This window comes from Pistacia vera, unplaced genomic scaffold, assembly GCF_008641045.1.
Source record: "Pistacia vera cultivar Batoury unplaced genomic scaffold, PisVer_v2 Contig173, whole genome shotgun sequence".
Classification (NCBI taxonomy): Eukaryota; Viridiplantae; Streptophyta; class Magnoliopsida; order Sapindales; family Anacardiaceae; genus Pistacia; species Pistacia vera.
In genome coordinates, this window is record NW_022195823.1 from 173,351 (window position 1) to 228,197 (window position 54,847).

Sequence of the window (54,847 nt, forward strand, 5' to 3'; positions counted from 1 at the left end):
AAAAAAAAAAAAAAATATGCTATGTTACATTAAAGGTTAAGATGAAAAAAAATATTTATCTAAAGTTGTTTGAGATAATAATTTATGCTTTAGAGTTGTTAGTACATCATTTTTGCGGGTAGATTACTGGCTAGCATGAACATCTTCTTTTTGAAGCTAAATATTTATAGTTTCTCAAGTATGTTTAGAGCTTCTTCGCACAAAACTTTTTGTATTTCCGTACTATCATGCATCCTCATAATTATTTCCTTTATCTTCTTGTCTAATTGTAGTAATGATTTCTTCTTTAGTTAAAACATATATGACTTATTGCTCATTTGGATGATTGAAAAAGACATTAATATCCATTCGATTAGTGTAATGAAGTTGTCGAATCTGATCACAAAATTCTACAATGACTCTTTGATTCTCCTCATCCATTTCATTTGTAACTTGCAATTCATCGACATCGGGGATCCTAATTTGGTAATGATTAAAACAATTGGAATAGTATGTAGCTTCACATTAATTTGCTGCATAATTTTGTAATGATTAAAACAATTGGCAATAATATGTGGCTTCACATCAATTTGCTACATAATTTTGTAATGATTTAAACAATTGGCAATAGTTTGTGGCTTCACTTCAATTTAACCATGCAGCAACTGTATTTACAATTCCATCAAGGACACTTATCTTTGTTGGTTTTAAGACATGATCTTCTATCCATTTTAAAAGTAGGCAATTGAAACGTTGAATTGAAATCTTAATAGTATTAAAATATCAATTGAAATCCCAATAATGTACTACTAAAATATGAATTATAAAAAAAAAAAAAAATTGTTATCACGGCTCTATTAAGTTATAACTTTCTCATAGTAATAAAATTAATTAATCTCACCATTATGACTATAGAAAGGTTTTACTATATATATATATATATATATATATAAAGGATCAAATAATAAATAATATTTTTTTAATTCAAAATTTATATTACTTTTACATATCTAATAAGTGAAGAACTAAGAAAAAAAAGTAAAATTACTATTTATTGAAAGTTTAATTATTCTCATAAAAATTATTCAAACAAATCATAAACAAAAATAAATAAAATTAAAAATTCAAAGCCTAACTAAAAGTCGCATGTATGACTTTAAGCATCTAATACCACAAGAATAAACATCTTCTTTCTTCGTCACAACTACAATAATGAAAGGGAAAAAATTAATTATGTTATTTTTATTATGTTATTAATTCATATAAAAAATAATGATGCTGTAAACCTCATTAATATCTTTATCTTCTGCATACTATGTGAATATCGTGATTGCGTTGTAAATAATATAACCTATTTATAACTTTAATATTAAATATTGTATAGTTATATATTTTTTGCGCGAAATGGGGTATGTCAAGGTAAAAGTTAGCATAACTATCGCCGTACCCAAAATATTCAAACCCAAATCTGTTTCTTTCCAAAATTTATATTATTCAAATCTAATCGATTAGGATTAGAGGTGGAAAAACAGCCCATTCAGCCCAGCCCGACCCGACCCGCAACGGGTTGCGCAACCCGCCTGGCAACATTGGCAGGTCGGGTTAGGCCCGTCAATGTTGGGGAATTGGTTGGCCCAACCCGGACCGCCAACCCTAACCCGTCGGGTTAAGCCGCGGGTTGGGCCGGGTTAACCTTCTTTCTGATTTATTTTATTTTATTTTGTTTTGTTTTATTTTGTTTAAGTTTAAATGTTTAATTAATAAAGATGTAAAATAACTCTAAAGCATAAACATTGTCCCAAACAATTTTAAATAAAATATTTATTTCATTTAAACCTTTAATTTACATAACATATATTTTTTTGTAATATACAGATAATTATTACTATGTAAAGACAACTTTCTTAAGAGGGAATTAGAAAAATTATAACTTATTACAATGTAGAGTTTATTCTATTTATAACCATCCCAAATTGGGACTAGAATTTTTAAATATGTAGGTTTATCTCTATATAGAGTATCACTATAGAGAGATTTACTGTAATATACCATCAATTTATCCTCCCAACTAAATATATCAATATAATACCTATCAATTTTTTATTTAACAAACATTTTTCAAACATTTCTATTAATCTTCAAGATAATCTATATTTTATTAATATAAAATTTATAGTATATTAATATTCCTGAATCACAGCAGCTTTATGATAATATATCTGAAATTTATTAAAAATTATGTGAAATTAAACATCTCTTTCGTTTAAAGTCAACCATGATCTAGTAAATAAGTTTGTAATTTTATGAAAAAATATAATTAAATTTTGTATCAAATATTAAAAGAGGGCGTCGTGACATTCCTATTTTATAGTATTTTCAGAAAAATAATGCGTTTATAATTTACAGAAATTCGATGATACATATTCTAAAGAAAAATTAAGTGAAGTGAGCAAGACGGAGCAGACAGAAAGTGACAATTCATCTCTCTGAATCGTAAGAAAATAATCGGTTAAATCAGTTATGAGGCTTTCTGCACTCCTCTTACCTTTCTAACCAACTCACACCACCACTAACTCTTCTTACTCTTTCTCTTCCCTCTCAACTTCTGGTGCTCCAACTCAGAAGTCAGTCAGTCTTAATGGCGTGCTAAGCCAACAGTACTTACAGAGGTTTCTCTTATCCAAGCTCAATTACAAATCTAACTCCACCCGCCACAAAAACAATACTGGAACTGCTACAAGAGCTAAACTTCAGCGTCTCCGCGATTGCAATCGACGCGCCCTCTTCTTTGAGTGGCGTTGCCGGTATCCGATGGGGTCCGCCAGTTTGCAGGGCCCGCGTGAAGAGATGGAGGATGATTTGTTATACAATCGATGCTTGATGGGTTTTCCTTTGCTGCTGTTTTGATGGCGGTGGTGTCTCTTCTGTCAAGTTTCTTCGGTTTGTCATTTCATAACTCTCATGGGTCTCTTTTCTTAGTTTTGTGCTTTACAAATCATCATATTCGATCATGTAGTTTATTTCCATTACTGGGTAGTTCTCCGATTAATCAAGTTTACTAGTAAAACTAGTTTAGGTGTTCAATTATGTGCAATTGTATAAAGGGTTTTCGTTTGACTAAGGTTGAAATTTCCTGGAAAGAATTAGATTTCAGCTTGAACTATAACCTTTCATTTTTTACAATGTAATGTTTGATGTTACATGACAGAGTTCATAACTAAGATTCAGCACTACCCTTATTTAATAATGAACTGCAATTTATCGATGTATTTGTGGATGGTTTCCATGTACAAGAAAGTCTTCTATGATTTGATGGGTTAAATTTGTTGAGTGCTGAATTCATATATTTTGTGGTGTTAGCGGCATTTGAACGGAATAGGAATGAAAATCAATATGGAATTAATTCAAGTATAATTTTCTTCATGTGTTCTTAATCTGATTTTCCAACACAGGGATGAGCATACAAAGAGTGCGTTGCAGCTTTACAAGGTGGATTGTTATTGAGTGGAAAAGATTACAACGCAATTAGAGAGGCTTAGAGGAAGCTTTTCAAAATGCTGATAAGAAATGTTGAGTTGGTGAGCCGATAGATTCTTTATGCTGTGGCACTGTTCTTTTCTTTGAAGATATAGCATACATATGTACTCTCAATATAATTGTATATTCTAAATTATTGCATTGAAGGTTAGATGGTGTTTCATTTTGTAAAGGCTTGAAATGAATGGAGGAAGACGAATCCGGAGCAACAGCCACAGTTATGTTGTCGGAAAAGATATGCTATTTATCACATGTTGGCGACTCATGTTTGGTACGGATCCAAAGTTTGTGCTGGTTATGTCTCTGGGCCTCATTTTTTGCTAGATAAAATCTGTGAAACAAATAGAAACATATGCCTTCAATTAATATTTTGATGCAGGTACTATCTCGTTCTGGAAAAGCAGATATACTAACTAATCTATCGGCCTTATGGAAGCAACAAGGTCTCTCTTCAAGAAATCAGAAGAATCAGAGAAGCAGGTGGATGGGTGTGTTTTTCTATTCTTCAAATTTTGTTTTTACTTCTTACATTTTCCTTCTCTTCTAGTGGCCAATTCTCTTTGAAGTGAAGAGGAATTGCAGCATTAAAAATGATGCAGGTCTGTTAAATTGTGCGAACATAGTTGCTTGATGTTCTTGTTTGTACAGTTTCTGATACCTCAACTTGTCATTCTTCTTCAGAATCTAAATATCCAAATATCTTTAGGCTATACAGAGGGTATTTTCTTGTATGCCACTCATTTGTTTTAAATCTTTAACTGGCTTCTTTTCTGAGCTACTAGGGTCTTTGACAGTACGGAATCAAAACCTCTTATATACTTATGATTTGTGTTTACCCTTGTCATAAACTCCATGGTTCCTTGATGCTCATATTAACTTGCATTACGTGGCTGATGGTAGTTCACATGTAAACTGTCTATAGATTGTCAATGGGAGGATTTGTGGAGACATTGCCGTATCTGTGCTTTTGGTGACATCCGGTTCAAGACCAAGAAGAATGAGTGCGTCCCTTTATGCTTTTTGTTCAATTATTGACTGTTACATTTCTGAAAATTGAATATAATCTGTTGCTGTAGCAAATTTCAATGATTTGGGATGTTTTACATGTGCACAGGATGTTGAAGAAGGGTGTTGATGAAGGAAGATGGTCTGAAAAATTTGTTTCTCGGTAGGTATTTTGTCTAAAGTTTCTGGTTATTTGATAATAGGTCAACTTCATCACAAGGGAAAATCGGAGCAGACATAAAAATTTAGTATGCTTACCCTGTGGTCAACTTTGATTCCATCATAGGGTTATATTTGAGGTTCAACTTGCCTAGTTTAAAGGCATAAACACAGTAAGGAAGATGAATTTTGTTAGTTGTTTACAGTCTGAAACTGATTATGGTTCTTTACTTTTACTTCAGAACGCTGATTGAGGGGTTTAAGCTTGATTAAGATACGAGCCACAGTATGACAAGCATATAAATTAATCTATAAACAATGACCGAACTGTTCTCACTTTCTATGACTTAATAAATAATGACAATGCTAGACAGAGGTTCAGCAATTTATATTTCTAATTCAGGTTGATCAGAACTAATGCATCATCAAGGAAAATTTCCAGTTATATGTCTCAAGATTAGCTTCAGCTATTTTAATTGATATGTAGCATGATTTTATATTAAGTTGCAAAACTATGTGGTATTTTATAGCAAAATAATACTCACAGACACTTTGGACTTACAACATTGTTTGATTTGAGTACTTCTTTGTATTGTAGAGTGAAACTCAACAAGGACCTGGTTATTGCGTTGCAGATATTTTCCAAATAGATCTTGGGTCAGATGCGGAATTATACTGTTGGCATCTGAGGATTATGGGATTACATGAACAAGTTTGTTATTCAACCCTTCTGTCTTGGTTTTAAATATTCTGAAGTGCTCGCTAAGTAGTAGGCAGTATTTTTGGTAGCTCAAAAGAGACCACTTATGTGTTAACTATCTATGTTTCAGCCAGAAGCAGTACTTTTGTCAGGAATCAGCTTCAGCAACATGGAGATGTACAGGTAATCATTCTGCTTCGTATTGATGTTTGCTCCATAACTCTCGTAACCAGAACACTTTTTAATTCATATCTTCTGTTGGAATGATCTTGTGACCATGTTCGGTGTTCATTTTCCTCTCTTCTGATTTCAGGTAGCTTGTGAGCACTTGCACAAGCAGCTCTGGTAACGTGGAATATTTCTTGTTGCCTTTTTTTCAACACAAATAGTCATATTGTACTTGGTAACTTATACATTCTGGAATTTGAAATGTTCTGCAGGACCGACATTCCCAAGATAATGTCAGCATTGTCATTGCCGACTTAGGGTATGCCATGTCTGTACTAGTCTGATTTTTCTTTTATGCTGCTGAACTGAGACATCATTGTTGATTTGCAACCTAGCTTAAGCTATAATTTGCAAATTTGATATTATTCAATAAATTTCTATAAAATATCACCTACCCAAAATGTGAAAATGTTCATTGCGAAAAATTAATCTGCAGCATTTGGATTTCATTAAAATGGAATGTTCTCTAGCTGCACTCATTTTATCACTCTCGTTGCTCTGTTTGTATTTATCTATTTTTATGTAAAGTGAAAAAGAATTTGTCACCCTGAATTAATTACTACATTTTCCCTGATGTTTAATTCATATTAATAAAGGAGACTCTAAAAAGCTGAAATAGTACTTCAGACTTAGGCGTAGGTTGTGTGTCCACTCCATGGATGCACAGCTTCATTAATTCCCCCCAGTTCTGTATTATAATTGAAATGGTACAGAAAAAGTTTGTTGCTGCATACTTGCTCATTCTGGGATTCCAAACAGAGAGTGTCGTCAGCTTACATCTAAATATTATGAACTGTCGGGAAAATGAAAAGAAAGAAGGCAACATAATCTCAAATGTATTGTGTTTTCTTTTCTTTTTTAATGCATGGTAAATAATGGATTATTCAATTGGAAACCAAATGGTCCTTGTGTGTCCAGGTCAGACACATACAAGCATATTCTATCTTCATGCTTCCTATTACTTTACTATGCCAACTATTTGTCTAACCTTTGGTGTTCTTGATTTGACTCGCACTCAGGCGGACAGAATGGCAAAATCTACCACTTCAGCAACAAAAATATTGTGTTGAATTCGGGCAGGCTTTGCTACCATTGGAATTGTGTCGCTGCAATATGGATGTCATCTCAGCTTTCTTTATGATGTGAGGGCTTCTGAAAATGTATACATCACATAGATTTAATTCTTTTGCCTATATTGTTAGTTGTACTAGTCTCGTCCCTATAATATTGCTTTAGGTGATCTCGAACGATCTCAAAGAAAAAAAAAAACATATTTCACGTTCTATTTCTCATTTCATCTTTGAAATTCATAAAATGATCATTACTGTGAATATGCATGCACGGAGACACACCATTTCCTGCATAAGTTCTTCAGTTTTCCGCTCAAGTTTTTTTATAAGATTGAAGGAGATACTTGCAGTAATGGCCAATGATGTTAATATAGATGTGTTGTATTTTTGAAGCAAATGATTTTGATCCATTTCCAACCAATTTCAACAACACACATACTCCAAAATCAAGTAGAAATTCAGCCAAATTAAAAACATAACTAAATCACACTTACTTGCAAATCTAATCAAGACAAGTAGAAATACTTCAAGCTTAAAGGAATTCACCAACTTGAATTGATTCCCACCAAATCTCTCTATCAAGACTGAGGATAAAGAATGCATACAAGAATATAAAGTTCTCTAATGGATAAACCAATTTCATTATTTCATAAGTAATTTTACAATGAAATAGTTGCCCTATATTGACAAATACAAGGATAAACAAGTAATTGACAAATACAATAAAATGAAAAATTAACTATATTACAAGTCATTCTGAAAAAGCAAGGTCATGCTATTTAATGCAAAGAGACATAATCCTAATTTTAGGATCTATGTATTTAACCACCCATTAGTTGAAATAAATTACTTCATTAGATCAAAACTTGATTAATGATTCTAATTAAGTCTACTACTAAGAGTGTAAGAATTGCCTTGAGATCATGCAAATGGATCCAATAAGGTTCATGTAGATTTTCCCTTTGGAATAAGGCTTTGGCTGGATTGGACATTTTCAACACTTGAGCTTCTTTCTTGGTGAGCTTGAGCGTTCCTTGTTGAGTTTGAGCTTGGAATGGTTTGAGCCGAAATTTTGGACTCTCTCCTCCTTAGAACTGTTTGGACCGAATTTTCTCCATTCTTTCCACACTCTACAATCCAAGTGTTAGGATATTGACTAAAATTCTTATTCAAGAATAAGAAGTGTTTTAGGACATGCAATTCTTTGTCCAATGTTATAAGTGTTTGAGACTTGTAAACGTATCAGATTTCTGGGGAATTTTGGTCTATTCACTTTGCCTAACTAGTACTTTGGTGAAGAGTGGGAAGGGATTCTGAATCATGATAATATTAAAACTGCCTTTCATGTAGCTAAATTTAGGATTTCAGAAAATAGGTTCTGGTATGGCAGATCTTTTTGCTATCTTTTGCCTACTTTAATTTAGATTTTGCGCTTTAGTATCCTTAGCATATATCAAGGTTATTACACAAACATTAATGCTAATTTTAAGGTAGGCATTATTATTAAAGGAGTATTATGAATTAGGGATAATCTTTTTTAAGAAATGGACTAAAAAAGATTTTAAGCTTTAAAACCCAAAAAAAAAAAAGTGTCAATACTACCAATTATGACCATTAGAAAATAACATAAATTAAAGTTATGAAAGTAGCTTCAACCCATTGAGTGAGGTCCAATATGATAAATAACCCCATTTTAATTTTAGTTATAATTTCTTAATTTTTTATTAGAAATTTACTTCTTTTTTTATTAATTTATGCAATTATACCTTTCAGGTGAAAAAATGAAAATCTATTGATGTCTGCCACCTCTTTTTATGAATACCAAAATTACCCCATTATCCACTTGAAAAAAATGAGGACGATTGGATTTGGGTTATATTTTATCGAACTCTAATTGCCTCCTTTGAGATATATATATATTATATATTATATATATTATATAATATATATATATATATAATATATATATAGAGAGAGAGGAGAAGGAGAGAGAGAGAGGAGAGAGAGAGAGAGAGAGGAGAGAGAGAGAGAGAGAGAGAGGAGAGAGAGTAAAACTTCTCTATAGTGATACTCATATAGAAGAATAAAACTACATAATCATAAAAAATTCAATTCCAATTTGGGTAATTATAATAAGAACAAACTCTACATTGGAATAAATAATTTTTCTAATTCCGTCTTAAGAAAGTTGCCTCCATATAGTAATAATTATCTGTATATTACGTCCGAGTTTTAAAACAGTGTAAACAAGAAAGATGTGATTCAAGGACTTGAGATGCAGAGGATTTTTCATGCCTTATTTTGGTTAAAACCAAAAGTTCATTTGAAGAAAGAGAAATACAGAGACCAGAAAGGAAAGTTTAAGACTATATTTTAGATTAGAAAAATTATATGCTATGTGTATGACTTAGGAACAGTGAACAATATGGAGAGTGAGAATGTTTAGGAGAGTTTGATGGCCATCCTTTGTACCAATAAAATAGGAAATGACAAAATGAGAAAGTCTCACATTTGGAGGAGATGGAAAAGCTTCAATCCAATGGATGTATATGTATTAATTAGTTTGGGTTTATACATTGTTTTTTATTTTATCTCCAGCTTTCATTTACTTGTATTTTATTGTATTCTTATATTGTTGTTTGAAGAATTTATTGCTTTGATCAATTATTATTATTATTATCTGCAACAACAATATTACTCAAATCTAGGTTTTACATTAGGCTAACATAATATGTTTAAAATTATTTAGAAGTTAAAAAATATTTAAGAAAAAAGAAAGAAAAAGTACAACATTTTTTTATTTTTATAACTTTATATTAATTTTTAGGATTGCGTCGAAAGATTGGTTTTGACAAATATTTTAACCCATCATATTTTCCTAAATTTTAATTGTATCTTTTGTTTTGAAAAATAAACAACTATATTACATATAAAACAAATGGACCATTTAATAAAAAAAAAATTGTGTCACACAACAAATTTGTACATAATGTTATGTAAAATTACTCTTTATTATCATGTTATTTACTAATTTTATATAATGTTATTTTGATACGCAAAGTAATATTTATTGAATAATTAGCTGCCGAATACAGGTGGTGTGAAGCTGGCCTGTCATTCACAGAATAAATAGCTGAACTAGCCAGACTTAAACCACGTTCTGCCGTGTCATCATTCGTACCCGTGAATTGTAAATTGTAAATATCTTTATAGTGAGTTTATATGTGTAATAATCCTTATGGCGTGTTTGGTTATTGATAACCATCTATGAATGAAGTAATCTCATCTTTTATTACTTGATTATTATGTTTGATTGTCTAAGTAATCTTTTAAAACTAATAGTATTTACTATTAGTAATATAATAGTTAATCTGATTATCTTCATTTTCTTAGGTAATTTAAGATTACTTGATAATCTTAATTTTGTTATAATTTTATCCTTTATTATTAATAAAATTTTACGAAAATAATACCTTTATTATCTAAACAATTTACAATAAATTTATGGACAATTTTAACCTCATGTTTAGGATTTTTAAGAAACTACCCTTCTACTTCAACCAAATTACCCCAAACCATAGCCACCCCCAGCCACCCAAGACTATCGCTAACGACCAATCACCATCGTCGACAGTTATTGAAACGGCACACAGACGACGAGATCTGGTCGTCCGTGCATCGGTAATTCTATTTTCAACAATGGATATGTGATTCATGGCCGAAGATGGCCAGATCTGGCCGTGATATGGTTGTTTCACAGCCATAGATCTGACTGTGAAAAGGCTAGGTCTTTGTTCATGAAACTGGCATTGTCGGCACACAGTCGATCATATATAGCCGATCGTGTGCCATTCTGTCGACTGTCGGTAGTGGCTTAGGGTGGGTGGGGGTAATTTTGTTACAAAGTAAAGTTTTATATGGCTGGGGTGTTTTAGAAAATTTTCAAATATAGGGGGTTAAAAAATGATTCAAAAAATAATATTATATTAATATTTAAAAAGGAATGTAATTTAGTAATCTATATATAGTAAAACCTCTCTATAGTCATAATGGTGGGACTAACTAATTTTATTATTATAAGGAGGTTATAACTTAATCGAGGTATAGTTACAAAAATTATAGTTTTGATTTCTTATTTTATAATTAATGTCCTAGTAGTGTAGTATTAGGATTTCAATTCATATTTTAGTAACATTAGGATTTCAATTTAGCGCTTCGATTGCCTACTTTTAAGATGGATAAAAGATCGTTTCTTAGAACCAGCAAAAATAAGTATCATTGATGGAACTGTAAATATAGTTGATGCATGGTCAATTGATGTGAAGCCACAAACAATTATCAATGGTTTTAAGCGCTGCAAAATTAGGACCACTAATGTCAATGAATTGTAAGTTACAAATGAAATGGATGAGGAGAATAAAAGAGTCACTATAGAATTGAGTGATCAGATTCGACAACTTCACTACACAAATCAAATGAATATTAATGTCTTCTTCGATTATCCAAATGAGCAACAAATTGTATATGCTTTAACTAAATGAGAAATCACTGTTGCAATTAGACAAGAAGAGAAAGGAAATGATCCTAAGGATAATAGTACGTAAATACAAAAAGTCTTGTGCCATGAAGGTCTAAACATACTTGAGAAACTAAAAATATTTTGGTTTCAACCAGAAGGTATCCATGCTAACGAGCTATTACGTACTCGTAAGGTTAAAGATGTAATAATAACTCTAAAGCATAAATCATTGTCCCAAACAATTTTAAATAAATATTTTATTTCATTTTAAACCTTTAATTTTACATAACATATATTTTTTTGTAATATACAGATAATTATTACTATGTAAAGACAACTTTTCTTAAGACGGGAATTAGAAAAAATTATAACTTATTACAATGTAGAGTTTATTCTTATTTATAACCATCCCAAATTAGGACTAGAATTTTTTATGAATATGTAGAGTTTATCTCTATATAGAGTATCACTATAGAGAGATTTTACTGTAATATACCCATCAATTTATCCTCCCAACTAAATATATCAATATAATATACCTATCAATTTATTCTAATTTAACCAAACACATTTTTTCAAACATTTCTATTAATCTTCAAGATAATCTATATTTTTATTAATATAAAATATTTATAGTAATATAATATTTCCTGAATCACAGGCAGCTTTATGATAAATATATCTGAAATTTATTAAAAATTATGTGAAATTATAACATCTCTTTCGTTTAAAGTCAACCATCTGATCTAGTAAATAAGTTGGTAATTTTATGAAAAAATATAATTAAAATTTTGTATCAAATATTAAAAGAGGGCGTCGTGAACATTCCTTATTTTATAGTATTTTCAGAAAAATAAATGCGTTTATAATTTACAGAAATTCGATGATACATATTCTAAAGAAAAATTAAGTGTAAAGTGTAGACAAGACAGGAGCAGTACAGAAAGTGACAATTCAATCTCATGAATCGTAAGAAAATAATCGGTTAAATCAGTTATGAGGCTTTCCTTCACTCCTCTTATCCTTTCTTTAACCCAACTCATCACCACCACTAACTCTCTTCTTACTCTTTTCTCTTCCCTCTCAACTCTCTGGTGCTCCAACTCAGTAAGTCAGTCAGTCTTAATGGCGTTGCTAAGCCAACAGTACTTACAGAGGTTTCTCTTATCCAAGCTCAATTACAAATCTAACTTCAAGCCCGCCAACAAAACCAATACTGTAACTGCTACAAGAGCTAAAACTCTCAGCGTCTCCGCGATTGCAATCGACGCGCCCTCTTCTTTGAGTGGCGTTGCCGGTATCCGATGGGGCTCCGCCAGTTTGCAGGGCCCGCGTGAAGAGATGGAGGATGATCTTGTTATACAATCCGATGGCCTTGATGGGTTCTCCTTTGCTGCTGTTTTTGATGGCCACGGTGGTGTCTCTTCTGTCAAGTTTCTTCGGTTTGTCTATTTCATAACTCTCATGGGTCTCTTTTTCTTAGTTTTGTGCTTTACAAATCATCATATTCGATCATGTAGTTTATTTCCATTACTGGGTAGTTCTCCGATTAATCAAGTTTACTAGTAAAACTAGTTTAGGTGCTTCAATTATGTTGCAATTGTATAAAGGGTCTTCTCGTTTGACTAAGGTTGAAATTTCCTGGAAAGAATTAGATTTCCAGCTTGAACTACAACCTTTCATTTTACAAATGTAATGTTTGATGTTACATGACAGAGTTCATAACTAAGATTCAGCACTACCCTTTATTTAAAATAAATGAACTGCTAATTTATCGATGTATTTGTGGATGGTTTCCATGTTACAAGAAAGTCTTCTATGATTTGTAGGATGCTTTAAATTTGTTGAGTGCTGAATCTCATATATTTTGTGGTGTTTAGCGGCATTTGAACGGAATAGGAATGAAAAATCAATATGGAATTAATTCAATTGTATAATTTTCTTTTCATGTTGTTCTTAATCTGATTTTCCAACACAGGGATGAGCTATACAAAGAGTGCGTTGCAGCTTTACAAGGTGGATTGTTATTGAGTGGAAAAGATTACAATGCAATTAGAGAGGCCTTAGAGGAAGCTTTTCAAAATGCTGATAAGAAATTGTTGAGTTGGTGAGCCGATAGATTCTTTATGCTGTGGCACTGTTCTTTTCTTTGAAGATATATGCATACAGTATGTACTCTCAATATAATTGTATATTCTAAATTATTGCATTGAAGGTTTAGATGGTGTTTCATTTTGTAAAGGCTTGAAATGAATGCGGAGGAAGACGAATCCGGAGCAACAGCCACAGTTATGTTGATCGGAAAAGATATGCTATTTATCTCACATGTTGGCGACTCATGTTTGGTACGGATCCAAAGTTTGTGCTGGTTATGATGCTCTGGGCCTCATTTTTTGCTAGATAAAATCTGTGGAATCAAATAGAAACATATGCCTTCAATTAATATTTTGATGCAGGTACTATCTCGTTCTGGAAAAGCAGATATACTAACTAATCCTCATCGGCCTTATGGAAGCAACAAGGTCTCTCTTCAAGAAATCAGAAGAATCAGAGAAGCAGGTGGATGGGTGTGTTTTTCTATTCTTCAAATTTTGTTTTTACTTCTTACATTTTCCTTCTCTTCTAGTGGCCAATTCTCTTTGAAGTGAAGAGGAATTGCAGCATTAAAAAATGATGCAGGATCTGTTAAATTGTGCGAACATAGTTGCTTGATGTTCTTGTTTGTACAGTTTCTGCATACCTCAACTTGTCATTCTTCTTCAGAATCTAAATATCCAAATATCTTTAGGCTATACAGAGGCGTATTTTCTTGTATGCCACTCATTTGTTTTAAATCTTTAACTGGCTTCTTTTCTGAGCTACTAGGGTCTTTGACAGTACGGAATCAAAACCTCTTATATACTTATGATTTGTGTTTACCCTTGTCATAAACTCCATGGTTCCCTTGATGCTCATATTCTAACTTGCATTACGTGGCTGATGGTAGTTCACATGTAAACTGTCTATAGATTGTCAATGGGAGGATTTGTGGAGACATTGCCGTATCTCGTGCTTTTGGTGACATCCGGTTCAAGACAAAGAAGAATGAGTGCGTCCCTTTATGCTTTTTGTTCAATTATTGACTGTTACTATTTCTGAAAATTGAATATAATCTGTTTGCTGTAGGCAAATTTCAATGATTTGGGATGTTTTACATGTGCACAGGATGTTGAAGAAGGGTGTTGATGAAGGAAGATGGTCTGAAAAATTTGTTTCTCGGTAGGTATTTTGTCTAAAGTTTCTGATTATTTGATAATTGGATCAACTTCATCACAAGGGAAAATCGGAGCAGACATAAAAATTTAGTATGCTTACCCTGTGGTCAACTTTGAATTCCATCATATGGGTTATATTTTGAGGTTCAACTTGCCTAGTTTAAAGGCATAACACCAGTAAGGAAGATGAAATTTTGTCTAGTTGTTTACAGTCTGAAACTGATTATGGTTCTTTTACTTTTACTTCAGAACTGCTGATTGAGTGGTTTAAGCTTGATTAAGATCGAGACACAGATATTGACAAGCATATAAATTATATCTATAACAAATGACCGAACTGTTCTCACTTTCTATTGACTTAATAAATAATGACATGCTAGACAGAGTTTCAGCAATTTATATTTCTAATTCAGGTTGATCAGAACTAATGCATCATCAAGGAAAATTTTCCAAGTTATATTGTCTCAAGATTAGCTTCAGCTATTTTAATTGATATGTAGCATGATTTTATATTAAGTTGCAAAACTATGTGGTATTTTATAGCAAAATAATACTCACAGACACTTTTGGACTTACAACATTGTTTTGATTATGAGTACATTCTTTGTATTGTACAGAGTGAAACTCAACAAGGACCTGGTTATTGCGTTGCCAGATATTTTCCAAATAGATCTTGGGTCAGATGCGGAATTTATACTGTTGGCATCTGATGGATTATGGGATTACATGAACAAGTTTGTTATTCAACCCTTCTGTCTTGGTTCTTTAAATATTCCTGAAGTGCTCGCTAAGTAGTAGGCAGTATTTTTGGTAGCTCAAAAGAGACCACTTATGTGTTAACTATCTATGTTTCAGCTCAGAAGCAGTTACTTTTGTCAGGAATCAGCTTCAGCAACATGGAGATGTACAGGTAATCATTCTGCTTCGTACTGATGTTTTGCTCCATAACAGTCTCGTAATCAGAACACTTTTTTAATTCTATATCTCTCTGTTGTTGAATGATCTTGTGACCATGTTCGGTGTTCATTTTCCTCTCTTCTGATTTCAGGTAGCTTGTGAAGCACTTGCACAAGCAGCTCTGGTAACGTGGAATATTTCTGTGTTGCCTTTTTTTTCAACACAAAATAGTCATATTGTACTTGGTAACTTATACATTCTGGAATTGGAAATGTTCTGCAGGACCGACATTCCCAAGATAATGTCAGCATTGTCATTGCCGACTTAGGGTATGCCCATGTCTGTACTAGTCTGATTTTTCTTTTATGCTGCTGAACTGAGACATCATTGTTGATTTGCAACCTAGCTTAAGCTATAATTTGCAAATTTGATATTAATTCAAAATAAATTTCTATAAAATATCACCTACCCAAAATGTGAAAATAAGTTCATTGCGAAAAATTAATCTGCAGCATTTGGATTTCACTTATAAATGGAATGTTCTCTAGCTGCACTCATTTTATCACTCTCGTTGCTCTTTTTGTAGTATCATCTATTTTTATGTAAAGTGAAAAAGAATTTTGTCACCCTGAATTAATTACTACATTTTCCCTTGATGTTTAATTCATATTAATAAAGGAGACTCTAAAAAAGCTGAAAATAGTATCTTCAGACTTAGGCGTAGGTTGTGTGTCCACTCCATGGATGCACAGCTTCATTAATTCCCCCCAGTTCTGTATTATAATTGAAATTGGTACAGAAAAAGTTTGTTGCTGCATACTTGCTCATTCTTGGGCATTCCAAACAGAAGAGTTCGTCAGCTTCACATCTAAATATTATTGAACTGTCGGGAAAATGAAAAGAAAGAAGGCAACATAATCTCAAATGTATTTGTTTTTCTTTTCTTTTTTTAATGCATGGTAAATAATGGATTATTTCAATTGGAAACCAAATGGTCCTTGATGTGTCCAGGTCAGACACATACAAGCATATTCTATCTTCATGCCTTCCTATTTACTTCTTACTATGCCATACTATTTGTCTAACCTTTTGTCTGTTCTTGATTTTGACTCGCACTCAGGCGGACAGACTGGCAAAATCTACCACTTCAGCAACAAAATATTGTGTATGAATTCGGGCAGGCTTTTGCTACCATTGGAATTGTGTCGCTTGCAATATGGATGTCATCTCAGCTTTCTTTATGAATGTGAGGGCTTCTGAAAATGTATACATTCACATAGATTTAATTCTTTTGCCTATATTGTTAGTTGTACTAGTCTCGTCCCTTCATAATATTGCTTTAGGTGATCTCGAACGATCTCAAAGAAAAAAAAAAACATATTATTCACGTTCTATTTATCTCATTTCATCTTTGAAATTCATAAAATGATCATTACTGTGAATATGCATGCACGCAGAGACACACACATTTCCTGCATATACAGTTCTTCAGTTCTCCGCTCAAGTTTTTTTATAAGATTGAAGGAGATACTTGGCAGTAATGGCCAATGATGTTAATATAGATGTGTTGGTATTTTTGAAGCAAATGAATTTTGATCCATTTCCAACCAATTTCAACAACACAACATACTCCAAAAATCAAGTAGAAATTCAGCCAAATTAAAAACATAACTAAATCACACTTACTTGCAAATCTACATCAAGACAAGTAGAAATACTTCAAGCTTAAAGGATTATTCGACCAACTTGAATTGATTCACCACCAAATCTCCTTATCAAGACTTGGATAAAGAATGCATACTCAAGAATATAAGAGTTCTCTCAAATGGATAAACCAATTTCATATATTTCATAAGCTAATTATTACAATGAAATAGTTGCCCTTATATTGACAAATACAAGGATAAACAAGTAATTGACAAATACAATAAAATGAAAAAACTTAACTAATATTACAAGTCATTCATTGAAAAAGCAAGGTCATGCCTATTTAATGCAAAGAGACATAATTCCCTAATTTTAGGATCTATGTATTTAACCACCCCATTAGTTGAAATAAATTTACTTCATTAGATCAAAACTTGATTAATGATTCTAATTAAGTCTACTAATAAGAGTGTAAGAATTTAGGCCTTGAGAATCATGCAAATGGATCCAATAAGGGTTCATGTAGATCTTTCCCTTTGGAATAAGGCTTTGGCTGGATTGGACATTTTCAACACTTGAGCCTCTTTCTTGGTGAGCTTGAGCTTCCCTTGTTGAGCTTGAGCTTGGAATGGTTTGAGCCGAAATGTTTGGACTCTCTCCCTCCTTAGAACTTGTTTGGACCGAATTTTCTCCATTGCTTTCCACACTCTACAATCCAAGTGTTTTAGGACTTTGACTAAAATTCTTCTATTCAATTGAATAAGCAAGTGTTTTAGGACATGCAATTCTTTGTCCACTCATGTTTATAAGTGTTTTAAGACTTGTAAACGTATCAGATTTCTGGGGAATTTTGGTCTTAATTCACTTTGCCTAACTAGTACTTTGGTTGAATGAGTGGGAAGGGATTCTGAATCATGATAATATTAAAACTGCCTTTCACTGTAGCCACTAAATGTGGGTTAGGACTTTCAGAAAATAGGATTCTGGTATGGCAGATCTTTTTGCTATCTTTTGCCTACTTTAATTTAGATTTTAGCGCTTTAGTATCCTTAGCAATATATCAAGGTTATTACACAAACATTAATGCTAATTTTAAGGTTAGGCATTATTATTAAAGGAGTATTATGAATTAGGGATAATTCTTTTTTAAAGAAATGGACTAAAAAAGATTTTAAGCTTTAAAACCCAAAAAAAAAAAGTGTCAATACTACCAATTATGACCATTAGAAAATAACATAAATTAAAGTTATGAAAGTAGCTTCAACCCATTGAGTGAGGTCCAATATGATAAATAACCCCATTTTAATTTTAGTTTTATAATTTTCTTAATTTTTTATTAGAAATTTTACTTTTTTTTTTTATTTAATTTATGCAATATGAGTACTTTCAGGTGAAACAATGAAAATCTATTGATGTCTGCCACCTCTTTTTATGAATACCAAAATTCACCCCATATCCCTTGAAAAAAATGAGGACGATTTGGATTTGGGTTATTTATTTTATCAGAAAACTCTAATTTGCCTCATTTGATATATATATATATATATTATATATATATATATATATATATATAATATATAATTATATATATAATATAGAGAGAGAGAGAGAGAGAGAGAGAGAGAGAGGAGAGAGAGAGGAGAGAGAGAGAGAGCGAGATAGAGAGAGAGTAAAACTTCTCTATAGGAACTCTATATAGGAATAAACTCTACATAATCATAAAAAATTCAATTCCCAATTTGGGATAATTATAAATAAGAACAAACTCTACATTGTAATAAATTATAATTTTTCTAATTCCCGTCTTAAGAAAAGTTGCCTCCATATAGTAATAATTATCTGTATATTACAAAAAAAAATATGCTATGTTACATTAAAGGTTAAGATGAAAAAAAATATTTATCTAAAGTTGTTTGAGATAATGATTTATGCTTTAGAGTTGTTAGTACATCGTTTAACTTGCGGGTAGATTACTAGCTAGCATGAACAACTTCTTGTTGAAGCCAAATATTTATAGTTTCTCAAGTATGTTTAGAGCTTCTTGGCACAAAACTTTTTGTATTTTCGTATTATCATGCATCCTCATGATTATTTCCTTTATCTTCTTGTCTAATTGTAGTAATGATTTCTTCTTTAGTTAAAGCATATATGAGTTATTGTTCATTTGAATGATTGAGAAAGACATTAATATTCATTCGATTAGTGTAATGAAGTTATCGAATCTGATCACAAAATTCTACAATGACTCTTTGATTCTCCTCATCCATTTTATTTGTAACTTGCAATTCATCGACATCGAGGATCCTAATTTGGTAATGATTAAAACAATTGGAAATAGTATGTGGCTTCACATTAATTTGCCGCATAATTTTGTAATGATTAAACAATTGGCAATAATATGTGGATTCACATCAATTTGCTGCATAATTTTGTAATGATTTAAACAATTGGCAATAGTTTGTGGCTTCATATCAATTTAACTATGCAGCAACTGTATTTACAATTCCATCAAGGACACTTATCTTTGCTGGTTTTAAGACATGGTCTTCTATCCGTTTCAAAAGTAGGCAATTGAAGCGTTGAATTGAAATCTTAATAGTATTAAAACATCAATTGAAATCCTAATACTGTACTACTAAAATATGAATTATAAAAAAAAATTTGTTACCACGCCTCTATTAAGTTATAACCTTCTCATAGTAATTAAATTAATTAATCTCACCATTATGACTATAGAGAGGTTTTACTGTATATATATATATATATATATATAAAGGATCAAATAATAAATAATATTTTTTTAATTCAAAATTTATATTACTTTTACATATCTAATAAGTGAAGAACTAAGAAAAAAAAGTAAAATTACTATTTATTGAAAGTTTGATTATTCTCATAAAAATTATTCAAACAAATCATAAACAAAAATAAATAAAATTAAAAATTCAAAGCCTAACTAAAAGTCGCATGCATGACTTTAAGCATCTAATACCACAAGAATAAACATCTTCTTTCTTCGTCACAACTACATAATGAAAGGGAAAAAATTAATTTGTTTTTATTATTATTATTAATTCATATAAAAAATAATGATGCGTAAACCTCATTAATATCTTTATCTTCTGCATACTATGTGAATATCGGATGCGTTGTAAATATATAACCTTTTATAACTTTAATATTAAATATTGTATGGTTATATATTTTTTGCGCAAAATGGGGTATGTCAAGGTAAAAGTTGCATAACTATCCCGCGTACCCAAATATTCAAACCCAAATCTGTTTCTTTCCAAATTTATATATCAAATCTAATCGATTAGGATTAGAGGTGGAAAACAGCCCATTCAGCCCAGCCCGACCCACCCGCAACGGGTTGCGCAACCCGCCTGGCAACATTGGCAGGTCGGGTTAGGCCCGTCAATGTTGGGGAATTGGTTGGCCCAACCGGACCGCCAACCCTAACCCGTCGGGTTAAGCCGCGGGTTGGGCCGGGTTAACCTTCTTTTCTGATTTATTTTATTTTATTTTGTTTTGTTTTATTTTGTTTAAGTTTAAATTTTAATTAACTTTTTAAATGAATAATTAATAATTTATAATAAATAAATGTAATTGTTTTAGTTAAGTGTTAATTTCTTTTCAAATATCAATAATAAATTAAATAAATTTTTTTTGTTAACATTCCAAATATTAATTCATTTTAATACATTAAAATTGTAATATAAGAATAATTAAATTTATTCATTTATAAAAAAATAAAATAAGAATTACAATAATTATTGTCTCGTTAAAAACCTCACCAAGAAAAACTCAATGGGACAAAAACTTGGTAACGAAAAAAGAGTGCATAATTGACAATTAATTTACGAGTTACAATTTACAAAACAACTAATTTTGGGGTTCACTGGACCTCCCTCATCGTATCATCTATATTATAAAATTGAAATGATTCTATTAAAATATTGTCGACAACCTCGTATTGACCTTGATGGCACGACCGTTCCTAATCTCAAAGACATTAGACTTCAATCATTTTTTGTGAATTTTAGTCCTCCTTTCATTTAAAATCTTCCACTTGCACTAAATGTTGTTCGGATGAGACGGTTGAGACATGAACAGCAACATCCAAGGCAAGTCTTGATAATACCGAAAAATCATTTCTAGCTCTCCAATAGTCTAAGAGATCAATGTTGGCTCTCTGTGTGGATCTACTGTAACATTTCAGGGGTTGCCAATATTGTTAAGCTCATTACTCTGCGACTGCATGGAAGACAGTACATTTTGTTGTTGTTGTTGTGGAGCTTCTGAAGAGGAGGTTGTGCTTTGGATTCGAGTCCTCTTCGGCCTATTCAGTGCACCCCAAGAGTAGAAGTCTTCATTTGTTTCTTCTGATGCAGCTTCCCTGATGTTTCGCCTCTTTGTGGGTTCCCATACCTGTTTTCATATTGGAAATATACTTCGAAAAGTGTATTTTTTACCTCTTCTATTTATTGGCATGTACTTCGGTTTGTGAATTTTCACAAAATTGTCAAAACCATTTTCTAAACCTGCTAATTTAATTATAGGATCAAATATTATAGCACCTAAACAATAAAGAAAATGAATGGGTTTCCAAATTTAAAAAAAAAAAATTCCATTGCCTTTATTGGTGCATTTAAAATTACATTGTCTATTTTTTATAAATAACACGGAAATTTTTATAATTGTATATATTATCAATGGACTAGTAGGATAATACACACCAGAAAGTTGTAAAGTGGTTGGTAAAAAATTTTAAGAAAGAATGAAATACTTTAACTATTTGCCAATCATTTTCTACCAAATAATGAAGACCTCTATTATTTGCTACAAAATAACTAATTATATTACATAAGGTAAACTGAATCAAGCATTAAATAAGTACTATTCCATCTAACAGGCATGTCTAATGCAAAAATTCTAGGAGACATATTGATTATACAAACGTCTTAATTCAGCATTTCTTTTATTACTACTAGTAATCCAGCTAAACATCTCTAATTCATTATATTTTCTTTAATTGTTTTCATACCACTTTCACAATTAAATTAATAACATGGCATGCACAACGTTGGTGAAAAAACTTCAAATTGTTATATAAAGGATAATTACTTTGAAAATAATCTATAGCTTTACTATAGAATTTGCATTATCTAAAGTTAAACTTATCACTTTACTAACATATCATAATCTTCTAAAACTTCAACAATTTTATTATAATTTGTTCACCACTGTGATCAAAATCCATTAACTAAATCCTAAAAAGATTTATTTAATTTACATTTATTATCAAATAAGACTAGTCACACAAATATAATCTTGTTTAGCTCTACCCACTCCAAATATCGGCAGTTAAAGCCACACTAACATGACAAGTATGTATTTTATTTTTTAATTCTAATTTCATTTTTCTAAACAATTTTATTAATCATTTCTAGTTGCATTTTTAGAATACTTTTAAATCCTAAAAAAAAATGAATTTTGAACAAATCTTTTAAAATATTTATCTTCAGCCATATTAATAGGTTGATCAGTTGCAGCAATATATAAAGCTAACTGTTCCCTATATACATCAGAATTATAACGCCAAGTAGTACCCATATTAGTTATTTGAGTTTGGTTGCTTTCTCTATTTCCAAGTTGATTAATATGTTTATTAGCATGCCTTTTTAAAGTACTAGTACCATTACCTGAATCAGCTTTATAAATATTTCCACAGTATTTGCATCTCGCTTTCTTGACTTGAACGCCGTTTTCTATCTCGTAAAACTTGTCGAAATACGCCCAAACGTCTGATGTGTGTCTGTCTTCGCTTTCGACGACAGTTGATGATCTTGCCTCAGCTTGAGATGAAGTTGGACGAGCACGACGATTACGAGGACTACTTCTAGAACCATCGGGAGCTGTTGGAATCGGGGATATATTTTGAGGTGTATCGGATTCTGAGAATGGGAAAGCGGGACTATTTGAATCTTCTCCTGCATTTATGTTAGTAAAATCAGCGGGACTAGGACTAGGATAGTAGTTTCCTTCATCATTGTAATTGATGGGAGAGAAATATCTATCTATTGTAGTTGAAAAAAAAAAATTGATGTAGAAGAAATAAAAATTAAAGAAAGAGAATTTGAATATGGAAATTGGAATTTGGAAAATTGGAAATATGAATTAAAAATTGCAAAAGCTAATAAAAATTAAAATACGAGCAAATTGATAACAAAGAGATTAAGAGAATAAATGAATAATTGAGAGATTAGAGAATATAAGAGAATTTGAGTTGTGAGAAAAATATGAGAGTTTAGAGACAATTTATAGAAAAAAATGGGAAAGAAAAATGACGAAAAAGACCCCTCCAACGACTATAAAGCGGCTATATTTCAATGGTAAAGGGGTAATTTGAAAAAACAAATTAAATTTATTTATTTATTTTTTTTTTTTCGGCCAACCCATCAGGTTGGCGGTCTCTTTTAGAAGAGACAAAACAACAACCCGCCGGGTTGGCGGGTTGCCATTTTGCAACTCGCCCCGCCCGGGGGTTGCTGTCGGGTTGGGTTCAACCCGGACCGCCATATTGGCGGTCCGAGGTTCAACCCGCTTCATTGCGGGCCGGGTTAGGGTTGACCCGCCTAACCCAACCCATTTGTTCCACCTCTAATTAGGATGGGGCTACTTGGAACCCCAAACCCATATAAGTCATTTTCTTTTGGTGGGTAAACGGTAATTTTATAAAAGAATAAAACATACATCATTAAGTCATTTTGACATCCCTAGTTTTGTGAGTTTTAATATTTGATCGAAATAAATTATCTTTGACTAATGAGATGGATGCTTTTATGTAAATAATAGAAGCTTTATTGGTTATTTATATCGCCAAAGGATATCTATGGGAACTCCACTGTTCAACACACAAAAATGTGTCTCTGGGCAAAACCTTCATCACATGATTTTAATGAGCTACCTTACAAAATCACAAATATATGCTGTAGATTTGGTGATTGGGCCCTCACCTCCACTATCATTTTAATTTATGTACTAATTGGATTCATACCAATAATGTTATAAACTTTTATTTTATTTTCACACCAATATTGACTAGGTTATCGCTTATACTTATTGGATGAGAATTATCTTAAATATAGTACCAAGCTTCAAAAGGTGAAAAAAAGAAATAGAATTTTGACTTGAGCATATGAAATTCCAATTGTTAACAGTACATAGTCAAAATATGTGATGATGAGAAGAAAGAAAAATATGGAAGGTGGGTACATGTCCATAATCCATATATATAGATAGCAACAGTTTTGGTCTTTCTGCCTTGAATTATTGCATCAAGACTACTACTCCCCATCTACTCTCTTGCCCTTTCCAAGTGTTGGAGAATGACTCGCCATCTCTTCTTGTGGGAAGAACAAACTGTGGATATTCTCTTTACTTCAATGTTAATTAGTATGAAAAACCTAGAATACCATCGAGATATTACATCATTCATACTACTAATTGACGAATTTATGCTATCTCATATTTTTTTTTCTCTTTTCTATCTATATTGAATGTGATTTGGTAGTTATTAAACTATGTGTTATATAAACATTAATTTGTGGTACCATGTTACCATACCACTGCGATATCATAAACTTTCTCAAAATAATAATGTTTTCTTCTATTATTATTTTGATTCACAAAATCATTGACTAATTATTCTATAATCTCATCTATTATTAATCGTTGTTCTTCTCTTTGGTTTTAATATACTTTATCTTTATTCTATGTAATATCTATACATATTCGTGAAATTCGAATCAAGTTTATTAAAGGGTTAGGATATATGAACCTGAATTTGTAACATAAAAACCTTACCACTGTTTTTTAAGTCGTTAATCTATTGCAATCTAATAGTAATGAAAGAGAAAATTCTTGATACCGGTTTCTTGGAGAGTTTGTTTTCTATGATTGATAGTGGTTCTAGACTATTTTTAACTATTTAAAAAAAAAAAAAAAAACTGTTTTTCTATTAGTAATAGAGTTTAAATCGTTGTGGTTGAATTTTATTGTCATTAATTCGACAAAAATCTTTCAAATGGAATCTTATGAAAATATATGTAGACTTTATTTCTTTGTCAATTTATTCAACTTAAGCATATATATAGTACCTTAATATATATATATATATTTATATATTTCATGCATGTTAATCAGTAAATACATTGGGCATATACTAATAAAGTAAAGTAATTATTGAGCATACGTAATAATAATAATCATGTTCTAATTTGTGGCAACAGGAGAGAAGAGAGAGCATCATCATACCAATATTTTAATCTTACAATCAAATATAAAATAATTCAATCCCAACCACTTACATCCATCTGTGACTTCCTCATCCTCCATGAATAATAATATAATAAAGCACCGATATTCAAGAACTTCATTTATTCTTAAATGATAACATTGGCAATAGCCAATTGAAAACTTACATATATAATTAAATACAATGAGAAGTCATAATTGAAAGGCTTTAATACACCCCCCAACAACCACAAGTAGTAGCTGGTGAGGAATCACCATATTATTGTCACCGAATAATCTCATTTAAAATATGCAAACACTAATGAAATTCTTCTAATACATGATCAAAACCTCTGGATCAGAGAAACTGAGAAGTAGTAATTAATGATTTCTATTATCTTATTATTTATTAATTAATATCTTCAAGGTTTGCCTCCACCACCAGGTTTTTTCTTTGGAGGATCATGCCTTGTGTTGGCTCCTGCATCATCATAATCCAGCACCAATGCATTTTCATCAACCAGAAGCTTCCTTGCAATATTCACTCGCCCACCATCATCCTTCACATAAAACAACATCGATCCATCGTTACTAAGAACACTACATTCTTAAACTTGTAAAACAAAAATTTATCATCTCTACTTCCTCTTGTTCTTTATTCTTCGCATGTTTGTATTTTTTTTATGCATTGATATAAATATATGTATTTGAGGAATATATAGAGATTCACACTTATGAGAGTTTAGCAGATGGTTAGGCTTGTAGTTTGGTCCCACAAGATCCTCTCATGAGCACTTTTATGGCCAAGAATAATTGTTTCTCGCTTTCAAAAGATTATAGGGTTCCAAAAAGACTTTGAGGTTTATGGATTTTCATAAAATATAGAGAGAGAGATCCTCATTTTTTTTTATATCTCTTGAAATTTGTGTGAACACATATCAAATATTAAAATTAAGAATACTTTTTAAGTTTAGGTATAATATGATAAATGTTATGGGGCTTCAGAGTACCTTGTGAAGTGAGTATTTAGGGTTCATGCCATCCTTGCCTTCAACCATGCCTGCAAGAGAGAAAAGAGTGGCCGTCACAAACTGAATTAATGTTAAATAAACTTAATTTATAGATGAATTTGATGCTTAAGCACATATTTTTTTGATTACCTGAAGATATCAAAGGAATGAGGAGGAGGAGGAAAAGTAGAAGAGATGCATTGATCTTAAGAGCCATGAGTGAGTGAATGAAGCAATGGGTAATGGGTTTACAGAAGGAGGAAGAGATTGGGAAGGAAAGGGGTGCTTTTATTCTGAAAACAAAGTGGAGGGAAATGGTGGGATGAGCCCCACCCAATAGCAACAGAATTATTATAATGAAATGCATTAGCCTAAATAAATGTCAACTGCACTATTTTTATATATTACATCAAGCAAAAAAGAAAAATAATAATAAAACAACCCCATTTTTTTATAAATTGTATGCATGTATTGTGGACAAAGTAAATAGTCTCTTGCATGGCTCACAATTGAAATGGTGGGATGAGCCCCACCCAATAGCAACAGACTTTTGGGCTTGTATGTTTTCTTTGCCATCAACTTTTTTAATTAATTTGCATTAAGTCAATCGGCTTTTCTTGATCTCTGTATATAGACTAATTAAAACAGGGAAAATATCATAGACTACCTTTTAAGGTTTTTAAATTAAATTTATTATTCTGATAAAAAATTTTATACCTTTTATTAAATTGACCCTTAAAGTTTAAAAAAGTATCACAAATAATCCTTTGTTTTATCAAATAGACCCTCCAAGTTTAAAAGCTTTGTCACATATACTCTTTTTGACTTTTTCCCTAACTTTGTTACATAGTCATTAAGTTTACAAAACAATACTTTTTTATAAGATTAAAGTTACCATTTTACCTCAACATTTTCTTATAAAATCAAAATTATTATTTTATTCATCTACCACAAACGGCAACATAACATAATTAAAGAAAATGGATATCTGTGATATAATTTTCAAACTTTAAAAGTTCATTTGATTAAAAGTGCAAAAAGTATCATTCTTAGTGATGAAGTTAGAAACCTTAAGAATAATATATGATATTAATCCAATTGAAATCCTCCACCTTTACTACCTATTTTCTCTTCTCTATAGGATATTTAAAAACTTTAGGCTCCCATTGTTTCAAACTTTAAGTGGCACATTAATTAATTACTCACCAATATGATCATTATTTGCAGTCATTAATTGTTTCAATTAAAACAATCAAAAGTTGCTTAAGATTGTATCTACTTTAGACAACAATAAAAAGTTAAGTTCTACCTTTTCATCAATAGAAAAAGCTACTTCATTAGGCTGCCTACTTGTGTCATATCTTATGAAATTTTTATTAAATTTAATTATTCACATTAAAGGTCTTAAGAAGAGAAACCTAGCTACTTCTAGTTTTGGCTAAAAAATTATTTATGGTTTAATTTGATCTAAAATACATACTTGATTTATGGTTTGATTACAAACAAATAACTCTAATAAAAATACTTATTATTAACTATAAGTTTCAAAACAAAAGAAAAAATAATAATGGTAAAAAAAAAAAAAAAAAAAAAAATTACCAGAATTAATGCCTCGGATAATCCATTCTCTGCTCTTAATTTCTTGTGCTTTATTTGTGTTCTGCTCTTGTTCTAGGAGCCTGCCATATTAATTTTAATATTACAGAAGTTTGTATTTAGTAGTTCAACCTCATTTATAGTCTTCATGCTAACGTGTACCCTTATATTTGATAAACTTGGTGTATAAGATGAACAAAATCTAGGTCCGACCATTATGTAGTGGGATGTCCAAACCTAAATCCTTCTCTGAGATTTCATTTTCCGTGGTACCAAACGCCATTTGATCCTCATATTTCGGCTTTCATCATCACTTTCTAACTCATTAGAATTAGATGGAGACAAACATAGTGAGTGGCCTGCACCTGAAATCAAATACACACCCATTTCAAAGCGTTGAATATTTTTAACTAGTGGGAGAGAGAGATCACCACTACCAAAAGCTTTTAACATACATTATTATCTTATTAATTGAACTCCCAACACTAATTTTGTTTTTAATCATTTTATTGAGACACAGCAAAGTTTGATTAATCATCTTTCAGGAGACCATTTGTAATTATAATGTTTAAGTTAAAGGGCTGGTGATTCACTAATAAAACTTGCTCAAATTCTGTTTCTAGAAAGCGTTCTAGGTTGTCGGGAAACAGCATGATGGATTTTATTAGTGCAAACAAGCTCACACATACACACAATTATGATATAAATGGACGTAATCAATGTGAAATAAATTAAATTATGAATGTGATATCAAATGAAAAGTGAAAGCTAGTTATATATTATGTGAGTTTTTAAGTTGTAAAAATATGCTTTGGGTAAAATACGCTTACATTAAACCCAAAAGCAAACTCGTGTTAGGCCTTAGTCCCAAAGCGGATAATATTTTATAAATCCAAACTTCTAAACCTTGTCTTTTTGTCTATCTTTTAGCACCAAGATTATAGTAATTATTTTTTCTTTTAGTCTATTTTTTTTTTTTTTTATCACCAAAAATTTTGTAATCCTTTTGCCTTTTAGTGTATTTTTTATCACCAAGAATGTAAGTTCGGGTTTAAAAAAATTCAAGATCGTCTGCACTTGAAAATAATTCTGTCGTAGTAACTTCACCCCACCAATACTGTAGCTAGAGCTTTGAGGGAGAAGATGAAATGTTTGGTTTAAGAAATTTCCAAGAAGGTGGAGTTAGGCTACCATTATAAATGTGATATGACTGCCACCATGTATCTATTTAGTAAAGCAGAGGAGGTGGATGGGTTCTGCCGATTTTGTTCACTCTGGAAAGTCCCTTTTTTAATTGGCTTTCAGAACCACACACGCACAATGCAATGAATTGAAAAAATTGATTGAACATTGTGGGAAAAAAATTAGAAAAGAAAACTGTAAGAATCCAAAATGAATAGCCTATTCCACTTTGAGCAGAATGAATGAATTCCTGCCGCTGATGGTGTCCAAACCACCCATCTAAAAATCAATCACAGAAATTCAATTCTCAAACATGAATATAATTTTGACATCATATATTCATAAAACATAAATACTCTTAAAGATTATTCATTAATGAAACATAACCTTGCAGATTCGTCAATAGAAATTTCAGTTCTTTTACATTAAAAGCATATATGGCAAGATTACAAATCTGATCGTATACTCACCACAAAAGACTAAAAAATGTGCTAAGGATTTTTTGGCAAATTGTGAATCCAACCAATCCGTTCTTGATCGCTTTTCATGTTCATCCAAACCTCTCGATATACTTTCTTCTTACAGAAAAGGTTAATTTACCGCATAATTAATATAGTATGTTATGAGTTCTCGTAAAATTTCCATGCATTCTTCCACTGAAGGGCCTTCAATCTTTACCAACACATTCAGTAATCAACTTATTTCTTCACGAGTTTCATCTAATTTTCCCCTCTTTTGTATCTTCTTGTGACCTTGTATCAGTTTGTGGTGTATTCGGTACATTGTATTCATTGTCATCCAAGCAATCAACTGGAGATTCACTAGACATTCTTGTTGAAAAGGTTGATGATCGGTTGCCTACTTCTGGTATCCCTTCAACACCACAACTCCTCTTAGAAGTTCCAGTATTTAACACCCCTGTGAACAATGACTCCAATTCTTCAGCGCTCACTAAAGGTTTATAACGGAATTGTTTAGCTTCTGGAAATTTCTGTTTTACAAAACGAACAAACAAGCAGTCAAAAATGTAATCAAATAACTATAACAAATTCACTCAACGAAAAAAAAAAAAAAAAAAAAAAAGCCTGTTACTTTCGTATTTATCCATCTTTTAGGCGACAATCAAGGCATCGAGTCACTATTATCCGTTCTTGTTGTCATGTTAGACCAAGCAATATATTACCTTTTCATATAATCCCATCCATTTTTAAATTGCTCGAGTAAAACGTTTTCCTAACAACTTTTCCAATGCCTTGGAAATTCGTCTCCAAGCATAAGGCCTTAACGTTGCTCCTGATCTATTTCCAGTATTTGCCTCATGGAGACACAGATCAAGAAAGTATTTTCTCTGAATTGCGTCACTCCAATTCGCTCTAATAGAAAAGTAAATAATGAAGAAAAAAAAGGGATGGTCAAGAAGTTACACACAACATTATCAGCTAATACATTCCGGTTGGATATTGAATTTTTTTCAAATGAAAATATGTTGAAAGTCAAGCCATTGATTTTGTTTATTTGATTGTTTTGTTTCCTTGTTATGTGTTCCTAGTGTATCTTGTTTTTTAGGAGTATTTTATTTCTTAATTATTCTTTTCCTTTAAGAGAAATTCCTTTCCAAAATTGTCTCATCATTGTAACCTATTTATTTCAGTCTTCTTTATTCAATAGAAAGGTAGATCACAGAAGAAATTGAGTTGATGTCCTTACATACTTTTATTCTTTATTTTCTTCACGGTATCAAAGCGGGTTTAATCCTCTCTTTGTCTCTATCATCAAGTTTTTCCTACTTGTTATCTCTGCATCAATAGATGGAGAAAGAAGGCCAAGGAAATCACGTCTCTACCGAGGAACCATCACCTTCTAAAGCAAGTCCGTTTAACAAAGAGCAAATGGAGACGCTTCAAAAATTATTGTCTCCTCTTCTGTCAGCACAGTCACAAACTGGCTCATCTTCCAATCATGTCCTTGGTTACGGAACCTTGACTCACAAAGATAATTTTTTGAGCGCCTTTATTGTGGGTAAGAAACATAAAAATCCTTGGATTGTGGACTTAGGAGCATCTGATCACATGACAGGAGATGCAACGATGTTTGATACATATAGCCCATGTCCAAATAATTTAAAGGTCTGAATAGCGGATGGTTTGCTATCAAAGGATTTGGATTTGGGGAAGACAATTGGCAATGCTGAGGAATGCTCTGGACGCTACATCCTTAAGGAGCGCCACTATCCACAAGAACAACCTCAAAAGGCAATTAGTGGTAATTCTTTTTCTGTTTCTTGTCAAAATTACGATAGTCAAATCACGCTGTGGCACTATCGCTTAGGTCATCCAAATTTTATGTATCTCAAGCACTTATTTCCATCCTTATTTAACAAAAATCCAAAATCCTTTGAGTGTGAAATCTATCAATTATCAAAACATGTTCGGTCTCATTTTCCCATTCAACCTTACAAAGCGTCTAGATTAACTTGGGTATTCCTCATGAAAGAAAAATCAGAAACGGTTCAAATATTCAAAAGTTTCAAAAATATGATTCAGACCCAATTCCAATAAAAAATACAAATCCTAAAGTCTGATAATGCTATAGATTATTTCAACTCCAGCCTAGGAGAATTTCTAGCCAAATAAGGAATAGTTCACTTAAGTTCATGTATAGATACCCCACAACAAAATGGAATAACTGAAAGAAAAAATAGACATTTACTAGAGGTGGTTAGATCGCTTATGTTCGCAACAAATGTACCAAAATGTCTCTGGGGGGAAGCAGTTCTTACAGCAGCTTACCTTATTAATAGAATACTGTCTAGTGTTCTAAAATTCAACACACATTGTCACACCCTCCTAAAATCCTTTCCAACAACTCGTCTTATTTCCACCATACCACCCAAAATTTTTAGGTGCTTTGTCTTTGTCCATGTCCATCAACAACATAGAAGTAAACTTGATAGGTCACTCAAGTGCATCTTTCTTAGATATTCCTCAAATCAAAAAGGGTATAAGTGTTACTCTCTAGTCAGACAAAAATTTTACCATTCGATGGACGTCGCTTTTTTTGAAAACTAGCATTACTACCCCAAAACTGATATTTACGGGGAGAATTCAACTCAGGAATATCAATTTTGGGACTTTGAGTCACTTATTGAGTCACCCATCACCATAGAAAATCACATTTCTCCAGAGCCTCATAATCAACTCCTACCTGTCAAAAACATTGAGTTCATTGTTAACTTGTGGGATAAGGAGCACATCCAAAAGGAAACGGAGGAAGGAGCACTTCCTCAACAAATCCATGAAGTTGAACCAAGTCTGAATTTGAGCGAAATTCCAGAAAATGACATTTCTCCAAAGCTTCCTAATCAACTCCTACCTATCAAAAACACTGAGTTCATTGTTAACTTGCGGGATAAGGAGCACATCCAAAAGGAAACAGAGGAAGGAGCACTTCCTCAACAAATCCATGAAGCTGAACCAAGTCCGAATTCGAGTGAAATTCTAGCATTACAGAGATACAGGTTCCTCAGAACATTCAGGAAGCTTTCAAGTGTCTTAAGTGGAAAACTACAATTGATGAGGAAGTTCAGGCTCTTGAAAAGAATGGTACTTGAGAAATTACTGAACTCCCGAGAGGGAAGAAACCGGTTGGGTGTAAATGGATTTTCACAGTAAAGTATAAGACAGATGGAAATGTGGACAGGTACAAAGCGAGGTTGGTCGCCAAAGGATTTACTCAATCATATGGCATTGACTATCCATAAACGTTTGCTCCCGTTGCCAAGCTCAATACCGTTCGTGTACTATTATCCTTGGTAGCAAATCTTGATTGGTTGCTTCACCAACTCGATGTAAAGAATGTCTATCTCAATGGTGACTTAGAAGAAGAAGTGTATATGGAAATTCTTGCAGGCCTAGAATCAACATTCAATGTCAACAAGGTATGTCGTCTCAAAAAAATCCTTGTATGGCTTAAAATAGTCTCCTTGTGCCTGGTTTGAAAGATTCACTAATGCAGTGAAAAGGTAAGGGTACTCTCAATGTCAGTCGAACTACACATTATTTGTGAAGCACTCCTCTGATAGGAAATTGGCTATTATCATTGTTTATGTGGACGATATCATTCTGACAGGTGATCATGAGGAGGAACTATGTAAGATTAAACAATTCCTTGTAAAGGAGTTTGAAATCAAGGATCTCGAGAACCTCAAATTTTTTCTCGGAATGGAGATTGCACGGTCAAAGGAAGGTATAGCAGTCTCACAACATAAATATGTTCTAGATTTATTGAATGAAATAGGAATGCTAGGATGCAGGCCTGTAGAAACTCCTATGGATTTAACTGTCAAACTTGTTAACAACGATGATAGTGCACCGATTGATAAAGGAAGGTATCAGCGCCTTGTAGGGAAGCTCATATATCTATCTCATACAAAGCCAGACATAGGTTTCTCAGTAAGTGTGGTAAGTCAATTCATGAACAATCCTACTGAGAATCACATGACAGCTGTCTATAGAATATTGAGGTACCTCAAAATGACACTTGGTAAGGGTCTTTTCTTTCAAAGAACGATCAAGAGGAATATTGAAATATTTTCCGATGTAGACTGGGCAGGTTTAATGATAGATCGCAGATCAACATCAGGATATTGTTCCTATGTGTGGGGAAACTTGGTGAGTTGGAAAAGCAAGAAGCAATCTGTTTGTAGCCTGTAGTAGTGCAGAAGCAAAATTTCGAGCCATGGCACAAGGAATTTGTGAAGGAATTTAGTTACAAAGATTATGGTAGAATTAAAGGTTCCCTTGCAACATCCTATGGAATTATATTGTGACAATCAAGCCACCATCAGTATAGCCAAGAATTTTGTTCATCATGATCGAACTAAGCATGTGGAGATAGATCGACATTTTATCAAAGAAAAGATTGAAGAAGGAATTTTTAAGGTTATCTACACTCCGACAACTGGTCAAACTACAGATATTCTCACAAAAGCTCTTGCTTGAGCCAACTTCGAAGACTTTGTAGAGAAACTTGGTATGATCAACATCTATGCATCCGCTTGAGGGGGAGTGTTGAAAGTCAAGCTGTTGATTGTGTTTATTTGATTGTTTTGTTTCTTTGTTATGTATTAGCTAGTGTATTTTGTTTTTTAGGAGTTTTATTATTTTAGGAGTTTTTTATTTCTTAATTATTCTTTTCCTTTTACAAGAAGATCGAATTCCTAATTGTCAAATTTTCTTAATTTATTTTTATTTTTTCCTTTAAGAGAGATTTCTTTCCGGAATTGTCTCACCATTGTAACCTATTTATTTCTGTCTTCTTTATTCAATAGAAAGGCAGATCACAGAAGAAATTGAATTGATGTTCTTTCATACTTTCATTCTTTATTTTCTTCAAAATATAATCTGTATAAATTAATTATTGTGTCATGAGTTATTATGTTATGTTTTCACAACTATCTCAAACGACTACTCATTTAGCCTCGAGAATTATTGACTAGTACTAGATAAAAAATCATTGTGAATTGTTAAGATTCAAAATCATGACAGAACAACAATAAAAACTAAAGCAAAACAAAGTAAAATCTAGCCTATCCAAAGATTAAAAGTACAGTTATGAGAGAAAAAAAAAAATCGAAAGTTGAGATATATTATCACAAGAAAACTACCGAAATACAACATTTTAAAGATAAATATTACATTAAAAAACATGTTTATTTGTCTTTTATAAATAAAATGTACCAATATAATTATATATATATATATCAACATTTTAAAGATATAGATTACATTAAAAAAACATGTTTATTTATCTTTTATAAATAAAATGTAACAATATAATTATAAATAATTTATATATAGTTTTTGTTTTAGTGATCTTAACTTATGCCCTCTCTTGATTCAATAATTCTGAAACAAGTTCAAGAATCACTGAGGTTGCTAAATCAGAATGCACTAAAATTATATATCTTATATAATTTTAATGACTATGTCACATCCATCTTATATTTCACTTTCTAGGTATAAATCCTATACAGTTACAGTTAGGGTTTAAAAATAAACAAGTAAAATTCTTATGGCAGTAGTTCCACGTTTTACAAGTTAAATGAAACCTAAAATTACAAAATAAGATTACCCCAAATCAAAATTCACATAACAAGTTAAATTCAAGATCAAGGATATTTCAACACTTTAAAACGACCTTGCGCTGTGAATTGAGCCATAAATGTAAACAAAAACCAAAGAAAAGAGTTGGGTTGTTTCAACTTTGAAGAGAACTACTTCAGCGGGATTATGTCAGTCACTTTTATACAAGATTTTAGAGATGGAAGAGATTAAAGGGAAGAAGAAAAGATTAGTTTTTGAAGTGGAAGAAAGAAAATAAGAAAGAAAAAAGCATCCAGTTTACGTAAAAAAACCCATCGCCACATGTTTTATTTTTATAATTTTATGGGCGGGCGTCCATACGAAGTGATGCTTATCCACAATAAATAGATATCTGTTCATATAATATGGATGAGAATCCACTGGTATTTTTGTGCACGTTCGTCTATTTGTGATGAACAACCGTCTATAAAATATAGAGAGACGTCCATAATTATTGGACGATCGTTCATTTACGGAAGACGTGTTTTATCTCCAACGTAACCGTGTGTAACTGAATGTCATATCCTTCTATACAAATTTGGTTTCCATAGCATTAATGGATTTTTATACCAAAAGTTTTGAGGAACATACACAGTCAATAACATACGCAAGTTTAAGGATTACTTTAAAAGGGTAGTGTTCGTAATATTTTACTTAAAATAAGGGTAGTTTCTTTTTGGACAATTGAAGGAGTTCATTTTTTTGAAGTACCCCGTGTTGTCTAATTTTTTGAAGGATTTCATGGAATTTTAATTCTACGTATCTTTAATTTCAGCACAATATATATATATATACGGCTCACTCAATCATAAAGAGGGCGAGTAAGTTTATACCCACTACACATTCTCAATAAATTATTTATTATCAAAAAATAACATTGCACAGGTAAAACCACGTGGCAAACCAAAAAATAAATCTGTGAATTATTGGAAAAATCAATTTAATATTATTTCAAACGTACTTAATTCTTTTTTCTTATATTTTGAAATCTATATTAATCCATTCCATTGTTAAAAAATATATTCATCTCCACTCTCAATATAAATCCAGGTGATGATTAAGTTCGTGGGGTCTTTCAGTTATCGCTTTTTGTCTTAAAAAAAAAGAAGAAATTCTTTAATCTTAATAGGTAGAAAAGTTAAAAAAAAAAACCTCAGTCGAATTATAAAACAATTAGGTTTTAATGTACATAGAATATTACTTTACACTGAAATGGCCTTTAAGGCTGGAAAATTAAACATGGATTAAAATTATTCTTAAAGCAACTTATTCATTTCCAAATTAATTTATACAAAATATATTGACACTAGTATAACACATCAACGACTAAACATCACTAAACCAAAAAAAGAATTCACAAAAATCCATTTAATTTCATAACATCACTTGAAAAATAACATATGAATATGATATGAGGCAAGACCACAAATACACTGCCTCATTCACACCTATAAATGTCATCACAATTCGTGACATTTCAATATACCACTCCCTCTACAAACGCAAATACAAACTATGATTACACAATCTTAACCTCAAATAAAATAAAATCCTGTACTTTGATAAAAATTAAACAAGACAAATAATAATTAATAAAACCTTTATGAATGAATGCATGTATTGGACCTTTTTGACTAACAATGATAAATATGAATGATGCAACAAAATGCAAACTGTTATGATCTCAATTTTGGGTGAAACCCATTCCCACCAACTTTGCAAAAATAAGATGTAGGAGATCAAATACAACCCGACCATGACAGACGATGCGGACTCAAGTTAAGGAAAATCAATAATCAGAACTGGGTGAAGGAAGAAGATTTTCAAAACGCCAGTGCTCTTTCAAGTGTCGCAACACTTGAACCAACTCCTCACTGTCGTTCATTCCGGCCACCTATAACCATGTGGGGAATGCACACCAATAAGGTGTTATCTCTAATAAAATTTTGGTGCTGCCCACAAGGGCCAACAAATCTACCACTGATGATGTATTAGTCTTGTATAATCAGCATGTCGCTATTAGCTGCTTCTCTTACTCTCCGACTCCAATCCTCCTTGATCAACAATAATTGTTTTTTTCAAGTTTTTTTATGGAGGAATTCACCGACTTCAGCGACACTGCCACCACCTACTTCCTCCATGACTTAAAAACAACCCGACCCCATGGTGCTGATGCAAGAGTTAGCAACAACAAGAAGAACAATGACTTCTGTTGTCTGAATATGGTGATGACCTGACAAATGCAATCCTTGACCCCAACTCAACACACCCAAATGCATGCAGGGACTTGTAAAAGGAAAAGACTATGCACAGTGGCAATAGCCTCAAACAGAAATGGCCTTACTAATGGCCAACTTGGCCCACTCAGCAGATTCTTTAATCATATGGTCATCGGAAGACAAGCATTCATTTAAAAAGTCTTTGCTTGAAAGAGACTGCTGAATCAAAGAACCTGCATTACTTCCCAGTGTATCTGCGAGATCTCCAAGAAGCCCAATAGCTGTCTTCATCACCACTTCATCCCTACAGTTGAATGATAAAAGATTATTAACCATAAAAGTATATATATACTGTATCAAAGTGTAGGATACTAAAGGTTTTTTTAGGATAACTCACATGTCTTTCTCCATGTATATGCTATCCAAGAACTGAAGGATATGAGGTGCATAAGGAATCAAGAGCTGGGTTTTTGGAGAGTTCTTAAACCCTTGGAAAATCCCAGAATATGCCTCCAATATCCCGTTTCTCAGAGAATTAGTGTACTCTGTCATATCATCATCAGCACCCGATGTGTGGGCAGACAAATCTGCTGCACTCTGGAGCATGGGCATGGCATACATTAAGTACTTCTCAAAGTTTTCTCCTATTGCCAGTGCGATATCACCAAAGCATGAAAATATGGGTGGCTTTACAGATCGGTGCAGCTGGTTGCTTGATAAATCTTTGAGAAGTTGTGTCATAATCCCATCACAATAAGGAAGAATTTTTTCCTCCAATGCTCTGCAAATATCTCCCACCACACCCACAGTAACAGCACACACTTGATACTCCTCAAAATTCTGAAGACCCATTTCCAAATATTTATAGAACTCTGGCATGTATTTTGCAAAATCAGGGCCTGTAGCATAGGCAAGGGCTCCAATGGCAAGCATGGCCTCCTCATGGACAGTTGCACTTCTGCAAGCAAAAACTCTCAGGAAAAGTCCCATTATCTGATCTGCATACTGCATGAAGACATACTTAGTTGGCTCTGCAGACCCTAGCTTCTGAATAATCACCTGTAAGCAACCACAAAGGAGTCCTTGTAACTCACTCTGTTTTTCTCTCTCATCAGATGAGAGTTTCTGCCCCTCAAGAGTCTTGTGAAGCTCCATCATGATGACAGGTACCAGTTGCAACACCATGGGTGCTGTTTCATCAGTCGAAGACCTAACCACCTCATTCAATGTTTCATATGCAGCAGTCCTTAATCGTGACTCCCCAGCATCTTCTCTGTGAGTAACAGTGAGAAGGGACTGAACAATTTCCTGGAAAAAGGGAGTCAGAGGAGATGATGGACCCACATCCTCATAACCTTGGGCAAGAAAATAGAGAGCACCACAGGCCTTCTCAGCAACATTTGGAGTGTCTTTCATACTCTGCAGCAGAACTGTGATGATCTGTTGGCAATTTGCTGGCGTAATTATGGGTGTATCTATGGTTGAACCGTGAAGGAATTCAAAAATCCTTCCAAGGGTCCAAGCAGAAGTGTCTTTCACATGGTTGTTTGGATCCTTTGTTAAAGCATTGAGCATGAAGGTTAAAGCAACATTAACAACATGTACTAACTTGTCAGGTGAAGGACCCTCCAAGATTGAACCAAAAGCATAAGTGGCTGCCTCCCTTTGCCTCCAGTCTGGTTTCGTTATGTTCTCTTCAATGAAGGGGATGACAAGGGGAACTATATCATCTCCAACTGTCCGTGCAACCAAACCCAGACAGGTACCCCCAGCCATTGCAATATTCCAAGCCCCCTCATCCTGATCCTGATCCTCCTCTTGCTTAAGGAGTGTCTCCAAAAGCATTGGGACAAGTGCAGGAAGTGCCTGCTTAATAAAGTAAAAGCAAGGAATGTCCGAGTCCCCAGTAAAATCACCCCCATACTCTTCCAAAATATCTATTTCTTCATCACAAATTGAACTCCAGAACTCAATGGCTTGAAGCGCAACAGGTTCCTCATCTTCTCTTACAGCCTTTGCCGTGATGCTATAAATATCCTGCATATAAGGTGCTAATTTCTCATAGTATGTCGATGAAATGGAGACAAGACACTCAAAAGCTGCCTGTCTTATCTTCAAATCTGTGGATTGTGTTGCCTCACAAACCACCCTCATGATATAATCACGCTCCATGTCATTGCTAAAGTTTGCCTGAGCAAAGCTCAGGGCATTGTACAAAGCTCGGGTAGCAGCAAGCCGAACATCATTGTTCCCTTCATTAGCATTCATACCTTGAACCACAGCGGTAAGTATTTTATTTACATGATCTTGATCTACAACATCAGGCGACACTTCCTCACATAAATACCCAAGTGTTTCTAAAGTGGCTTGCTTAACATGAGCAGGCAGCTGGTGAATATTTGATAAAAGTGAACCTATCAGCTCAGGCCATTGTTTCTGTGGCAACTCAATGCCTGCAATCTTGGCAATAACTTGAGATGCAGTTGACCGAGCATCAGGTACAGGAGATGTCAGGGTCTTCAACAAGCATGCCTTGATCTGAGTCTTCACATTGACATCCAATGACAGCCATCTTTGCACTAGTTCAAATTTTCTGTGTTGCTCCTTGGCATCCAAGGCATTTTTAAGTATCAAACCTGCTAATTTACGGCTATCAATAGGTTTGTCATCATTTGCTAACTCCCCAGAGAGAGACAGTAAGAAACTGGGAAGATTTTGCTCCTGAAACTGCTTCAAACTATCTTCTGCATGCTTCCGCACAGTTCCATCTATTGATTGTGCATTCAAAAGAACCTGGGTAACTTCCATTGCCATATTTTATCTGAAAGCATCAATTATCTAATCAGTCAGATGCATTGTCTTCAAAACTAACTACACTTAGAAAAAAAAAGGCACAAGCATAGACACACAATTCTCAAATCCAAAAACCAAACCAATAAAGAACTAAAAGAACATAGAATAAATATGATAAAATGACCAATTGTACAAATACCGTTAAAGGAGCAGAATTTAATAGTTTCAATGGACCAGGTTAAAAGTTATTTATCCTTTCAACACATAAAGTAATACTAAACTTATAGACAATGAATGGGAGAAAGTTGAAAACAAAATTCAGCAGAATAAATAGATAAATTAATAATCAACAACAGCATCAAGTTTGCACAACTCTAACACAAAAATCATCTATATACATATTGTTTCCACAGAAACCAAACAACATAATCTATGATTAGAAATCAAACCCTTAGTAGCAATCAAGACATAAATCAAAACACAATCTTTACAACGAATATATAAATAAACAATATCAACACAACTACACTCTCATACTATCAGAAAAATAACATAACAAAATCAGAGAACTATGTGCATCATGTTTAATCAATCAATCAATCATAATATTATTAATATGTAATTCTCGTGCCAAAATTAAATTAAAGTACAGTAAACATGAATAAATCAATCAACATAAATTAATTGGATAAAATTCTATATGAACCATAAAGCTCACTAAAATCTATAATAAATTTAAATCTCGATCCATTAAAACCCCTAAATTTATTAAATAATAATAAAAGATCAAATCAGATTGGATCCAAAAAAATCTTACAATTGGATAAAAATAATCAATAAATAAACTAATAAATTAACGAGTGAAACAGTAACTATACAGCTAAATTAGCGGAAAATTTCAGATCGAATATCGAATTCGTCCAAATTAAAAGTGATCAACAGATTGAAAATCGACCGAATGCTGATTATTGAATAGCATGACCCGGAATTCAAAAGACGAAATGATAAAATCACCTGCGAGCGTAGAACCTGATGGTGGCAATGCTGACACTGATTCAGAAGAGTGAAACGGCGCGTACTGAAACCCTAAGAGAGAGACAGAAGGAGAGAAGAAAGATAGTGAGAGACGCGGATGTGAAGCTAAGCTGTGCTTGCATAATTCTAATCTGTATATTAGTGGTTAAAATTCGAGGGAGTTATCGCATACTGATGGTCTACTTTAATTGTTTCCTACACCCGCACTTTTTACCTTAATCAGGAAGTAAGCAAAGAGCTCATTTTGATTTATTCATCATCTTAAAATCATTTTTAAATTTTAAGATACAATTTGGGAGGAACGACTTATACTTACCCAGAGTTTGCTCTAAACGCAAATTGATACCCAAAAAGTTTTGAAACGACAAATTAGAGATGGCAATGGGTATGATATTTTCAAGTACCAGGCCCGGCTCGAAAAAGTTGGGCTTTACCTGGTGTTCGCGGGCTTAAGCTTGGGCCTAGGCCTAATTTTAAGGCATGGCCTCAGGTATGGGCTGGGCTTGGGTATGTCTTCAGACTTGACCCGGCCTGACTAGTTTAGTATTAATTTTACTAAATTATTTTATACTATATATTTAATTACAAGATTATCCTACATATATATACCCATTTTTCTCAAACCCTAATCTCGTCTCATTTGATGAGTATTCAAAGACAAATAAATATTTAAAAATTATGTTTAGAATTAAAAATATAAAAAAAAATTGAAATTTATTAATATTTAAAAATTCATATTATAAAAATGGGTGAGCTTGGGCCGGGTCTGAGGTTACAAAAAACTCGTCGGGCCAAGCTTGGGCTTTACCTATCATACTCGTGATGGGCTCGGGCCGGACTTGGGCCTTTGTCATGAAGTCGGGCTTAGGCCTGGGCTAAGGGGTACCCAGTCTCGGCCCGGCCCATTGCCATCACTACGACAAATACCCACTTTCTGTTAGAGTCTGTTAGTAAAAACTGTTAATTGATATGACATTATCGATGTTCTTTCATCTTTAAGGGATAATTTTGACTTTTTATATTCTATAAAATCCCAAATTTTTTCTTATTTATTTATTATCTTTTACTCCATTTTCTCTTTCTTTCCCTCCCATCACTTCACCTTCTCCGCCTCTTCTCTCTCTTATTTTTTTTCCTTTCTCCTTCCTTTCACTTTTCTCTCTCCCTCCTCCTCCTCCCATCTTCATCTGCTTCTTCATCTCCCCCTCTTCTCGTCTTCATCTTCTTCATCTCCCCCTCTTCTCGTCTTCATCTTCTTCATCTTCCCATCCATCTAAATCGCACCTAACTAATGCGATTCCAACTAGAATCGTATCAGATTTAGTGTGATTCTACTTAGGTTGGGTGTGATTTCAGCCAAATTGCATTTGGCGGAGTGCAGTTTGGCCAAAATCGCATCCGGCAGTGTGCAGTTCGGCCGGAATCACACCACTTGCACCTCCACCAAACCCGCCACCATTTCCTCCTCCACCCCTTCCTCGAGCTCCTCCTCCCCACCATTTCCTCTCTCCCTCTCCCTTCTATTGTTTAAATGTGAAGTAAATCCTTGAAGAAACCAAATTATGTGCTTGTCTGTTGTGGAAACTCTTCACAGAATGCCTATGTTTTGCTTTTGCTTTGTTTTGTTAGGCATATTGGTGAAGGAAATGGCCAATTCTTTTGCTTGCAATTCGTGTTGTGTTTTTAGAGGGTAACCATTGCGAATTATGATGATTCTAGGTGGAATAAAGGGGGATAGCTGGACTATGGAGTTTCTTTCTTGAATCAGCTTTGATCGTAAAGGATCTTTCGTTTTTCTTTATTTTTGCTTCTTGTTTTGTTGATGACTTGGCCTGCCCCAAGGTGTTTTGCTTGAAGGGGAGTCCCCTGTTTTTGCTTGGAGAGTTAGAGTTGGAGGGGAGTCCCCTCATTTCGGCTATATATATTGTGATGATGATGTGGCTTGAAATTGCCACGGTGGAGTCAGCATCAGTCAAAGAAATCAGATTCAACTTAAACTAAGACGACATCGTTTTGGCTATCAAACTTTAGTGCCCTATCTGGCACTCGAAACCCATTATGTTGCAACAAATTCACAGCTCATCTCTCTTTCTCTCTGGTTCCATTTCAGCCCTAGCTCTTTGTTCATGATAGAAGATTCTAGTGCCCATCTTCTCCAACCGATTGCAGATCATACTGGACAGTTGGAGGATGATCAACGGAGTCCTAATCTGTATAAAATCAGACCAATATGTGTGAGAGAAAACAGAGTTGTGAGAGGGCTTAATCGGGTGTGTTCTTTCTTGTATTTCTCTGGTTGTATACTCTCTGTAATCTTGGTTTCCTTGATTAATGAAATACCTTATAGTGTGCCTTGAAGAGTGGATGTAGGCTACCTTAGCCGAACCATTATAAATCCCCTGTGTCAATTTCTATTATGTTCTTTCATGCTTTACTTAATCTCTGTAATTGATTGCATGTTTATTGATAAGATTGTGTTCGCTCATTGATTGATTTGATCAGCATAGTTGAAAACCCTAATTAGTCACTATATATATATTGATTATTTTCTATAAAATTATTGGATTACTAAAAAAAACTCTGAATTTGTATTTTATTTGAGGTGAGCAATTGAGAATTTGAGTTGAGAGGAATGATTTGAGAATTTTGAATTTAGGAAGTGACTATGTTGTACATAAGTTATTTTTTCCAAGCCACCGTGGAGGTTTTGATGGAGGTGTGGATGGTGGATGATTTGGTGGAGGTGTGGACTTAGTGTTAGATTTTCTAACTATATAGAAAATTACCATCCTATCATTTTTCAAATGGTTTTTACTAACACACTTTCACAAAAGGTGGGTATTTGCCGTTTCAAAACTTTTTTGATACCAATTTGTTTTTACAGCGAACTCTGGGTACGTGTAAGTCGTTTCCCCTAAAATTTAAATTATTAAGAGTTATAGACCCCCCAAGATTTAATATATTAACAAAGATACCCCTAATATTTTGATAATAACAAAAAATTTCATGTCGTTAGTAAACTATTAGTGAGCCATTGAAAAATAAGTTGTTGTAAGTTTATAAATATTTACTGAGTTGTCATTCGATCATTTATTTTAATGTGTAAAACTAAACAGGAGGAGAAATATGATATTTTAAAAACCTCAAGGGATTCATTAACTCTGATTTTAATATTTATCATTTTGACACTTCACTTGTTAGAAGAAATTTGATAAATTATATATAATTATTCTTATTTAAAATTACTTTTATAACTAAAATATGGCAGACATCGAAAGGTCCGTTTGGTTTGTTATTTTGGATAGGATTTTGGAAATAGTATTTGGTAGTTGAGTAGGGTGATTATTACGAGGTAAAATTTAAAAATTAACAAAAAAAACCCCTAGGTTTGCTAATTTAACTAAACACTCCAATATATAAAAATTTTATAAAATAACAAAAATACCCCCACCCACCCACAGTGCCAGATTCTGGCCACCATCGCCGGAATCTGGCGTTACGATGCAGACCAATCAGATTTGGCCGGAAAAGGCCAAATCTACAGCAAGATCTGGTCGTCGACGGCTGGAAAAGGTCAGATCTGGCCGTCAGAGTCGGCCAAAGATATGGCTGTCGTTAACCGTCAATGACGACCATTTCTTTGGTTGTCGTTGACGGCTAGATCAGTGAATTAACGGCTAGTTCCGATCATTTTTAAGCCGTTGTGACAGATTTCGGCCACCACCGATGGTGGTTGCCGGAATCTGGCAACTATGGGTAGGTGGGGTTGTTTTTGTTAATTTTTAAACTTTTTTTTTTCTGAGAGTGTTTAATTAAATTAATAAACTTAAGAGGTCTAAAAAAAATTTAATAAAATATAATCGTATTTCCTAAATAATAAAACAAACAGTTATTTTGGGAATATAATTGAGAATATGATAGGAAATAAAGAACAAAACAGACCCAAAATTGTTACTTACATTACTGCAACTTTAATATTTTTATCCATGATTATATTATATATTGTCCTAGCCAGTGGCGAAGTAAAAAAATATAAAATTTGTATCAGAAAATATCAATCTACTCCTTGTAAATCAAATTTTGGCCCAGACATTCATTAACCATTATTTTTTATCCCCAAGAAAAAAATTTCTAGCTCCACCCATGGCTCTAACCCATGAGGTATGGATGTTTAAAGTAATTTTCCTTTAAGAAAAATACAATAAACCTAACAGATTTTGTTAGCTAAGGAGGGGAGGTTTGAGGGAATTATTGAAATATGAGGGGAAGAGAACCTATAAATTGTTAGCTCCATCTAGGGGTATTCAAAAACGGTTAACCGGTTATTGTTAGCTCCACCTAGGGGTATTCAAAAGCGGTTANAAAAAAAGAGTCAGAAAAGCTGTCAAGAAAATATTTTGAAGATTGTATTGTGAAAATAAGCCACCAAACGTTATTTGTTAAATCCGGTCCAAAATATGAATAAAAATACTGAACCAAACGCAGAACATTATTGTGATAGTATTATTGCAAGAAAAGGTCCATGGCTTCCATGATTATCAATGATTTTGACATTCTCTACATGAATTTATCTGCGTTAATTTAAATTGTTTCTCAAACATGAAGCAAGCTGCTTAATTATATATGGCTAATTTGGGTGAACATAGATTACAACAATCAAATATATTATGAATTCCCAGTTTTGGTGGTTGTTTGGAGAACATTTAAAATATTGTAAGTTAAAATAAATTGGTCTGTTTATTGACAGGAAGAATTCAGTAAATGTCTCATCAATAAGGAAAAGAAAGAGGAAGCGGAAGGGGAAGAGGAAGAGGAACCACATTTTTAAGAAATTGAGAATTTTCAGATTCCTTTAAAAGAGAATCTACCTCAAGGTAAATGATTAAGATTTCCATTATGCATATCTTTGTAGTTGAATAGTTTTCTCATTCATTGTTTGTGTTTTGCCGTGTCAGTGTATATATATATACAGTAAAACCTCTCTATAGTAATACTCTATATAGGAATAAATTCTACGTAGTCATACAAAATTTAATTCCCAATTTGGGATAGTTATAAATAAGAATAAACTCTACATTGTAATAAGTTATAACTTTTTTAATTCCTGTCTTAAGAAAAGTTGCCTCCATATAATAATAATTATCTGTATATTACAAAAAAAAAAATATATGTTATGTTACATTAAAGGTTTAATATGAAATAAAATATTTATCAAAAGTTGTTTGAGATAATGATTTATGCTTTAGAGTTGTTACTACATTTTTTAACTTGCGGGTAGATTACTCACTAGCATGAACATTTTCTTGTTGAAGCCAAATATTTCTAGTTTTTCAAGTATATTTAGAACTTCTTGGTACAAAACTTTTTGTATTTTTGTAATATCATCCTCATAATTATTTCCTTTATCTTCTTGTCAAATTGTAGTAATGATTTATTCTTTAGTTAAAGTATATATGACTTATTGCTTATTTGGATGATTAAGAAAAACATTAATATCCATTCGATTAGTGTAATGAAGTTATTGAATCTGATCACTAAATTCTACAATGATTCTTTGACTCTTCTCATTCACTTCATTTGTAACTTGCAATTCATCGACATCGGAGATCCTAATTTGGCAATGATTAAAACGATTAGCAATAGTATGTGACTTCACATCAATTTGCTGCATAATTTTGTAATGATTAAAACATTTGACAATAGTTTGTGGCTTCACATCAATTTGACAATGCAGCAACTGCATTTATAATTCCATCAAGGACACTTATCTTTGTTGGTTTCAAGACACGATTTTCTATCCGTTCCAAAAGTAGGCAATTGAAGCGCTGAATTGAAATCTTAGTAGTATTAAAACATCAATTGAAATCCTAATACTGTACTACTAAAACATGAATTATAAAGAAATTTTTATTAACATACATTTATTAAGTTATAATCTCCTTATAGTAATAAAATTAATTAATCTCACTATTATGACTATAAAGAGGTTTTACTCTATATATATATATATATATACATATATTGTTTGTTATTCCACTTGAAAAGCTTAAGTTAGTAGGTAAAGATTCAACGTTATATTAATTTATTAATAGACCCTTCACATAAAACTTGAATTCTTTTTTTTTTTTTTTTTTATCCAATTGAATGTGAAGATTCGAATTTTAAACATTTAGTTCTGATACCATATTAACTTGTCATACCACTTAAAAGCTTAAACTAGTAAATGAAAACTCAACGTTATATTAGGCCAATAGTGAGAGTCTCTTACTAATACCATTTTGATATTTCTTTAATTTTGTGCTTTACTGTGACTGTTTCCCAGAATAACATGCTTGAAATTCTTCATATCTAAATGGGTATTATCCCCATTTATATACTTTTATAGTTGAAATCATAAAAGTAATATATTAAACTTTTTGGATAAGTTACGTGTTGCTAAAATATAACAATCATATAGAATTTGAATTATTCATAAAACTTTTAGAATTATTAAAGTACTGCATAAAAAGTGTTATTATATACAAATTCATTAAAGATAAATCTAATTTTAATGTAAATTGCTAAAAAAAGAGAGCTAAAAATTATATTAACTGAGTATGATGATGCAATTAATTATAATTATTATAATGTTGATGTTTTAGTCAGAAATCTAATCTCTTTAGATAAAAAAAAAAAAAAATTATATGTAATATTGCATTATGATTAATCACTCTTTGGTTTATGAAATATGAATAATTTTTTATTTAATTGTTTGTGTATTTGCGAAAAAGAAAATACCTTTAGTTGATGCGCGATTTTTGCACCAACGAAACGCACGTGTGAAATGCTGTGGTGGCTTAGAAGACACACGTGAATGTAATGGATCAAGGGATAGTAAATGCAATGAGGACAATTTTTAAAGTGGTGCGGATGCTAAGGTAGCAAATCCTACGTCCACTGATACTTATATTGATGACAAGGGTCAGGTCGCGTTTAGCGGACTGACTTTACAATAATATTACAAGATAATCAATACTAAGAATTCTAGGGAAGAAAGGATAGTTCATTAAGCGTAAAATGTGCCAAATCCCCCTTTAATGAGAGATGAGCTTCCAATTTATAGTGAGATGTGGTGAGGCAATGATCACTAAATCTTTAAGTTGGTGGGATTATCTGTGCAAATCCTTCTTTATGTCATATTGCCCACCTTCCAGAGTGATTTGCGTGATTTAGAGCAGGCCTTGGACACGTGGGGGCACCACAGCTCCTGGCTAGCCTGACGTGCACCCACTATCCTGACGGGAACAGATGGTGGTTGTCCCAATGGTTTGACCTTTGTGGGCTGAGCGGACCTGACGCCAACCCTGGTAAATTTTGAGCATAACAGAAGTCCCCTAGTTTTTAAGGTTTGAGGATTGAACCTTAGAAACTATAGGTCATGCCACAGCGGGATGATTTCTGGAAATTCTAGTCTATTTGAAAATATATTGGAGTGACATTTTTGTGAACGCGACCTCACATATTCATCGTTTGCAGAGGGCGAGCGACCTGGACTCGTCTGACGTCACACATTGTTTTGATGAGAGGAATACATTTAATGAAACAATCCCTACGCTGACATGTGTGTCTTGTGCGTTATAAATGCCAGCCAATCGCATTTAATGCGTTGCATGCTGGAACAGCGCACTATACCAGAGCATTGAATGCGTTGTACATTGGAACGACGCCTCGTATCAGAGCATTAAATGAAGATTTGAAATGCAATTAATGCTCTGGAAGAGGTATGGCCGTCGTTTGAGCTTTTCAACTGGAAGGGTGAAAGTTTGACTTTATCCAGTCGTTTTGTTCACCCTCTTTTGCTGATGAATGACACATGGTCGAGATCAACGGCAAGAAATCTTTGCCGCCCAAATGTTGTTTCGATTCCGGGAAATCCAAACGCCGATTCACACGCTATAAAAACCTTAAATCGTTCTCAGGCAATGTCACTAGAGCCTTTTTCACAGAGAACAAAAGACTTTCAGAAAGCAAGAACCTTTGTCTTCCAAACTTGCATTTTTTCGGCATTTGAGGCAGAAACAATCGTCATACTCCGAGAGGTAAGAATTTTTTTGTTACTGTTTCGTTATCCCCACGAGTTTGTGGCGTCAATCTTTTGATAATCCATCGGAGACTAGGCGTTCGCGCCGGGTTCGAGCCGTGAATGACGGCTTGAACCATGCTGTTAGGGTTTTCTTTAGGATTTTTGGGGGTTTATTTCCTCCCACGTCATCGTACGAAATAGCGTACAGAAGCCAAATAACCCTTCTGCTTGTCGCTTTTACAGACTGGCAAAATGGACCCCTCAGCAACCAGATCTGAGCAGGGAACCAGCCCGTCCCCACAGGGTGCCCCTAGCATCCTTCTTGAGGTTTTCTTGGTACTTATCGAGGAAGAGCTCGAGAGAATAATAAACCAATACGGTATCGAGGTGGACGTTTTCCATGGCCTGACGCATTTGTCACGACACCCTTCAAGTGGCCTGGCCGCGATCTCCAAGGAGATTATCAAGGGTGGAGGACTTATCCCCCTGCACCCTTTCATCAGGTCATTCTTGGACCACTTCGGGGTTGCGCTGATGCAACTGACCCCAAATGCGTACGTTATTGCTACGCAATGTACATCGCATGCCAGGAAAACGGGTTGGGTGAGCTGACCACCTTGGAGCTCGGCTGCTCGTATTTTCTAAAGAAGAGCAAGGACAAGGACTCGTATTACTAGTCCAGGCGACTAACCATTACCGATGGGATACACAGTTATCCCAGCAACGCAGGGGCCTATGAAACGAAGTTTTTCTTTTTTCGTTATAATGGCCATTGCTGCTTCCAGGAACCGAGTATGCTTCTTCCTCTTCGATTGCATTTTTGCTTTATTTTGGCGAACTCATTGCGTTTGAAGTGTGTTTGTTCTAACGACCTGATTTTTTCTTTTTGTCAGTTAATAAGACGACCGAAATAGGGCTACCCCACGATAAGAGAAGAATCCTGCACTTCGGTTCCCTACCTGAGGACAAGCGCGACGCGAAGAAACTTATGACGATTGAGAACTTGTGAAAATACGGTTTCTTCAACGCAAGTGTGTCGTTAGAGCCTTCACCGAGTAAGCTCTGCTAACTGATTCTTTCCCTGGTCGTGGGATAGAATGCTTTCACTAACGTTTTCTTGTATGCAGTAACCATGCCACCGAAGGAGTCAGAGCAGCCCCGGCGAAGGCCTCTTAATTTTCCTCGGACAAAGAAAGCTAAGGCTGCCGAAGCTGCTCAAACCGCCCCCTCGACCGAGGGCGCAACCTCAAGCCAACCAGCATGACCTTCCGGAGCTCCTCAGCAGCTGCCTACGGAAGATGCGCCAACGCAAACCGCGAAGGCCTCCCAGCCGTCGCCTGCTCGCCCGAGGATGAAAACGATGGCCTAGTGAAAAAAAAGGAGGCAGATTCAGGTCGAGGAGTCAGAGACCGAATCTGAGGGCGAGCAGCTAAAGAGGTCAAAAAAGGACGTTGGAAGGAGGTCGGGCAAGGAACCGATGGTCGATGCGGCCGTTGCTGAAGGCGCGAAGAAGGGTACCCCAGTGCTGGACTCGCTGGGGAATCTTCCGGAGTACATACAACCGGTGGTTTATACTTTACTGGAATGCGGACTTTCGGAATCATTCGAGCAGTTCACAAATTTCAACGACGTCGACTTGATGTCCACATCGGTCTAGCATTTAAGCAAGGTGAGCGAACATTCCTCGATGAGGACTATCATTAGCTCCTTTCAATTGACTAACTCTATATTTCTTTGTTCGCAGGCCCTTCTCTCCATGCGAATGTCTCTGGAGAAGGCCCAACTGGGAGCCGCAAAGGGGGAGATTGTGTTGAAGGAAGAGAACACAACACTCCGGCGAAGCCTGGAAGCTGCCAAAACGGAGAGAAACTTATCTTTCGAATCGATGAACAGGCTTTAGAATGAAAGAGACGCGACTCTTCGCACAGTTGACTTCCAGAAGATGCAGCTCAAGAAGCAGGGAGAAGAGGTGAAAGAGCTGCAAAGGACCATAGCCAGACTCTCCAAGCAGGCTGGGGAGAAGGACCAGGAACTTAAAGCGACCTCCCTATGGGTCGCGCATGCGCAACAGGAGAGAGAGGCCTCTGAGAAGTTAAGGCAAGTTCTTGAAGCTGAACTTCAGGAAAGTCAAGGGAAAGTTGCTTCCTTGACAGAGGAGATGCAGAAGCAGGCTGCAGAGGTCGAGGAAAAGGCCACCGAATGGGCAATCGAGTCCATTTATGCCCTACGACCGAAGAATCCATTACTTGACATGTCCGACCTCCCGGAGGACTGGCGCAAAACACTTATGACAATGGCGTGGAAGGATGATGAAGCAGCGACCTCCCAAGCAGGTGGTTCAGAACATGTTTCGAGCAAACCCCCAACTGACCAGCCTTAGGGTGTCGAGGTCGCTTCTTTAGGAATCAACTTAGGGTTCTCAGCCATGTCTTTTTTCCTGCTGTACTCCTTATTAATAAAATTCGCATGTTTATACAATTTTTGTTCGCTTCATTATACATGAGTACATTCGAACTACTTACATTCATTGAATTAATGATAATATAACTCATTCGCACGAACAGGATCTCATACAAAGATTGTTACAAATGCCCAAGATAAATTTTTTTACAAAGAAATGGCTTTCAAAATTTAGAAATTAATTTACAAGGAAGGCTGAGTTCGGAATTACTGATAATATGGCCGAAAGTGTTCAGCATTCCAGGCTCGGGGTACCTTGGAACCGTTTAGCCTTTTGAGATGATAAGTCCCTGGTTTGATCACTTTATCAATGCGGTACGGACCTTCCCAGTTCGGCCCTAAAACTCCCGCACTTGGTTCTCTGGTTTCGAGAAGAACTTCCTTTAATACCAGGTCGCCGACCTGGAAGTCTCTTCGCCTGACCTTTGAATCGAAGAATTTCTTCGTGCACTGCTGATAGGCTGCTATCCTTAGCGAAGCCTTGCTGCGATGTTCTTCAACAAGGTCTAGGCTTGCTCTTATAAGTGCTTCGTTGACGGTTTCATTGTACAAGTCTCTTCGAAGTGAACCGGTTCCTACCTCGACGGGGATCATTGCTTCGCACCCGTATGCCAGCGAAAAGGGGGTTTCTGAGGTAGAGATTCTTGGAGTTGTTCTGTATGCCCATAAGACTTCTGGGAGGTCGTCGGCCTAATTTCCTTTGGCTGCGCCAAGTTTGGCCTTCAGAGTGTGCTTGATGGTTTTGTTGACAGCTTCAACTTGGCCATTTGCTTGTGGTCTGGCGACGGAGGCGAATTTCTTATGGATGCCAAGCTCGTCGCAAAACTATTTGAATTCCTCGTTGTCGAATTGTTTTCCATTATCCGATATGAGGGTGTGAGGAATTTCAAAGCGGTAGACAATGTTCTTGAAAACAAAGTCTTTGAGTTTTCTGGTCGTGATTGCGGCTAGCGGTTCGGCCTCTACCCATTTGGTGAAGTAATCTACCGCGACCACGGCATACTTGACTCCCTCTTTTCCAACTGGCATGGGACCGATGAGATCGATCCCCCATATAGAAAAAGGTCAGGGGTTAGTCATAGTAATCAGTTTGTGGGAAGGGGCTCGCGGTATGTTGGCAAACCGCTGGCACTTGTCGCACCTCTTAACAAAGCTGTAAGTGTCATCTTGAACTCGGGGCCAATAGTACCCTTGACGAACAACCTTGTTCGCAAGAGATCGAGTGGCTGTGTGATTACCGCAGATCCCTTCGTGAATTTCCCTCATGATGTAGTCTGCTTCTTCGCTGGTTACACATCGGAGGAGAGGGGCACTGAATCCTCTCCTATACAGCTGGTCCCCAATGAGTGTGTAACGAGCAGATCTTATTCGCAGGACCCTTGCCTCGACCTTGTCGTCTGGCAAGATCCCATTCTTGAGGTACTGGAAAATGGGAGTCATCCAGGAATCTGATTGCATCACATTCACGGCCTGTTCGGTTGAACTGATAGTTGGAGCATCGACGAACCGAACAGGAATGCTATCTGGAGCTTCTGAATCCAACGATGAGGCTATCCTTGCTAGGGCGTCTGCTATAGAATTGCTATCTCTGGGAATTTGAGTGATTTCAAAGTGTTTGAACGGCTCAAGTGCGGCCTTAGCTTCTTTCAGATAGCGGACCATGTTTTCTTCCTTGGCTTGATATTCCCCCAAAATTTGGTTGACGACCAGCATGGAGTCGCTGTAGACACTGATCGTAGTTGCACCCATTTCTTTGGCCAGTCGCAACCCGACGAGCAGAGCTTCTTACTCAGCCTCATTGTTGGTCGCTTTAAATCCGAACCGGAGAATGCCATGAATTCGAGTCCCTTCGGGGCTTACAAGGAGAAAACTTGCACCGACCCTTTTTCTGTTTGATGACCCGTCGACGTAGAGGCTCCAGGTCGACAGGTTCTGAATACTTTCCTTGATGGCTTCACCGGGCTGTTGCTCGCTTGGAAGATAGGAAAATTCTGAGATGAAGTCAGCAACTGCCTGCCCTTTGATAGTCGATCTTGGCTTGTACTTTAGGTCGAACTGACTTAATTCCATTGCCCATTTAAGTAATTTACCTGATGCTTCTGGCTTCTGGCTTCTGAAGGACTTGCCTGAGTGGTAACTGGTCATCACATGTACGGTATGGGCATGGAAGTAAGGTCGCAGCTTTCTAGAAGCGATCAGCAGGGCATAGGCTAGTTGCTCCATTTTTGGATACCGTATCTCGGCATCCGTCAGACGCTTGCTCGCATAGTACACTGGCCATTGTGCCTTTTCCTCTTCCCGTACTAGAGCTGCATTGACCGCGAACTGAGAGACGGATAGGTATAGGAGCAGGATTTCTTGTGGAAAAGGCTTGGACAGGAGAGAAGGTTTCCCGAGGTGCTCTTTTATGCTTTGGAACGCTTGTTCGCACTCGGATGTCCACTAGAACTTCTTGTTGGCCTTTAGTACATTGAAGAATGGTAGGCAGCGATTTGTTAGCCTTGATATGAAGCGACTAAGTGCTGTTATTCGCCCATTTAGACACATGACCTATTTTTTGCTGGTCGAGCTCTCCATATGAGCAGAGCTTGAATCTTATCGAGATTTATTTCTATTCCTCGTTGGTTAACCATGTACCCTAGGAATTTTCCTGACGATACTCCAAATGAACACTTAAGAGGACTCAGCTTCATTCTATATAGCCGAAGGATGTCAAACATCTCAGCGAGATGCGCAATGTGCTCTAAGGCGACCTGGGATTTGACCAGCATGTCATCCACATAGACCTCCATTGTTTTTCCAATCTGGTCGAAGAATATTCGGTTAACCAGCCGCTGGTAGGTTGCGCCAGCATTCTTGAGGCCGAAAGGCATAACTTTGTAACAATACAGCCCCCGGTCCGTAATGAAGGACGTATGCTCCTCGTTTGGCCCATACATCAGAATTTGATTGTATCCCGAGTATGCGTCCATGAAACTTAGCAGCTCATGCCCCGAGGTCCTCCGTTCTTAGAGCAGAAGCAATTTGCTTAGCTTTACATCCGTCCCAAGGTAT

General features: G+C 34.4%; 3 protein-coding genes and 1 pseudogene across 3 annotated transcripts; 2 read left to right on the top strand and 2 right to left on the bottom strand.

The window, feature by feature from the left end:
• The first annotated feature begins 1,383 nt into the window (after nucleotides 1-1,383).
• LOC116125873 lies at nucleotides 1,384-6,749 on the top strand (annotated as a pseudogene).
• A 5,456-nt stretch (nucleotides 6,750-12,205) lies between these two features.
• On the top strand, nucleotides 12,206-16,643 carry LOC116125865 (protein phosphatase 2C 57-like). The gene is made up of 11 exons (XM_031411582.1): nucleotides 12,206-12,639; nucleotides 13,176-13,304; nucleotides 13,440-13,542; nucleotides 13,654-13,764; nucleotides 14,206-14,285; nucleotides 14,402-14,455; nucleotides 15,069-15,185; nucleotides 15,307-15,361; nucleotides 15,500-15,532; nucleotides 15,631-15,677; nucleotides 16,469-16,643. The coding sequence occupies exons 1-11, from the start codon at nucleotides 12,323-12,325 to the stop codon at nucleotides 16,590-16,592; spliced, it is 1,170 nt and encodes a 389-aa protein (XP_031267442.1). The 5' UTR covers nucleotides 12,206-12,322; the 3' UTR covers nucleotides 16,593-16,643.
• Nucleotides 16,644-25,389: 8,746 nt separating this feature from the next.
• LOC116125931 lies at nucleotides 25,390-26,610 on the bottom strand. The gene is made up of 3 exons (XM_031411645.1): nucleotides 26,454-26,610; nucleotides 26,304-26,353; nucleotides 25,390-25,853 (listed from the first exon to the last, which is right to left on the bottom strand). The coding sequence occupies exons 1-3, from the start codon at nucleotides 26,518-26,520 to the stop codon at nucleotides 25,716-25,718; spliced, it is 255 nt and encodes an 84-aa protein (XP_031267505.1). The 5' UTR covers nucleotides 26,521-26,610; the 3' UTR covers nucleotides 25,390-25,715.
• A 9,951-nt stretch (nucleotides 26,611-36,561) lies between these two features.
• On the bottom strand, nucleotides 36,562-41,381 carry LOC116125859 (importin subunit beta-1). Its single transcript, XM_031411575.1, has 3 exons — nucleotides 41,251-41,381; nucleotides 37,841-40,264; nucleotides 36,562-37,747 (listed from the first exon to the last, which is right to left on the bottom strand). The coding sequence occupies exons 2-3, from the start codon at nucleotides 40,255-40,257 to the stop codon at nucleotides 37,549-37,551; spliced, it is 2,616 nt and encodes an 871-aa protein (XP_031267435.1). The 5' UTR covers nucleotides 40,258-40,264; nucleotides 41,251-41,381; the 3' UTR covers nucleotides 36,562-37,548.
• Between the last annotated feature and the right edge of the window lie 13,466 nt (nucleotides 41,382-54,847).

Bases quoted from the DNA above. Each gene is read 5' to 3' on its own strand.
- LOC116125865 (XM_031411582.1), top strand. From the start codon at position 12,323: ATGGCGTTGCTAAGCCAACAGTACTTACAGAGGTTTCTCTTATCCAAG. The intron at 12,640-13,175 runs GTTTGTCTATTT...TTTCCAACACAG, and splicing joins TCTTCTGTCAAGTTTCTTCG to GGATGAGCTATACAAAGAGT. The intron at 13,765-14,205 runs GTGTGTTTTTCT...AACTGTCTATAG, and splicing joins TCAGAGAAGCAGGTGGATGG to ATTGTCAATGGGAGGATTTG.
- LOC116125931 (XM_031411645.1), bottom strand. From the start codon at position 26,520: ATGGCTCTTAAGATCAATGCATCTCTTCTACTTTTCCTCCTCCTCCTC. The intron at 26,354-26,453 runs GTAATCAAAAAA...TCTCTCTTGCAG, and splicing joins CATTCCTTTGATATCTTCAG to GCATGGTTGAAGGCAAGGAT. The intron at 25,854-26,303 runs GTACTCTGAAGC...TTTTATGTGAAG, and splicing joins CTAAATACTCACTTCACAAG to GATGATGGTGGGCGAGTGAA.
- LOC116125859 (XM_031411575.1), bottom strand. From the start codon at position 40,257: ATGGCAATGGAAGTTACCCAGGTTCTTTTGAATGCACAATCAATAGAT. The intron at 37,748-37,840 runs GTGAGTTATCCT...ATTCAACTGTAG, and splicing joins ATATACATGGAGAAAGACAT to GGATGAAGTGGTGATGAAGA.